The sequence below is a fragment of the Lathyrus oleraceus genome, chromosome 3 (genome assembly GCF_024323335.1).
Source record: "Lathyrus oleraceus cultivar Zhongwan6 chromosome 3, CAAS_Psat_ZW6_1.0, whole genome shotgun sequence".
NCBI classification, from domain to species: domain Eukaryota; kingdom Viridiplantae; phylum Streptophyta; class Magnoliopsida; order Fabales; family Fabaceae; genus Lathyrus; species Lathyrus oleraceus.
The window spans coordinates 375,725,923-375,798,011 of NC_066581.1; the positions used below are offsets into that span (position 1 = coordinate 375,725,923).

The window sequence follows — 72,089 nt, forward strand, 5'->3', positions numbered from 1 at the left end:
AAAGCCATGGCCGAGAGATTGGAAAAGATCGAGAAGTGGCTAATGGTGGAGAAAGTTCTGAGAAAGACTCTGTCATCCGAAGTAACAAATCCCTCTGTCATTATAACAAAGAAACCCCATAGCAGTGGTCAGCTTAAGAAGGAGGTTGAGTCAAATGGTGTGCCAGCAAAGAAAGAACGCGGTAAGGATCGCTATCACCCTTATGCTGTCACTGCAACCATTCCTGTTGGTAGTTCACCTGCACCACAGAGACATCCGTCAACTCAACAGGGAGCACAGAGAGCTGGGAACCAGGTAAGAGGAAAGGGGGTAGATCGTCAATTTGATAGGCCACCCATGCCGTATGCTCTTCTGTTGAAGAAGTTGAAAGATCTCGGAATGGTACAATTGAGGACATTAGCTCCATTGAGACCGGATCAGAGGCCACCTAATTATGATGAGAATGCCAAGTGTGAATTCCATTCTGGTGCGTCTGGGCATAACATTGAGGGTTGTAGAGCTTTTAAGCATACTGTACAAGACCTGGTGGATTCCAAGGCCATTAATTTTGCACAATTTCCAAATGTTAAGGCTAATCACATGCCCGCGTATGGTCAGATGGGGATGAATGCAATTTCTGAGGATAAGAAGACGATTGGGTTGACGAATGGGGATCAGTTAAAAGCTCCAGGGCCTGTGGTCTCAAAACCTCTGAGGAAGGAGGAAGCTTTCTCTAGTGGTGATACTTGTTGTGCGGCCGTTGCCACAGAGGGGTGTGTACTGATGGAGGATATGACCCAGAAGATGAAGGAGGTGGAAATGGATGGTGAACAATTTGAAACACCATGTCAGGCAGTTGAAGCTGTCATGATGGAGAAGGCCATTATTGCTGAGAAAGAGAAAAAACCGTTCATTACTTCTTACAAATAGGCCCTGGAGGTGGTGAGAAATGGAGGAATCCCAGGCTGGGGAAAAATCATAGGCATTATGGTAAAGGCGGACATGTTTGGGATTGGCTATCAGCCAGATCAAAGGTCGTCTAGACAGAATAGAGGACGTCGTCCGTCGGTCACCTTTGTTAGTGCCGGAATGCTAGATTCGGATCACACCTATACAGTGGGTGAAGAGATTGATAGTGACCGCAAACTGGAATCGTGGATAAAATCGTGCGTACCAGGAGACTGGAAGGCCTAAAAAAGATCATCACTGTCGCTCGTCTGGAAGAGTAATATTTCTTGTTTTCAGTTTTATCTGCATGAAAGCCATGCGTGTTGCCCGACACGTAATGGTTCATTGTAAGGGCCACCTCATGTTTCATTTTGCAACATTTCTGCATCATTAATAAATGGATGTTTTTCAATTAAAAGCGGTGTTCCCTGTTTTTCATTTATTTTTGCAGTTTAAAAACAAATAAAAATGGCAATGTTTATTTTCATTTTTCCCCTTTTGATTTGTCTCGTTCCGACTTCGAAAAGTAATTCTCCGGATCTCATTGATAACAATTTGGTTACACCTCTGTATGACTTCGACAATCCGATCTATCATGCCGAAGAAGAAGGCGAAGAAGATTGTGATCTGCTGGAATTAGCCAGGATGTTGAAATAAGAGGAGAAGGCAATTCAGCCGCACGAGGAGCGACTCGAGATTGTTATTCCAAGTACCGCTGAGGTCAGAACGGAAACGAAAATTGGGGCCGCTTCAGGGGCAAGTCGAAAGCAGAATGGTAGCCCTGTTGGAAGAGCATGTGGATACCTTCACCTGGTCGTGTCAGGATATGCCAGGGTCGGATACCAATGTCATTGTGCACAAGCTACCATGGAGAGAAGATCGTCCTCTAGAGAAGAAGAACGCCGGTGCTACTTATCAGAGAGCCATGGTGACTTTGTTTCATGATATGATTCATCATGAAATTGAATGCTATGTTGATGACATGATAGCAAAGTCCCAGACAGAAGAGGGGCATCTGGCAGATCTGGCCAAGCTATTTGACAAGTTGAGATAATTCAGACTAAGGTTGAATTCAGATAAGTGCACTATCAGAGTGCGGTCCGGTAAGATGTTGGGGTTCATTGTAAGAGAGGAATCGAGGTTGGTCCTGTTTTAAAAAAAAAAAAAAAAAAAAAAAGAGAAATGCCTGAACCGAGAACATAAAAGAGAGACTCGTGGTTTCTTAGATAGATTGAACTACATGTCATGGTTCACATCTCATCTAACAGCCACGGGTGAACTCGTATTCAGAGGTTGGAAAAAATCAAACGGTCAGGCGAAATAATGATTGCCAAGGGGCATTGAAAAATAAAAGAATAAGTTGCAGGAGCCTCTGATTCTGATACTTCCTGTGAAAGGAGCAATTGTTAATCTGTACTTGACGGCCTTCGAGGGGTCTACGAGGTGTATTGGGTCAGCATGACGAGTCTTGTCGAAAAGAGCATGCAATTTACCTAAGCAAAAAGTTTATCGACCGTGAAATAATACATTCACGGCTCGAGGAAACTTGTTGTACTTTGGCATGGGCTGCTCGCCGGTTGAGACAGTATATGCTGGTTCATACCACTTTGTGGATTTCCAAGATGGATCTGATCGAGTATGTGTTTGAGAAGCCAGCATTGGCCGGACGGGTTGTGAGAGTGCAAAAGAAGGATGACTGATTTGTGATACTCTCAGGAAGCAATCAAGGGGTGTATTGCCTGATTACATCGCTCCGCAGCCCATTGAGGATTATCAACTGATGGAGTTTGGATTCCCTGATGAGGACATCTCGAGGTGCTATGATCAAGAGATTGAGAGTAACCGATCCCGGAGGAGGGGCTTGACCCTGAATCCGAACGGATTCTGATGTCTGATGGGGTTGATGTGAAGGAGTTAGTACTGCTTTGGTTACGCCAACAGGATCTCGCATTCCTTTTGTTGCCCGGATGATATTTGAATGCACCAACGAGGGTGGCTGAGTACGAAGCTTGTATCCTGGGTGCCGAACTTCGATGCGTACATCTACTGGGGCAACGCCTTTCTCATTGGTGTATGGGATGGAAGCGGTATTACCGGTTGAGGTTCAGATTCCCTCTTTGAGAGTCCTGATGGACGTGAAGTTGCAAGAGGCTGAATGGGTAAGAACCCGGTACGAAGAATTGAGCCTGATTGAAGAGAAGAGGCTGGCAGCCATCTGTCATGGGCAGTTGTACCATCAAAGGATGAAGTGTGCTTTTGACAGAAAGGTGCGACCTCGGGTATATCACGTTGGTGATATGGTGCTGAAAAGGATCCTTCCTCCTCAAAACGATCGTAGGGGCAAATGGACACCGAATTATGAAGGTCCATTCGTGGTCAAGAAGGTCTTCTCTGGCAGAGCCTTGTTGCTGATGACCATGGATGGCGAGGATTTTCCATCCCCTGCAGATGCTGACGCAGTTAAAAAATACTTCGTGTAAAGAGACCCGCTGGACGAAAAAAATAAAACAGTCCAGGAAAAAATGGGCATCCCGGCGAACCAAAAAAACAGAATGAAAAGGTTCGGGCAAAAATTAGGGATAAAATGAAAAAATTGTACACCCGGCAAGTCGAAAACCTGGAAAGGCGACTTAGGCAAAAAAAAAAGGGGTATCCCGGTGGACTGAAAACCCGAAAGGGCGGTCTAGGCAAAAGAGGGATTGAAACGAACAACTGCGTCTAGCATGATCGTTTGTGCTTTGGTTAAGGCATCATGGACAATACCCGGTAGGGATCGATCAGAAACGTCTTGTTCAGAAGGTAGAAAGCACGGAGAGTCTGAGGACATATGGGGTGTAACCGAGTTGGAACTTGATGAGATCATGGGTTACACATTGCCATTAGGATAGATTTTTCCTTTTGTGCGCAATTACCTCTTTTCAGGAATTGCTTCCTTTGTATTGCTCAAATTTGAGCCACACTTTTTCAATCAATAAAATGCATATTCAGTCAAATAATTTTTGTTTTTGTTTTCATTATCGCTTTGATTGCAAAAACATCCGATTATTTTGATAAAGAATTTTGCATTTTTAGACATACAGGTCCCTTCCAATGCATGCTTATAAGATTGAAAGCTTGAAATCTTATTCGGAATGTTGAGTGACCCAAGTGTTGAAATCTTGACACGCCTGGGGCACGGTTTTATCTAACGATCTGTTTTGCAGGTACTGTTGGGTATTTTCACTCACTTGCAGGTCGTGATGTGGAAGCTATTGACAGAACAAATCCCCATGGAGTCCAATCAGGGACGAATGATGGAGAAACGGTGAGAAGACGACGGCGAGGACGTACGACGATCCTTGAAATTAATCAAGAAGACTCTTCAAAGTCTGAAAATTGAAAAGTCTGTATGGTCCCCAGGAGTTCGTTCTCCGTCGAGCGCGGCGCGATTGGGAATGCAAGATGATGGAGCAGAAAAGGTCCAGATGAGTCGAGATGTATATCCCCAAGCAGAGTCGTGAGGACTAATTCCCCAGCAGATCCAAGGTCTGTGGTCTCCCTAGCAGGGTCAAGATGGTTATCCCCAGCAGGTTTCAGATCGATACTTCCCCAGTCGCCAGGCCTAAAGGTTGCAATTTCCCCAGTAGAAGTATCTGTGTGAGGTGGTTTCCCAAGCGGAGTAGGGATTTAGTTCCTCAGCAAGTCAAAGACTGTTGTATCCCCACAGAGTGTTGGTGGTTCTTATCCCCAGCGATATCCCCAAGCGGATCGGGGGGCAAAGGAGGTTCTTCCCCAGCAAGGGTTGCCTGTTCCCAGCAGCAGTGCTATTCCCCATCAGGGTGGAGAGCGGAGTGTTGACGAGTTCCTCGGCAGAGTGTCTCGAGCTCCTCAGAAGAGTCCCTTAAGGGGGATGCTTTTTATGCATTCATCATGTAGAGTAAGCATAGCATGTTGCATAGAAAAATAAATCGCGTAGCATTTCCATAATTATGGAGCATTACGCAGAAAAAGTCATTCATCATTGCAAGCATAAGCTAGTCTCAAGCCGTGGTTATCGTTTGAGAAGTGGTTTTGCCCGAAGGTGAAGATGTTATTCCGAGGAGTTTAGCATCGTGGTTTTAATCAAAGGTATTCCCCAGTAGTGCGATACTGGAAGAATTTGTTTTCTGTCGGCCAGAGATGGAAGCGTTGCGCGATCAGCGCGACTCAAGCCGTGGTTACCGCTTGAGGTTTTGGTTTCGCCGGATGGCGAAGGTGTTACTCCGAGGAGTCTAGCATCATGACTTTGATCAAAGGTGTTCCCCAGTAATGCGATACTGGAAGAAGAGTTTCTGTCGAGCAGAGATGGGAATGTTGACTCGAGAAGTTTCGGGGTCCAAAAAAGAACAAGAAAGAATAATCCCCAGCTAAAATGCAAAGTGTTCATTGGCTAGGGTTGAAGAGAGAATAGCCGGTTTGTGGGTTGTTATTCCCAGCATGAGTCTGTGGCATGTACGCCGACTCACTTATCACTGTTTTGTTATCTTCGCCGATGCTGATAGGCATGAAGTACTTTTTCCGGTGTTCAGACCGAGGCGGTATCCAGACCGATGTGGCGTTCAGGCCGAGTTTCCGATTTTCAGATCGAAGAAGTTTCCGACAATCAGGTTGAAGTACTTTTTCCGGTGTTCAGACCGAGGCGGTATCCAGACCGATGTGGCGTTCAGGCCGAGTTTCCGATTTTCAGATCGAAGAAGTTTCCGACAATCAGGTTGAAGTACTTTTTCGGTGTTCAGACCGAGGCGGTATCCAGACCGATGTGGCGTTCAGGCCGAGTTTCCGATTTTCAGATCGAAGAAGTTTCCGACAATCAGGTTGAAGTACTTTTTCCGGTGTTCAGACCGAGGCGGTATCCAGACCGATGTGGCGTTCAGGCCAAGTTTCCGATTTTCAGATCGAAGAAGTTTCCGACAATCAGGTTGAAGTACTTTTTCCGGTGTTCAGACCGAGGCGGTATCCAGACCGATGTGGCGTTCAGGCCAAGTTTCCGATTTTCAGATCGAAGAAGCTTCCGAAGTTCAGATCGATGCAGCTTATGGTATCCAGACCAATTTTCCGGTGGTCAGACCGAAGTGGTGTTCAGACCAAAGTGGTGTTCAGACCAAAGTGGCGTTCAGGCTAGTCTTCCGCTATTCAGACCGACATCAATGCTCTCATATTCCGAGGTTCAGTATTCAGACTGACGAGTGGTGATCGGGCCGACTTTCTCCGTACCGGACGGACTTTGGTTTCAAGATTGTTTCGTTGCCGATTCTGACAGGCATTGTAAATTATTATCCCATCAGAGTGCAAATTGTTCGTCTGTTCTTGGTATTCAATCACTCTCCATCCTGATCATCTGAAAGCCGAGGCTATTCATATCGACAGGTTCACAGTGGATTGAATAGGGGCAGCTGTAACACCTCAAAATTTGCCCTCCTCTCTTGGGACTAGCATAACATATTTGCATATCATTTTTAGGTCATTAGGCATTGCATATTGCATATCATGTGGTTATATTGTGCAAGTCATCCTCATAAGTCTTGATCAGGAGATGAAGAGGTCATGATGCAAGCTAGGGTTTATGGACTGGATCATTAACTGTCTGAGGGTGGTGGTCCAAATTAGGGTTTCTTGATTCTCAAGGAGATTGGTCTTCATCTTGGTTGAAATGATACATCATCATCATCATGGTCTTGTTATCATCCAGAAGATTCAAGAGATTGATCAGATACCTTGAGATTAGGGTTTTGACCTCTGGTCAATCCTAATCAGTTGCATTGGGCCAATCAGGGCATGGCAAGAAGATGAGGTCTACAATGGATATGGGGATCATCATGTGATTACATTGAGCTTATAAAGGCTAGGGTATCATCATTGAGCCATTTCATCAGAGAATTGGGGCTCAGCTTGATCAGTGCACAGCCAAATTCATCTGTCAGTCAGAAAGGTCAACTGTGCTTGATTTTGTGGATTTGGAGGTGGGAGAGAGTTAGATACACTTCATTCATGTTGAAACAAGCTTCATTTGACATTTCAAAGACCAAGAATGAAGAAAATAAAATCAGATGGAAAATTTCTAAAAATGGAAAGTGACTTGTAATGAAAGTTTCCAAAAATGGAAAGTTTTTCACCACAAAATTACATGTCCAAAAATGCTTCAAATGAAATTTTGTTCAACATGAAAGTTGTAGATCTTTCTCTCACCTTTCCAAAAAGTCCAAGAACTTGAAATTATCATGAATGGTTGGCAAGATATGGTCCAATCATTTTCCAAAAATGCCTAAAATCAAAGTGGCATAACTTTCACATGGAATGGCCAAATTGGATGATTTTTCTTTGAGCAAACCCCATTTCCTATGGTCTTTCATGATGCATGGTCAAAATTCATCAAAAATACTCATGGAAAAAAGTCATTTTTCAAGTGGACTATTTAGCATTTTTGGTGTGAGATAGTGAATTTGAGCATTACATGGAATTTGCACATGGGACTTTTTCCAACACATCACATACCTCATTTTAGACTTGTTCCAACTGTCATGGCACTGTTACATTGGTTAATTCACAAAAGGATATTTTGGACTATGCACTTAAAACTCATTTTGCTAATCACTTTCAATTTTGCTAATTTGGATTAAGAAGTTGATTAAGCATTGGTATAAAGGCTTAACTGTAACAGAAAATGCTAATGACATTTCATTCTCCAAGATTGCAACAACTTTTCCCTCCAAAACCTCTCAAATTCTCCAAGCTTCTACACATTTTTTTCATCATTTCTCCAAGAAATCTTCATCAATCTTGTTCATTCTTCGTGGATCTACACTCCATAAGCCTTGGTGAAGGACTGTTTCATTGAATTCGTGGTTAAACATTGCTGGATTTGGACTGTCATACATATGCTCATCAATGGAGTTTTTGAAGATTCTTGCAACTGGAGCATCGTTGAGCTGAGGAATCTTTTCCAAACATCTTCCATAGCCTTGCACTCCATCTGTTTCGCACAATTGGACCTTGAAAAGCACAAATCACGATCTGCAATCTCCAAGAGGTAGAGTTTCGATTTCCTCCATTGCATGAACTATTATATGGCTTTTGTAGGTCTTTGATTGTAGATCATCATGCTGTTTATAGTTTTTGATTTGGTTAAGTATTGGATGAGAAATCGTGAGTTGAAGTTTGATGTGCATTTCTTTTTTTGATCGATCCGGTTAACATGTTGAGAGTTAGGAGAAACTAGTTACATATCCATGATCTAGGTTGAGAGACGGTTCCAATGATGTATAGTTTGCTCGTTTTGGTGAGAAATTGTTCTTGCCAATTTTCTGGAAATTCTGGAATTGTTCTTGATGAAGAACAAGAGCCAGACGCGTTTGATCCAAAATTTCCATGGCCTGGTTTGAAAACGTGTTTCCCGCTCCCTCCAGCCACTCACAACGCGCCACTGAATTAAATTGAGACGACGTCGTTTTGGTTTAGTTCCTCAATATTACGACTTTGCCATTTTCACATATTAATTCTAATTCATTTCATTTCTTTTTCATTTCTATTTTCATTTTCATCCATGATCTTTAGAAATTCATATCTAATTCATTTTTTGTCCAAAATTAGTGAGACTTTTTGCATTGTTCTCCTTGTGATGTGTAGATTTTAATGATGATTTTTAATATTTTTGTGCACATGTGGAAAATAAAAATGCCTAGGGATTGATTGAATGTATTCATTTTGTACATGTTTTTCCATATCACTCATGAAATGATGATGCTTCCAAAGAAATTGATGAAATTTTTTGTGCTTATTATGGACTCTTTGATGGTGATTTTGGTATGTAGTTTGTAATTTTTGGATACCTGGTTGAGGAGATATGAATTTTTGGTACGTAGGCATAGGATGCGATGTCCTAGCGAGCCCTCTCCTCTTCTTCCACCTGTGTTGTTTTCAGTGTGCGTGTGTGATGTTTGTTTTAGCAACCTTTTCCTATCTTTTGAGCGTGGATCCCGTCGAGTACGACGGACGTGAGGGGTGCTAATACCTTCCCCTTGCGTAACCGACTCCCGTACCCTTTCTCTTTGGTCGCGAGACCATGCTTTTTCCAGGTTTACTCTGAGCGTTTCCTTTCCCTCTTTTGGGATAAATAACGCACGGTGGCGGCTCTGTGTTATTTTGTTTTAGCCCGCCGGTTGTTTTTCGCGGATGCGACACCTGGCTAAAGCCTCGGCCTTATCCACCTTTTCGGCAATCGCTTGCTGCCCCAAGGTGAAACCTTGCATGGCGTTGATCCACTCACTCATATTCTCTTTCAGCTCGAGAATGTCAGCGTTGGATGGATCCATCATTCTGGATTTGTTGCGCCTGGTAGGGTATCTATGCGGACAAGCTATGTGCAGAGGAATGACTCGGCGTGCGCGAGCAGTGATTCCTGAGTCAACCAAACAGGTTATATACTGACACCTACAAAATAGAAAACAGGTTAATATGACTCACGCATGAATGCAATGTCTATCCGTATGAGGAAGATTCAGTCTTTTGATTCTGGCTTCATCGAGATGGATAATAATTTGACAATAACATTCTGACATCAGGATGTCTCTCAACCTGAATCTCAATCGAGAATGTACCCTGAGTATGGATAGACATGAGTTATATGCGGATGAATGCAAGATGGGAATGATGCAGATGCATGAACGCAAGTCACTGTGCATCCTCCAAGTCATCTGAAGATCAACTGTATTGGATTCTGTCTCTGGACTGATCACAACTATCTGGAAGACCAAATCATCATAAATCCAACTCATGAGGAGTTTCGAAATAAACGGAACGGAGGATATGTCACCATCATCACAGGAGATCCACTGAATGGACGACAACAGGATCCTCTGAACAAGTACCCTTGGATTCAACCCGGAGATCCTAAATAAACGGAACCCGCTGATAAATACCATGGACAGCACTCCGGCGTGTCGGACATAAAGATCCATAAGTCCGACTCATAGATAGGACCCTCATCAATAACTGAACCATCAGTCACCATCAGAACGTCACCATCAGAACATGCATCTGTAGGAATCAAACCCTCCCCTCACAGGTGAATTCTAATAAGGTCATCCTAAGGCGGATAATGGTCTCGACAATCGGACAAGATACTCAATGGGTTTGCCCTTTCGGGTGTGCCATTGTAACTCTCATAAGATCATCTAAACCAAAGATCCGGGAAAGAACGGTCACCGAAGTCAACAACTCAAAAGAGATAACCCAACCTGAGTGGAATACTCCAAACGGAAGGATTCTCTCAACTGAACCTCGTCCGGCTGTGGTATGTCACATCTCCGCATCATGTTGTACAACATGTGAAGAGACATGAGACCATGCTAATCCTAGGTGTGTACTCGGGCCTGGGTATTGGGCCTCACTCAAAACACCCACCCCAAATCAAAGGAACCAAACCTGTACAGGATCCAGCACAATGATAATATGATGCATGCAAACATATATGCAAATATATACAATCACAGTATAATAATCATAAATGCAATAAATAAAACAGCAAAAGCAACCAAAACTATCCTAGAGAGCGCTAGGATTGACTCGCTTAGGGAAGATGGACCAGCAAGAGGTCAACTTCTTATTATCCCCAACAGAGTCGCCAGCTATCGCATACGCGAAAAACAACCGACGGGAAAAGACATAGAGCCTCCACCGTGTGTTATTTATCCCAAAGGAGGGAAAGGAAACGCTCGAAGTAAACCTGAAAAAGGGAAAGGAACGGTCTTACGACCAAAGATTGCTAGGTACGGGAGTCGGTTACGCAAGGGGAAGGTATTAGCACCCCTCACGTCCGTCGTACTCGGCGGGATACACGCTCAAAAGGATAGGAAAAGGTTGCTGATAAACTGCTCAAAGAATGCACACACACTGGAATAAGAAACAGGTGAAAGAAGACGGAGAAAACGGACTCGGCAGAATGTCGCATCCTAGGCCTACGTAGTTTGTCAGAAACAAACATCAAAGTCGACGTAGTTCGGGGAAATGGGGAACATGCTCGCTAGGATATCGCATCCTATGCATACGTATCTTCTCTAACCAGAGAAAGAATCAGAGCACTCGTAGCTCGGCTAACACACGCCGAAACAAAACGCTAAAAAAAGACGCTGAGACGTCAAAAGAAACACACAAACGGAAACAGACTGCCAATGGCTGGTCTTACATCTGACTCCGAACAAACAAACACAAATAGGAAACGGAATGCCAATCGCTGGTCTTACATCTAACTCCACAAAAGAAACAGGAAACAGATAGCCAATTAATGGTCTTACATCTGACTCCATAAACAAACGCAAACAGGAAACAGAATGTCAATGGCTGGTCTTACATCCGACTCCACAAAAGAAACAGGAAACAGATACATTATTGCACACAAACTTTCAACTCAGCATAACTCACTCAATATTCATCCATTTTCCACAAAATTTATATCAGAATTCTCAGCATGAAAAGATCTACAATATCATGGTAATGAAATGAAGGATTAAGAGATGTGAATTCTAACCTCTTTGAAGAGCAGTGGATGAAAACAGTGGATTCAAGAGCTTAAATCTTCCAGATCTCCTCTATCAACCTTGTTATGAAGTCTGATGCACGAATCAATGCTTGGAAAGGCTTGGATCTAGCTTAATCTTCAAGTTCCATATTCATCTTCATGAGCTTGATGTGCACGAATCTTAGCCAAAATCTTCAAATCAATGCTTGAATCTTACTGAATGATGATCAATGAACACAAATATACAATAAAATTCATGTGTTGTGTGAAGAGTTTTCAAATTTGGATTGAGAGAAAAATTGGAGGGAAATGAGATTCTAGATCTAGAACTTGTAAAACTGAGCAATTCGGTTATGATTAGCCTTATATATGACAGGTTAATTGTGTTGTAATCATAATTAAACATTGGCTAATGAAAAATTAAGAAGATATGAGGTGTGATGCACAAATGGTAAATGCACCCTTGCATGGTAAAAATGCACGTGAACAGTGCACATGCATGGTTCCAATCCACTTAAAATCAACTTATGAACATGATGGAATGATCAAAAAGCTTGTAGCATCAACCCATTTCAAATTCTTCATTTTCCCTCCAAAAAGCACATGCATGGCCAAATGACCATGTAATATTATTTCATGCAATGCAATGATGGATTTGGAAAATATTGGTCATGACAAGCAATTTGCAAAAAGAGTGGCTCAAATTGGAGTTTTGGATCAAAAGTTATGGCACTTTGAAGTTTCATGTATACTTGGTGATCATTTGCTCATAACTTCTCAACCATTCATCAGATGCTCATGATCTTGGACTTTTTGGAAATGGGAGAGAAAGATCTTCAACTTTCATGTTGACGAAAAATTCATTTGAAGCTTCTTTGATGTTGGAAAGTCAAGTTGAATATGGTCCAAAAACTTGCCATTTTTGGAAACTTGAAATTACAGGTCACTTTCCATTTTTGGAAACTTTTGTCCTGACTTCAAAATCTTCAGGGTAGATGTTTGACATGATGAATAGGCCTCTTTTGGGCATGAATGAAGTGTCTCAAACCATTTCTCCACTTCCTAGCCCTCAGTTGACTTTACAGTTGACTTGTATGGGCCCTAGATGACTTGGCAATGCACTGATGACTTTGGGCCTCTACCACTTGGCAAAATTGCTTCAAAATGAACCTTGGCTCATATAAGCTCTTCAAAATACTCATGTGGCCTTTATCTCCAGGAAAAACCTTGCTCTTTTGTACCGATGAATCTCTTGATGCCAATGCTAAATGCCAAGATGCAATGCAATATGAAATGATTTATGACCTAAAAAATGAAATGAATGCATGAATGGGGGGTGCAAATTTGAGGTGCTACACTTGGCATCCTCCTTACGCCTCATTCATTGGGTTTGCATTGGAGAGATCCCTAAGCACATTTTATTGTATCATACTTTGTTTTTCATTATTTACTAACCAAAATACCAAAAATATGTCTATGTATAGCTTTGTTTCTTTTGTAGGTAGTGTGTGCACCCACCAATGCCTCACCAAGCTCACAACTAAGATTTGAGACCCTCAATACAAGGAGATCAATCAAGATATGATTCACATAGATTCTAGACATCATATATGGATCCCCGTGATCTTGATTTATCATTTTGATCAAGAAATCATCAAGAGTTTGAAGCTAGGTTACTTTGGAAACTCTAATTCATCTGGGTATCTTGTGTGACTTCCTCAGCAAGTTTCTTCAATAATTGGTCAATTATATAAAGGGTGACTTCATTATACATTATCTTATGCATATATGATTCTCCATGAGTCCAAAATATCAAGAGAACTTCAAGTTTGTAAGATGTTTCATGGTGGTTGACCAGAGAAAGTCAACTAGTCAAAACTGGGGTTCCCTAGACCCTATCTCCTACACTTTTAGTCATATGAAAATTATTAAAAGAGAAACGTTATTCCTTATGACACTCCAAACAACTTTCATGTTGAGGTAAAGATCTAGTTTTTCTTAGAAAGTCATTTTTTATGGTGAAAGATTATAGGTCATTTTGTTTGTGCCCTAGGTAGAAGGTTAACTTCCAAGGACCATAACTTGCTCAATTTTTATGAGATAAAGTCCATACAAGTTTCATGATTGAATTCAATATGTCTTATCCAACTTTGATTCTTTGAGAAACTTCAAATTCAACTTTCGAGGGCATGTGCCAAAAGGAAACATTATAGGTCATTTTGGGTCATTACCATTGAACAATCAATTTTCCTCAACTTCTAAAATGCATAACTCCTTCATGCCAAACCCAAATTAGGTCAAATTTGTTATAAAATTGAATTTGTTTGAAATAGATACAACTTTTATGAAGGAAATTTTTCCATTTGAAGCCCATAGCAAAAGTTATTCAAGGTGGAAGAAGTGAACATTTGACTTGGTACTTAGAAAATTTTCAATTATGTTTGATTTTCCAAACTTCCACCTCAAAATTAATCATGATCCAAGATTCAAATAGAAAGATTTTCAACATAAAAGTTGTTCCCCTTGATCTCAACTTTCCAAAAAGTCCAAGATCACCTTATTTGGACCAAGATTGAAGGACTTGCGCATGGTTCCTTTCATAGGTTTGTTTTAGTAAATTTTGAATTCAAATAACCATTTCCTATTGCATGCTTACATGTTATGGTTTCAGTACTCAATGTGCATGAATTGGAGTTGGATTGCATCATTCCTTAGGCCCAAATCATTTCTCATTCATCCATGCACCAAAGTTGCTAAAATTGGCAAATTTTCAAAGTGTGTGAAAAGCAACTTGATACACTATAAATACAAGGCCATTGTGATAAAAAAAAGGGATCCTTGCTTGCCCAAGCTTTGAACCATTGCCTCCCTAACCTCCATTAAAGGATAAACTTGAGAATTTCCCTTGAAATCGAGTTCCAAATCTTCTTCTGTTTTGAGATTGAAACTCCAAGAATCCAAGCCCTTCTTTGATCCAATTCACTTCCTGCAAGCTTCTGGAGTCGAGCCAAGGCTAATTTCAAGCAAGATCGAGCCAGATTCAAGCAACTCGAAAGTGATTTTTAAGAAACTTTCTCTCTTCGATTCTCTCTTAACTTTTCACCATTCTCTTTGATTCTTTGTTGGCTGAAGTCCTACCATTATAGGCAACAAGATTGAGTTGCTTTGAGCTCAAATAGAAGCAACTCATTTCATGAACCTCAAATTTCAAATCCATGTATCTTTCAATATACTTGGAAATGGAAGAAATAGAGGTCAAATTCGTGCTCCTGAGCATTTTTCCTTCAAAAACATGTACTCACTTTTCATTTTCCGTTTGGTTCATGGTGGACCAGTCCGGTGAGGTCCACCGGAGAAGATGATCGGAGCCCTAGCTCCAATGGTATGTTGGCATGTCCATAACTCTTTGATCATCATCCCACATTTTAATCTGATCCTTTGCTTTTAAATACCAAGTTTGCAACGCGTTGACTGTAGTGCATCATGAAACGCACGCGCTTGGCCATCAGATCTGCCACCTCAATTAACGAGGGAGATCTGATGGCCCTTGTTTTTTTTGTATTTTTTGAATTTCCACTTAATCCACTTATTTTATTTTATTCATAGAAATTTCATCTTTAATCCAAAAAATATGGGACTTTCACCAAAAATCTTTAAATATTTTTCTATTCCATATTATGAATTAAAATTATTTTTTGGATTAATTTGATATTTTTCATGAATTAAATGTTTTGTGCATATCTTTAATTGTTTAAAAATACTTCTGACTTTTTAAAAATAGTGAAATTTTTTGTCTAAGGTCATTTGACCTTGTTTGACCTAGGATAAATCCCTTAACCGTTTATTTCGTGTTTTTAAGGGATTTTAGGTTTTGACCAAACAAAAATGTATTTTAATTCATTTTTAATTGATTAAATGCTTACAAATATCGTTGATCCATTTTTATGGTCTTGTGATGATTGACTTTCTGTTTAGGCCTTGGTCAAGGTTGTTTTTAATTTTGTTGGATCAAAACCATTGGTTTTAGGGGATTGATGAAATGTACATTTCACCTCCCAAAATGAATAGATATTTTTTATTTGATGAAATTCCTCCCATGATCAATTTGTGTTTCTATCTTCCCCTCCCTCTTCATCTTCATCCCTATTCTTCCCCATTCCCTCATTTGACCAATGAAATCTCTAATGTCTAAAGGCTAATTGATTCATCAATGACCTTGTGTCAGATGAATCAATACAAGTATGACTGCGATATGTCCCTCCCTTTTGATTTTTCTTTTAGTGTGTAGTATGTTTTAGGAGTTTGGTTCTTTGTACCTAATCTCTAACATGCATTAACACCTATATTTTTATTGCCCGACCTCAGATAGTTGTGACTTCTATATAAGTCCAATTACGATTGCTTAACATAGAGCTAAATTTGACACTCAAGACATAATATTCTAGTAAGTGAGATTGTAAGTCTCCCATTCTTCACGACATTATGTGGAGACTTAACCTTTTTTCATTTCATGAGAGCTAGTGGCATACTTGTTGAATTATCCAAGTTGGAGCCCTTCTCATGGAAGATGTCTTGGTTTAAGGATTCATACTTGTGAATAAATGGTTGAGTGTTCTCCAAAGAATGACTTAATCAATTAAAAATCACCATTAACTTTTGACTAACATTTGACTAACTCTTACTCCTTATGCTTTTACTTTTAAGTCATTTACTTTATGCAATTTAAATTTCAGTCATTTATCATTCATTGTCATTTACATTTCATATAACTTGTTTATGTTTATGTTCTTTTCACTTTGCTCATTTGAGCCATATCTTATGATTGTATATACTTGTTTGTGTGTTCTGATTTTGTTTGTGGTCTTTGAACCCTAAAACACCTAATAACAACAAAAACCCTAAAAAAAAACACTTGGTGGACTGTTGAACTTGATCTGAACTTTTGAACTTATGATTAGGCAACATTCCCTGTGCAAAAAGGACTTGGCCAATGCCAACATTCTGAGACTGAGCTACTATGAACTGAGTCTTCATCTGATGCAAGGCTTGGGAATCTCTTGGGTTCGTTTGCTACTTTGTCTTTGTGCTTAATTGTTATTTTGATCTTGTGTCTAATGCTTTGTTCTGAGTTGATCAAGGAATATTTCATTTGATACATTGGAAGACAAATGAAGATCGCTATCTATTGGAGTTGGCTATCTTTATTTGATTCCTTGATTTTCATGATGTCTGGATAGTGCTCATTGCTTATTGGTTATTGCTTGATTAAAAATCCAAAGGAAAATGGAGTTCTATATGACATTGTTTTCTGTTGGATTGCATCCCATTGGTCAGATCTTTTCAACTCTTAACTTTTAAATTTTTGCTTAGGATAGTCTCTTCATCTCCTCCCACTTCTTAAATTTCAAAATCTCTCCCTCTTTTCAAAAACCTTTCTTTGCTTGTGATTTCAAACTTAGACATTGTTTAATGACTAAAAACTTTGGCCTTATGCCATTGAATTTTCAAACTCTTTCTTAAATCAAATTTATAAATAAACTTAACCATATTGACTTAAAAATTTCAAAAGACAAAAAGAACTAACAACTTCCTTAAAACTTTTGGCCCTTTGTGTATTTTCTTATTAACCTTTTGTTAAAAGCAATTCACCAACTTATTTGAAATTTTTACCACGAACTACGAGGTTTTGATCCCTCATTTTTATGTTGGTACGTAGGCACAAGACAGAAGGTCTTGTCAAACACAAAAATATAATAAATAAATTCTTTTCTCGTCCCCACACTCTATTTTTCTCGAACATCTTTTATACCAAACACATATGCACACATAAAAAAGGGCTCCCTAGGAGTACCTAGGACACTTTGGTTGCTAACACCTTCCCTACGTGTAACCAACCCCCTTACCTGTAATCTTTGGCATTTTATTAGTTTTGATTTGAAAACTTCTTATCTTTGGGTTTTGTTCGTACTTTTCTCATTTCCTTTGGAAACAATAAAAGCGCGGTGGCGACTCTGGTTTTTTTAACGTTAAGCTTATCCATAGCTTGATGGTCATGAGTTTACCGCTACAGCGAGATGGCTTTCTTGAGGCTCGCTTGGCGGGAAGGATGATTTTTTCTTCTATTTCTCCATGCCTGAGCCTCGGTATTGGCTTACTGGGCGAGCTCTCTCCTTGGCCTCACTAGATGCTCGCCTGGCAAACATGCATGATCTTTTCTTTCTTGCTTTATGTTTCAATATTGGTTAATTATGGAAATTCCTACACAATAGCAAAGAAATCAGAAATCATAACACTTATATGTTTCAAACTTAATATTATTCAATATTTTGGGATATCAATGGTGGGAAACCGTAATTCAAGCCAATAATTGCCAAGTTTTTATGTGGTCAGATATCATCTTTTGGGACTTATCAATGAGAGTGGTGCTCTAATGAAATTTTTTAAAGTGGAGGTACACCTACTCATTAGTCATTGGAGTGTTTTATCTAGATTCGGTCGGTCTTGTTGCGCCTTTGGCTAGTCTGCTATTGTTTTCTCTTAGGTTCTTGCTATTAGTATTATAATGAGGAATATTGGTGTTTACAGTTATTATACCGGTTAAAGCATGAGTTATGTTAATGAGATATGCATGTGGAAAGGATGACCCCAAGAATAGATGGAGGCTTTATTGTAATATCCATCGTATCACTAAAACATCGCTTCAGGGAAGGTCACCGCATACCCTTGCGCGACTATGGAACGGGGTGACGCATTTAGAGTACTTGAGTGTCATTGTATAATCAAGGCGTCATCATGAACATTGGTCGTGGATTTTGATTTTCCATTGATTTTCTATCGTTGATCTTAGCGCTCTTTATGCCTATAAATAGGGAAACTACCTTTTGTTTCCTCTTTTTCAACTTCTATTTTTTAGTGTTATCGATTATTTTCCTCTCTTTGTTATTCTAGCGATAATTATTGCAACTTTCTAGGTTTCAAGTTATTTGTTCTTCATCGTTTTGCTCTTCATTCTTTAGAACCTCAAAAAGCACACTATGTACTTACTTCTTACTCTTTGCTTTTTTGTGATTTGCGTTAGCTCTTGAGGGATGGCCAACTTACGAAACCTAAGAACCCCTTTTATCAGAATTTGTAGTTATTTAGAAATTAGGGATGCATCTTCCCGAACTAAGGAAGAGTTGATAAACCCAAAAGTAAGAGAACCAAAGATGGAGAACCCAATAGTGTTTGTCCAAGAAAGTAGGGAGTTTTCTCCTACTAGGCTATATATGAGGAGGGTTGCTTTAGGGTTTACTATTGGTGGGATTTTGATGGATGGTTCAGAGACTATGAGGAATTCCATGGAGGAGTGAAAGGTACAAGCTTATGCTAGAACTTAAATAAGTTCATTCGGTCGTGAGCCTACTAATGGTGAAGTTAGGTGGTGGCTAGAGGAAAAATCAAGGTGTCATACTCATGGTCGCCATTTTTTTTCTTATGACAGTAACACAAAAATGGTGAGGTGAGCGCAGTGGAATTCTTGAGTTCCCTAATTATGTTGCTCAATATTTTTCAGAAGAGACAAAGTATTAGGGACAACGTCTTTGTAGACTAATGAGCGTAGTATGGAGAATACTTACTAGAAGGTAGGTTCATCTCCAAAATGGGGAGTGCTTCCCCAAGGACAGGTTATTGCATCATTGAATGCTTACAAGTCTTATCCTTTACATGGTAAAATATTTTTTTCTTTAGGCCCATCTTTTCAAACAGCTCTGAATACATTATGTCATAGGAGCTTCTGCCATCAATTTGTATCTAGGACACATCGAAGTGGTCGACTGTGATAGTTATGACCGGAAGGAATATATCATTTGAAATCCCTCTTAGTTTATACCTATCCCGAAATTTGAGCATTGGTCTATACAGGGTTTTGGTCGAGGTGTTTTTGTCTTTCTTATGAACGACAATCAATTCCTCTATATTCTTCTTCATCCTCCATTTTTACAGAGCGTTTTCTCGGAGCACACCCTCAATAAAGATTGTAATATGTTGGCGTTTTACCTTATTCACCCCTTTCTCTTCACAACTAGCCTCTTCACCGTTATCCACGACATTAACCGCCTTGGACAGAGACTTGATCTTCGACGACTCTCCTCGATCCCTCTTGTCGCCTTTGGTGTATTCATATAAATGGCCTCTCTTTATCAAACCTCAAATTGCATCAATTAGTTGAATTCAGTCGTTGGTGGTGTGGTTGTGACAATTGTGAAGTAAAATTTCATAGAAATGTCATACACAACCATACATTCACAACTTAATTAAATAAATATTTCAAAAATCTATTACAAACTTAATACAACAAGATCAATGTTCCATACAATATAATTAACCTTCATTTAAGAACAAGTTGAACAAATTAAAGAAATATAATAAAATATGTTAAACCAATTCAAACCAAAATTAAAATAATAGAACATATTATCTAAATTAAAATTCAAATAATTTATAATTCCTAAATTAAATAGGATTGATTTACAAAATATAAACAAAACAATATACTTAACTAAACATCAATAAACAAATGTGAGTTGAACGGCGACAAATAAATCACAATTGAAAAACAACTTGAGTTGAACAACAACCAATATTGAATTGGACACATGACTATATTTGAAAGGGACTATGTGATGGTGATAGATTGTGGTTGAAAGAAGACAAAAAAAACTATAACGAAATGATAGAACTTAAAAATTTGTATGGTCGTAAAAAAATAAAGAATTTATTTTTTTGTGGATGGGGAAATATTTTTGATTTTGACATTGACAATAGACATATTAAACTTTTCAAACAAAAAACAAACAATTTTATGCATTTTATTGAACCTAACAGTTTTACAAAATCAGCTCCAATTCTTTAGTTCAAACGATTTTAGACGGTTCAATCTTGTTTTTTCAATTTACTCCGATTTTGACCTGTAAGACCCCAATTTTGTCCCTAAGATCCCTCATGGCATCATACCATAGCATTGCATAAACCTCAAGGATTATTAGACACCTTGCTTCCTTCCCTGTGGGTGGGATCTTTCTTGAGAGTGGTTCTTGATCACCAAGAATTGCTTGCATTTGTATATCATTTGCTTTTCTTTTAATCACTAACCAAAAATGTACAAAAATATGTCATTAACCTTTGTTACTTGCAGCTTAAGCAGTCAACAGGTCAAGGCAATTCAAGTGAATCCTTTGAGCAAGAGATGAGGTTTCCATTGAGATGTGGATCATGTGATCATTATTTTGAGCTTATATGAGCTATAGGTTCAGTTTGGAGCAAATTCCCCAGGTGGTTGAAGCTCAAGTTCATCAGAACATTTTCAGGTCATCTAAAGGCCTATGCCAGTCAACTGAAAGTCAACTGTGGGTTTTGAATTGAGAAAGTGAGTTTATTCATCCCACTCATGTTCCAACAATGCTTATTCATCATGTCAAACATCAATGTTGAAGAATTTGAGGTCCAGTCAAAAATTTCCAAAAATAGAAAGTGACCTATAATTTCAAGTTTCCAAAAATGGAAGGGTTTTGGACCAACTTCAACTCAATCTTACATCATCAAGGAAGCTTCAAATGAAATTTTATCCAACATGAAAGTTGAATATATCTCTCTCCCATTTCCAAAAAGTCCAAGATCATGAGCATCTGATGAATGGTTGAGGAGATATGGTCAAATCATTGCCAAGTGTGCATGGAATTTCAAATGGCCATAACTTTTGATTCATAACTCCAAATTTGGTGCCTCTTTTTCCAAAATGCTTCTCATGACATGAACTTTTCAAAACATTCATCACATTGCATGCATTTTCATTATTTGATCATTTGCTATTCCATGCCTTTTTTGGAGGGAAACTCAAAAATTCAAAATTGGTGCATTGTATGGATAAAATACCATTGCATTTTGGTTTATGAGATGATCTTGAGTGACTTTTATCATGCATTGGTTACTGTTCACGTGGGATTGCTCCATGCACCACAAATTTTCATATTTTGCCAAAACACCTTATTTTTGCTAATCACCATTAACCATTGCTAATTAACATTTTCAGTAGGATTAGGACAGAGTATATAAACTAAAACCTAACAGAATTTCAGAGGAACTTCATCATTTCACCATTTCTAGATCCAAATTCTTTCTCACTCCAAAATTTTCTCCTAATCAAAAATTCAAAAATCTTCACATAACCTTGCCATATTATTGCATATTCTTGTTCTGTGGTATGGATTTGGCATAGATCGAGCCTTGGATCTTCAAGTTTGGACCAGAATTGTGCATAGCAAGCTCAAGAACATAGCAATGGCAGTTCAGATTTAAGCAAGATTGAAGCAGTTTCAAGTCTCAATTTCTTCATCAAACATCATAGCAAGTGTTCTGGAGTAGATTTGAAGCTTGCCAAGCCTTGGATCGTGCATTTCCAAAAGTTGATCTTCAAGAGGTCACATTTTCGATCCTTTTAATTCGTTGTTTTATGTGTATGTTAGTATAGATCTTTGAGTGCTGATGAATCTGAGCTAAATTTTGTGTGATTTGGTGCAATATTGAGTGAGTTATGTGTGATTGAAGTTTGGTGCATCAAACTTATTTCGTTCGATTCTCTCTGTTGGTGATGAATTGATGTTAAATAATAGTTGATCTGTAATCTCCATTGCAAGAGCATTCTAATGATGTAAGAATTTCAAAAATCTGAAAAAATATTTTGAGCTTCGTACTATTCATCATCGTCTTCGCGAGGAAGACGATGTAGCGTCCGCCTAGCGTCCATTTTGTGTCCGTCTGGTTCAAATCCGGGATGGCGCTAGGGTTCTTGATGAAGAACATGCTACAGGACACGTTTGATCCATATACCTCACTTCGATTCCATGCTGTGACGTTTTTGGATATTATTTTCTTCAGCGCGCTTTATTTGAATTTGTACCAGGTTCGATCCCAGCGTGCATCACATTTTCAAATTAATCCAGCATTTTGCCTTTTCTCTCCAATTTCTATATGCTATGCTTCATTTCATTTCAATTTTTTTTGCCAACTTTGAAAAATCATATAAAATTGAAAAATGTGCCAAATAATTCCTGGTTTTTTGCTACTTGATCCCTGGAATGTCTTCTATTTTTTTATGATAATTTCTGAAGTTGTGCATGGCTGGATTTTGAATTGTGTTAGGATGATTGAACATGTGTGCATATGTGACCTTGCTCCATTCTTTCTATTGTGAAATGCTTGATATTGATCCAAATACCATGAAATTCTGTGTTTTGGTTCTTAACATGTTGATAGACATTTTAGGCTTGGTTTGATATTTTTCCCATTTTCCATCCCTGTTTTATGTACATGTTTTCATGGTGTGACAATATGTGTCACACAATTGGTTGTTCAACTTGTGCCATTTTATTTCCATATCAAATGAGCTTCTCTGTTTATGATTTTTGGTATGATGATTGGTTTGGATGTGTTGAATGCTCATGAAAATTTCCAGAATTGTTTGAATCATTTCTGTTTTGATATAGAATTTTCATTCTCAATGATCATTTGTGAGCTTTGAAATTGTCTTTGACTTCTCTTGCCTATTACATGCCCTTGCTTGATGATTTTGATTTGGTCCTTTTTAGGACATGTTCATGATTGATTAAAGATGATTCATGTTGAGTTTCAGCTTCTGTTTTGAATTTTTTCTCCACCTTTAACCCTAGGCTTTGACCTAGGGGTTTGTACTCACATTTGAGTTTTGAATTTCAGGTTCAAGCATCCAATTTCCATGGTTGATGTTGCTTCATCATTTGAATGTTGATATTTGCTATTGATTGCTAACATTTGGTTGTTTTGTAGGCTTTGATGATAATTCACTTTGAGTGTTTGCCTTATGGCTTACATATTGGATTTGTCTGTTTGTTGTTGATTGTTGTCTGTTTGTCTGAATGTTGTACTGATTTGTTTAGTTATTTACACAGGTACCTAAGTTGCTTTAAGTTCATTTGAACTTTGATTTGCTTGTGGTTGGCATACCACTTAGGTATAATCCCTATTCTTCATGTAGTCTGGAAGACCTGCTGTTATTGGCAGGCACCTGTCTGAAGCCCTCCTTAAGAGGCCATGTATTTGATTGTTTATATTTGTGCCAAGCAGGTTAAGTCCTCTTAAGAGGCATTGGCAGATAAAAGGGATGTGCCATCCATCCTCTGCTATTCAGTTGTGTCTTTCATCTTGCTCACACCATGTGTTGATGCATTTTGAACAAAAACCCAAAATCTTGTACATAGAATCAGTCATTATGGAATAGAGTTCCTCATTCTGGACTCTCACACATTCTTTGATTCAAGCTCACCCCGGCCCGGGTTAAGAGCTATGAGGCATAACCCTCATCTCCATTTCATCTGTTCACCCTAACTCTCAATGTTAGAGGTTAAGAGCCTGACTACCCATTCCATGTATGTGGCTTGTTTGTCAAGGTTGATATGACCCCTTGACTAAAGCCTAACCTTGCTTGAGCCTATTGATTGTGTATAGTGTGTGATAATTGACTGCTTATTTGCTTATTTATCCATCTGTGCATAATTGTTTGTGTGTGCCTTTGTGCATTGTCTTCATTAATTGTATATCATTTCATGATCATTGTTCATACTTTGTGACATTTTGTTTTGTCCATTGAGGAGTCAATTGTAAGTCCAGCTATTGGCATTTGTTTCCTGTGATCTGGTAGGAGTTGGAACTAAGACCATTGATTGGCATTCCATTTCCTTGGAGTCGAGTGTAAGACCATTTATTGGCAACTTGTTTCCTCTTGCTTATTGCATTTGTTTTATTTGCTTTGTGAGACTAGTGTAAGTCCATTGACTGGCATCTGGTATCCATCTTTGTTTTGTGAGACTAGTGTAAGTCCATTGATTGGCATCTGGTATCCATCTTTGTTTTGTGAGTCTGGTATAAGTCCATTGATTGGCATCTGGTTTCCATTTTATTTTGGCTATCTCTGATACACGTTTTACTTGCTTACTGCTTTGTGTTGCCTTATTCCAAAGGAACTTCCTTGGATCATTTCTATGGTCTTGAGAAAGCAACTCCTATTTTTGTGGTTGTGTTCCCTCACCCTTTTGTGATTAACCTTGACCCATATTTTCATCCTTAACCCAAACCAGAAAACTTTTGTGCAAACATTTTCACTTGTTTTCAAAACTAGAAACCTAGGCCTTAAGCCTTTGATTTTCAAACTTCATTTTCATAATACTTCTTCTGAATTGAACTTTAATGTCAACTTTGACTTCTTTTTGTGAATACTTCTAATTGATTAATTCCATTCACTCAATTGTCTTTTGTGATTTCAATGATCACTTCCTAATCAAATTTTCATGCATTAGCCATAGATCTGAGTTATCTTAGTGGTTGATGTGAATCTCACCTTTTGTCCTTAGTGATTGAATTGTAAGACTTCCTTGCTTATTATAGGGTTAACCCCTCACTAGCACGTTGAAGTTGTTCTCACATGGTGGACTTGTTGTTGATTTAGGTTGAGTTTTCTCCCTTTGATAACGAAAGACCTTAAGGCTTTTGTTTAAAATCAATCCACTCACTTTTTGGAAATTTTTTAGCCGAACTACGGCGTTTTGATCCTTATCTTTCATGAAAAGGTACGTAGGCAATGGGTTCATCCATCCAAACACAAAAATAATAAAAATTGTATATTCTTTTCTCATCTCTACAATCAATGTTTGCACAAAAATAATTTCATAAACAAATAATTTTTACAACAAGTTGTGAAAAGAGGTTCCCTAGGAGTACCTAGGATGTTGTGGGTGCCTAACACCTTCCCACAATATAATTACCCCCTTACCCAGATCTCTGACCTTTTATTAGTTTTCTTTGCGTAAAACTTCTTAGGCTTTTGTTCGCTTTCTAGCCATTCCTTTGGATCAATAGAAGTGCGGTGGCGACTCTATCTTTGTATGCTTTGCTTTTGATTTAGTCAATAAATCATAAAGTGACGAATACACCGCTACATGACCTATTAGTGAATTTTTAAAACTGATGGGACCAGATTCAGCTCTGGTTCTCGGTCCAACCGATTGAGCTGACCGATTTAGTTCGATTTTAAAACATTGCTCTCAAACCAACATCAATTTTAAGAAATTACGGTCTTTCCATATTTTATAAATAAATATTTATATAAAATAAAAAAAGTTATATTGAGGTTTTTTATTAATATTTTATCATAGGATTTCCATCACATTATTGAGAAGATTCATAGTAAACTCTATGAAAAACAAAATATCTGAACAATTACACTTGCGAAAGTTGTGTTAGAAGTTACTCCTATCTACACTATGATGAGAAATAGGGTTCCAAAAGGTAATCTCAAAGAGATACAAAAGGTTCAAAGGCAATTTATATGGGGTGACTTGGAACACAAGAAATTGCACACCATAAAGTAGGGAAACATTGTTAAGAATAAGAAAGATGGGGTCTTGGGCTGAGAAAACCTGAGTTGATGAACAATTCATGCATATCATAATTCCCCATATAGATACAAGTATGCTCTACACCTGCCTCAAATGAGGATCTTGTGTATCAGAAAACATCTGACCTATGATCCATATTATGGTCCTCACTATTATGGAATATCAGTTTGAATTGGTAGTCTATGTTAGACCTATGGTTGGCTATTTAATGACGATTCAATTGAGACTGGTTTCATAGTATGTGAGGCTCCCGGCCAGTTTGGTATTAGAGCCTCGTTAAGAAAAATGGGTGCATATGATGTGAATATAGTAAAGAGAGTGAGTAAGGGAGAAAACCACTTAAACATGGAAACACCTGAACCAAACACTCAACCTATTACTACTATTTCTTCTTTATCGCTTCCTAAACTTTGTAAAAAAGACAAATTCTCATAAAATATAAAACCTGATTGAGTACTCTCATGTTCCAGAAGAAGCTCAAATTTTCAAAACAATACCTCCTATATTAAGCCCGTACAACATCTTCAAAAGACAAAGAAGTGTTACCAGATCCATCCGAAATCTTATCTCTACAAACCATCCTCATATGAAAGAATACGTCTAGTCGTCTAGACTAGACCAATGTAGCTTAAGATCTACGAATCAGGAGCAGTACGTATATTTGGAGATTCCCTAGTAACTTATAAGTCACTGGAAGACTGAAGGATATACAACCTTACACTTTGGGGTTGTCAGGCTCATTCTTTCCCTACACGGAAGGAAGAACCAACCTGTCTTTTGCAAAATAGCTCTATTGGACTCAAGCTACCTCCACTATGAAAACGCTGTGATAGGAACTGTTCTCACCACACTTCATGTAGGGAGTGTTGTCCTCACCATTTTTCCAAACTATAACGTGAGTCTCAATGATAATACGTTATCCACGAGACTAAAGGTACAGGTCTAGATCACTGGAACTGACCAAGTACCAGAAGCCATATCAACTACTCTCCATCACCAGATAATATACCGCTTGCAGAATCACTCGATAGATCTCCCTCTCTCTGGTTGCTCTTCTGATTCACTATTGGTTGTCACCAATAGAGAAGAAGACATACCCTCTATAGTCTAAATTTCGAGAAGAATTACAAGGGAAGAGTTAACTCAGCTAATTCCAATTGAATGGATAACCAAGTATGAGAGACTCCATGTTGATAGAAGACCTATCCAATCCTAAAAGGCTACTTTCAGAAGATCAATTGATAATACGGTCAAGACGATTTTCAAAAATCCAGACGAAGGGTCGACCTCAATGTCTCCAATCTTCCATACAATGATGATCCAACCAGTTGTAAAAGAAGTATGGTGTCCTATCTATGCTATTACAATAGAAGGAAAACCCATCTACACTGATAAAATAGATGACCACTTAATTTGGGATGTTGATCCAACAAGATGTGACCCAAATTCTGACTGCTGGATGCACGACGATGATATTGACCGAGATATCATTCTTCCCAAAACAAAGAAAAAAGGGAGGTGTAAACCCTCTCCACCTCCTCGAAGAAGATTTTATCCAGACAATGGTCCATGGGTAGGAATCCATGGGAAAAAGAAACCCCTCTCTATCTATGAGGAAGGACTTAAAATCCTCAAGAAAGAAGGATTGTTACCACCTGATGATCCAACTCTTGTTACATGGTCACCAATAGACCATTGTAAGTCACTACATCCTCCAACTGTTGTCCAACCAATTCCTTGCTTTATGTACTCAACTGCAACTCCAGAGTACGACCGATAATTTTCTTCCCTGGAAAGAAAAATAGATCCGATCACAGGCTGAACATATAAACCCTTCATTCATCCTAGCGAAGTCCATCCCGATGGGAAACTGAAACCTTTAACTCAAGCTGAAGAAGTTCTAAACTGGCAATCTAAAAACATGGTCTCTCAAAATGAGATTCTCCAAAACCTTGACAAAAGGGTGGATAAGATTGCTGAGAAAATAAATGAGACATATGAGAATCTTAAGGTTTTATCCCAAAAAATGCAGAAGCATTACAAGAGCTTAAAAGCCCAAGTATCTCAGTTGGATCGTGATTTGCGGTAGATGTTAGAAGAGAGAATTTTTGGCAAAACTTTTGACCAAAAGGAAAGAGAAATCAGAAATCTACAAGGCCGAGTAAAAGAGATATATGATTTCTTAAGAGCCTCTCATGAAAGAAAGCTCAAGCCTGTTGAAAACTCTTTCTTTAACCCTCCTACTTTTCCTACATATTTCAAACAACCAGAAAGGCATTCTCCTTTCTACCCTGCCTATGTTCCATCACCACTAGATCAGGTTAGATACATACCTACAGCTTATAGGCCAAAATCTACTAGGACTGCAACTCCCTCGACCTCCAAGACAAAAGGCAAAGCTTTCTGCCTAAGCGCTTCATCCTCAGACTCTCAGGATATCCCTGAAACACCTCCTCCAAAAATCCAAAAGGAAGAAGAAACTCCTGATAATGGTTCTCAAGCCATGGTGATCACTAGAAAAATCACCATCTTGCTGAAACATCGGCACAAAAGGAAGATGAGTCTTCGACAGATGGTGACAATAACTTTGATCAAGAAACATCTACTGATGAAACATCAAGATATGTTTAATCAAAATCAGAATTTGAAGACAACTATATCCCAAGACTCTTCATGGCAAATATAAAAGAGGAAGATTCCTTTTTTAAGGAAGAGTCTCGTGAAGAAACTCTGATCCCTGAAAGGATTAAACCAAATGGTGGTCCTTGGTTCACTTTTGATGATATTTCACCCAGCCGCTGGAGAAAAATACTACTTGAATTTGGAGCTTGGCTTGACACCCAGATGATGAAAACAAGTGCATATAGCTATAAGATCATTGAAGAATTTTGCTGCATGATGACATGCACGATGAAAGAATGGTATCACAATCTTAGAACCTTCAAACAAGATGAGTTACACAGTCTAGAAACTACATCTAATATTCTTGGTGTGCTTCACCGTGAATTTATTGGTGATATAGAGATGTTTGATAGAAAAAACAGACAAGAATTCTTTGAGATGAAGTGTTGTTCCCTCAAAACAAAGGACCTCGACAGACACTATCACAAAATGGCACAAAGATATTATGTCCTTAATGGATACAATGACCATAGTCTCAAGAATACCTATGTCTCCTTTCTACCACAAGAACTCCAGCCAGAGATTCATAGGATGTTAGCCACAACTCAAAGGGATATCAAAACCATGAGTCTTGGAAAAATTCACCAGGTGACGATAGAAGCACTTGAAAAGCTTTGCAGTTTTCATCACCAATTTTTAGAAGTTATAGAACAAAAGTCAAAATTCAGCCACGCCTGTAAAAATCCCTACCTAGAGATTAAGTGTAAAGACAAAAGGACGAAAAAGAAATACCATCAACAAAAATACACCAAATCTTATAGGACCTTCAAGGGAAAGAAAAAGAAGACTATGAAGTTCTTCAGAAGAAAACCTTTCAGAGGAAAAGGGAAAAATCAGAGATGCTTTATTTGTGTGAAGAAGGGACATTTCTCTAAAGAATGTCATAATAATACCCATAAAGCCGCAAAATTGATCAACTCTCTTCATCCTCTAGAAGGAGACTTAGAATCTTTGTATTCTGAGCAAAGCTCTTCCGACGAAGAAACAATTTTTGCCCTTCAAGACTCTTCGCCTGATGAAGCATCATCTTCGAGGTCGGAAGATGGCATATATCTCTTTGTTTACTCCTTCAAAGAGATTGGAAGTTCTCTCCCTACTCCGCCTCTCCCTTGTGTTGAAGTTCATTTCCTCACAACAAAGTTTTCACGTCCAAAGAAAGTTATAGCTTATATGGACACAGGGGCCCAAATTACAATGATGAACCCTAGCATTCTCCCAGCAGAATCGTGGGTAACACATGTTGCATACTTTGTAGCAGCGGATGGGAAGGTTTTTAAAACAGATTTAATGACCAAGGAGAAAATAGGAATTAAATTCTTCCCAGACTGCATCGTCTGGACCAGGGTCATTGGAAATAATCTTCCAAACAAAGATATTATGGTAGGAATGGATGTCTATTCAGCAGCAAGCAGACTTCAAATTCTCCCACGAGAATCAAATTCAAAAGAGAATTCAAGCCTTATTTCGGAATATTGAAACTATATTCCTTGTCTAAGATCCTTGTTGGTTATGAAGAAATCAAGTCCAACCTACTCAAACTCTACGCAGACAGCCATGAAGAATTTCGCCATCCGAAACCCCTATGGAAAAATAAGGACTTTTTTGTCCAACTTCCTTTTAAGCTAAATGAAGATGTTAATCCAACCAAGGCCACTCATCCAGGAATGAGTCCATCAGATTATACATTGGCTAGGGAAGAATGTAACCAGTTACTCAAGCAAGGTCTGATAGAGCCCACCAAATCAGAATGAGCTTGTCAAGCATTTTATGTGGAAAAGAGATCTGAAAAGTTGAGAGGAAAAAATAGGCTAGTAATTGATTATAAACCTCTGAATCCTTTTCTCAAAGATGATAAATTTCCCATTCCAAAGGCCTTGTCCTTAAATGTTTTCATCAAAGATGCCCAGATCTATTCTAAGTTTGATCTTAAGTCAGGATTTTGGCAATTGGGTATCAACCCCGAGGATCGTTACAAAACAGCATTCTGCTTTCCTAACGCCCAGTACCAATGGACTGTGTTACCATTTGGGCTTAAAGTGGCTCCGTCACTCTTTCAAAAAGCCATGACAAGAATTTTCGAACCCATTTTCAATAGTATCATCATCTATATTGATGATGTGTTATTGTTCTCAAAAGATGAAAAGACCCATAAACAATTATTAGGTTGATTCCTTCAAATAGCCCAACAGCATGGAATGATGCTCTCTGAAAAGAAAAGTCAACTGGGCCAAACAGAGATTGATATTTTAGGGATGCATTTCTCCCAAGTGAAATATCAACCCCAACCTCATATTTCCCAAGAACTATTAAACTTTCCTAATGAAAATCTCACTGTTAAACAAATCCAACAATTTCTTGGTATAATTAATTATATCAGAGATTTCCTTCCAAGACTGGCGAAATACACAAGCCCTCTATCACAAATGCTAAAGAAAAAAACCCCACCATGGGGAACAATGCAAACTCCTGCCTTAAAAATCCTTGGAAATGGGAAAAGAATTCTGCAGACCGATGCTAGTAATCACTATTGGGGAGCAGTTTTGATAGAGGAACTTGAGGGGAAAAGATACTATTGTGGTCATGTCAGCGGCCAATTTAAAGAAGCTGAAAAACACTATCACACCACTTACAAAGAAGCTCTCGCCGTAAAAATGGGAAATCAAAAGTTTGACTTCCACCTAAGAGGTTACCAGTTTGAAGTCCAGATGGATAATTCATCTTTTCCCAAGATCCTTGAATTCAAAAATAAGATGTCACCCGATCCTCAAACCCTTCGCCTCAAAGATTGGTTTTCTAGATATGATTTCTCCGTAAAACATATCAAAGGAATCCAAAATGTGATTCCGGATCTACTATCCCGACCTATGAAACCTGTCCAGATCATCACAACCAAACACACTTTCCCTTTGATTCTTATGTTCAGACCACTACCAGCTCATGCATCCACAACCAGAAATCTTCCTCCAAGAATAACAGTCTCCTCTTCACCATCTCAGCTTAAACAGTATGCCGGGAACAATCTCTTTTATTACATGACAAAAATCATAAGGAATAAACTCCTGGATCATACTCCTTATTTCCCTGACACACCTTTCCTCCTACCAACTTTAATAAACCCAAATATCAAATTCACAAAAAACCATTTATGATATATCTGGTGTGCCACAGTAGTGTATTTTATGCATGTTCTTATTCCCACTGAAGCCATGTATCAACACATAATGAATCCCGAGAACCACAAGTCCTTGATTTGGACTACTCTTGAATGGTATTCTCCATTACAATGGTGGAGAAATCAATTAAAATCAGTCATAGACGAGGTCAAAGAGAGAAGATTAGCCTTAGAAGCTATTAGCAAGCTCAAGTCTGTTTTCTTTCTACACAAGCCTTATCAGACAGATCCCGAAACAAAGTTACTTGATTGTAAGAGTTATGTTCACTTATGGGGAAACAATTGATGATTATCCTCCCAATTTAAAAATCACAAGGGAATTAATGGAATATGTCAATTGCATCAATCTTTATGACCCAAAGAATCTTGATGATAGTACAACTTGTATAAGTCGTGGAAAATTCAGAAGACCAGAAGTTGGAGAAAGCTCAACTCAAGTCACACAACAAAATCCAAATTCTTCAATGGAAGCTGAATTCTCATAAGGACAAGTGGAAGAAGCTAATAGAAATTGATGGATCACACTTACATGATGGACGACATCCGGCAACATGAGTCATCACGTTATGGAGATTGCTTTTCTGATGAGAACTTATCCGTTCAGAACATGTCCCCATCTCATGAATCCATTTTCAAAAACTAGGTGACAAGTATCCCTTATAGATCATAAACATGTTTATGAATAGTATTTTCTCGTCCTTTTGTGTAAAAGTAATTCCATTATGTATGCATTAGAGATAAGGGTGTCAGACTTTTAAAAAAGACATTTCTATAATGACATGCTTGTAAATAGTGTTGCTTTTGTCCTTTATGCTCCTCCTTACCTATAAAAGGATATCTCTTGTAACATATTTGGATCAAGCAATCACAAATAAACTTTTTTGTGTGTTCAAGAACAACTATGTTCTAAATATCTTTTCTTTCTCTCTGAAAACTTTAGTGAAGTGAAGTCCCTTGATTCTAACATATAGAATAACATTGTTAAATGCTGGAAGGATATGGAAAGCAACCTAGTTTGGAACATTGTTTCGTGTCCAAATTAATACATTTCTTATTTTATACTCCCTCCGTTTCTTTTTAAGTGTCGTTTTAGCATAAAGCTCTCCAACCAAGATAAATGAATTGTTATAATTTTTTTCCCATTGTACCCTCATTTTAATCCACCATATACTTTCTCTTTCTAAATAAAATTCATTAATATAAGTACTCATTAAATTATTTACTTCAAATAACTAATTCCATAATTTTCTCCACATAACTCTCTCTCTCTTCCGTTGCATTTTTCAACTACTCCTAAATTTTTGGAATTAATATTGCTTGCTATAGGAATACGTACTGCTTGCATTTTCATTAATGGCTAAAGGAAAACTTATTGCTTATTGTTTCAATGAATGGCTAAAGGAAAAAATATTCCCTCCAATTATTTTAATAAAAACTTAAGTTTCCCACCGAAAAATTAAAACCAGTAGTACATATAGTATGGTTTCATATTATAAGTTCAAAATATTTACAACTCATAAAATATGGATTTAGATAGTGATACAGAAACATCATTAACAAACCAACATATATTTGAGTTATATGAGTTTGATGAAGATAACTTAGAAGAGGAGTTTGAAGCAACCAATAATATTGATGAGTCCTGTGAAGATAACTTACAAGAGGAGGTTGAAACAAACAATGACACAGGTATATTTTTTAATTTCATGTGTGTTTGGTTACTTTTAATTCCTATAATTTATCTCATGTTTTTATCTCATGTTTTTATGTAAAATAATGGTGGAATCATATTGTGGCGTAATTCAAATCTAAGTTTTGCTTGTTTCTAGTAATCGTTTTGTTTTTTAAAAAATTTACAGTGTATATTGCAGAAAATGTTGAAGCAGAACCTAGAGAAAAAAAGAGATTAAGAATCTTAAGCAATGAAGAACGCATGTATATTTATCATGAGCTACTACAAAAAAGCGTTGATGGAAAATTACGTAAAGGAGCTACAAATGAGGTGGCTTCATCAAATTCGGTTCCTCTAAGAACTGTTCAACGTATTTGGAAAAGAGCAAAAGAAAGTGAAACACGTGATGTCTCTCATAGGAAGACAAAAAATTGTGGACGTAAGAGAATTTCAATTGATGAGAATCAAATTCATGAACTTCCTTTCAGTCAAAGAACAAACATTCGATCTTTAGCTTTTGCGTTGAAAACCAATCCAACATCGGTGTTCAGGCTTATAAAATCAGGGGCTATACGGCGTAATTCAAATGCCATAAAACCACTGTTGAAAGAAGAAAACAAAATATCTAGGCTGGAATTTTGTTTATCAATGCTTGAAGGTACACCACATGATCCAATGTTTAAGAGCATGCACAATATTATTCATATTGATGAAAAATGGTTTTATATGACTAAAAAATCCGAGAAGTATTATTTGCTCCCAGATGAAGATGAGCCATATCGGACATGTAAGAGCAAAAATTTCATTGCCAAAGTTATGTTCTTAGTTGCTCAAACTCGACCACGATTTGACTCAGAAGAAAATGAAACTTTTTCGGGTAAAATTGGTGTTTTTCCGTTTGTTACCCATGAACCGGCTATAAGGTCAAGTATTAACAGAGTTGCGGGAACAATGGTAACAAAAGCAATAACTACGGTAAATAGAGATGTGGTAAGATCATTCCTTATTGACAAAGTTCTACCCGCTATAAGAGAAAAATGGCCAAGAGATGAATTTGAGTCAACAATATTTATCCAGCAGGATAACGCAAGGACGCATATAAACCATGATGATCCTTTATTCCGTGAAGCTGCCACCAAGGATGGGTTTGATATTCGTTTAATGTGTCAGCCTGCAAACTCTCCAGATTTGAATATCTTAGACCTTGGTTTTTTCTCGGCTATACAATCATTGCAATACAAGGAAGCACCGAAAACTATTGATGAACTTATCAGTGCAGTGGTGAAGTCATTTGAAAATTTTCCTTCAATTAAGTCCAATCGTATATTTGTATCATTGCAACTATGCATGATAGAGATCATGAAAGAGAAAGGTTCCAATAAATATAAAATTCCTCATGTAAATAAGGAAAGGCTTGAAAGAGTAGGACAACTACCAATTCAAATTAAGTGTGATCCAATATTAGTACAAGAAGTCAAAAATTACTTAAACATGGAGTAATACTTATTGTAATTGGGATGTAGTCACATTTGAAAATTTCAAATAGAGTTTTTTTTTTTTTTAAATTCCTAAACTTTAGCCATAAAAAAATAATGTTCCTGCACGTAACAAGTTAAGTTCCAAAACTTTAGCAAATATAGGAATTCAATAAAAAAAATACAATAAGAATGAACGTAAGAAATGCAGTTCCTAAATTGTATCAATAAAAAAAGCAATAACAAGGAATTCTTCTCCATACTTATTAAGCAATAACAAGGAGTAAATAAAAAAAACAATAACAATGACTTCTTAAATAACAACTCTTATACCTTATGCACTTAAGCCAAATCTAAAATAGATACTCCATACTTAGTTCACAAATATTTTTCAATAAAATTTTGGAAGAAGTTTTTTTATCATCTTTTTTATCACAGGTCGAAACTCAACATGGTGGGAAGATTCTTTTCTGTTTTCTTCTTCTTCTTCTTCAGGAAATTTGTTCAAATCAAATTCATAATCTGCCTCTTCATTTAAATCAAAATCCAATACAACTCTTGATAATACTTCATCTTCGTTGTCATCTTGTTCTTGTATCTTGTCAAAAGAGTCTTCCACTATTTCTCCTTCTTCTTGCTCCAATGAGTCTTCCACTCTTTCTTTTTTTTGAACATCCATGGAGTCTTTTGTTGTTTCCACCAGAGCTCTTTTGTTTTGCACTTGATAATTTAAACAATGCTACTGATCCTTTTTATAGAATTTTAAGTCTACAATTGGTAAATTTGTTCCTTTGACAAAATTTAATGCTAATACATTTTTCTATGTAACATTGGAAGCTATCATTTGAATTTAATTTTTATTGACCAGCCAATACTTTGAATAGGAATGGGAGTTATGTATGGGAATGAGAGTACGTATTAAGAAAGAGAATTTTATGGAAAATGTGGAGTGAGTTATTACATATATTAAGAAAGAAAAATTTATGGAAAATATAAAGTTGAGTTATTTAAATAGTAAGGGTATAATTGACAAATTGTAACATTAAAACATCAAAACGACACTTAAATAGGAACAAAAAAAATCTTCTAAAACGACACTTAAAAAGAAACGGAGGGAGTATTAATTACAAATGACAAATTAAAATTTATTTATTAAAATATTCTTATTAATTATAATTCTATAGAATTGTTATTTAAGTGAAAATACAATTAATATGATTTCAAAATGATGGCTACCATTGCTATGCAAGTACTCAAAATCATTCATCAATGTAAGTTCCTCCTTTGCAGGTTCAATGTTACTATTAGGAAGAACCGGCATTGATGAAATGAAAGCAACATATCGAACTACAATCAAAGTATACATTTTCTATCATAGAAATGTCAACTAATGAATAATTAAAACTATGACAATGAATAGAATTACATTTCATGATTTAACTCATCCTTCAAAGAGTCACACTTGGAAACTTGCAAGATCCATAACCTACAAAAATTAACAAATACCAAGATAAAAAAATATAAGCACAAAATAATGGCAAAGTATAATTAAAAAAATTAAGTGGCTTAACTATTTTGCTTAATAAAAAAGCACTTACTTGGATCCTTCGCAGTTTGAGTAGCAAGCCCATTAAAATAACAAGTTCCTCCAATTTTCTTAAACTGCGCCCAATAAGAACTAAAAGCATAGCTAGCATGCCAAAAAACCGATTCGGGTTTAAAACACTCTCTGCCCGGTCGAACCAGGTCACAAGTCCGGTTTCCTTGTGAGCAAGCATACGACAAAGCCTCCCCCAAAGCCGTTGTATTACTCCCACGCGCCGCCACACACCAAATCTTCCCCTTATACGCCTCATTATTCTCCGGCGGAGGAAGCACTGGAAACTCCGACTCTGGTGTCTCCCCGGAGAGATCAATCTCATAAACCTTAGACCCGTTTGGATACAACAACCCAAAGTGCCGCTCCGTGCCTGGACCCGGTTTTTGATTCTCATTAAACAAAGCAAATAAAAAACTCGGAAGAATTGAACCCGGTCGAGCCGGAGTCCCAACTACCGGTTTTCTCATAACTTTTTTAACAAAATTTCGATTATAAGTCGCAGCATTAAAAACATTAGCACCAATCTGATCAATGTCACCTCCATTGGGCCAACCCGTTTCCGCTATAAATATCCTAATATCCGGAAACCCGAGTTTCTCCATTGCAAAATAAACCGAATCAACCATCTGATCAAATAAATTCGTATAAACCAAACCCGAACCCGGATCCGTAACAGTAAAATTAACATTATCACCTCTAAATAAAGCGTAATCCAAGTTAATATTAACCGGGTCGGAGCTCCATGGAAAAAACGGGTAAACATCTAAAAAGAAAAAAGACTTGGTCCGGTTCAAAAAACGGAGCATGGGTTTAATAACCCGAACCGCTATATCTTTCCGAAACGCAGCGTTTGAAGGTGGAAAAGAAGTTTCTAGAACATCCATAGCGGAAGAAGTACCGACTTTGATTTTTTTGATTCTGAGTTTCTTCAACGAGTGTTTGATTCGTCGCATCGCAGGTACGAGGTGAGGCCATGTTGTGTTTGGTGTTGAGGAAATGATTTCGTTACCTACGAGAAGGTAACGGATTAGGGTTTGTGGGTAGAAAGGTACGACGTTGGATTTGATCCATTGGTCGGAGAGCGTCTGGTTTGCGGAGATGTTGGTGATGAGTTCGTTAGGGAGCATGATTGAGACTTGGAGGTTGGTGTTTTTTAAGGAGGTTAGGATTTGTGGGTTTGTGTCGTAGAGTTTGATGCGTTTTGTGTTTAGGGATTTGATTAGTGGAATTGACTTTGAGGGTGTTGGTAGGTTGTTTCCGAGTTGTCCGTAGCAGATTCCGGGTTGAGATGAGAAGCCGGAGATATCTGTTAAGGAAACATAAATAAAATAGACTAGTTAGTAGTTAGTCAATAAATATATAAGAGAGTAGAAAGAATAAACTAAGTGGTATTTGTTGGTTCTTACCTGATATGTTGTTGAATAGAAGGGAGAACAGAAGGATGAGAAGCAGAGCCATTTAAATGTTTCTGGTATGTTTTTATTTTGCCTGGTTTAGAAGGTGTGAAATGTGACTATATTTGTGTTTGTTTGTTTGTTATGCTGTTTTTCTACTCTGTAGTTTCAATGTTGTTGATAAGAGTAGAGAAAAAAGAAAATCACAAAGTTGAAGGATAAAAGATGAAGAAATGGATGGAACCTGGAAACGGGTGCTGTGTTGTTTGTGTGTATGGGAAGATGAAATGAGTTTAGGGTTGTTTAATAAAGTGGAAAAAATGTCATTAATGAGTTGAACAAAGCAACGACTACTTTTTGAGAGAATATTTTACTTTTTTTTTTCACTTGTCTCAACTTTCATCGTTGAAAGAAATTGTAAAGGGAAAACGACAGAGAAAAGAAATAAAGATAATGTTTTTTTTCTATCATAAAATACATAAGAGATTATTTTATATAAGAGATTAAAATAATAGTTTTAAAAATTAATAATATAAAACTGTTGGTGTATTTTTTTTATCTTTCTATATAAACTCTCTAGATATATATATATACTGTGCATATTTTATTTTCTCTTATTTATTTTCCAAATATATTTCTAGTAATTCTGTTTAAATATATACTTTATACTCATTAATAATCAATGCTGAATTTTCAAATTAATTATCGATGTTGCGTAATCAATCCAACAGTAGACATATGAGCATTGGGTGAGTTTCGAAGAAGGAGAGGAAAAGTTGGTGGTGGTGAATTAGTGAGTCTGAAAAGGTAACATATTGTACGAATTAGCAGAAACAGGGAGAAAAAAACTAGCCGTTTGTGTAAAAAGAAAATATCTAGATTGGTGCATAGATTCCAAGGTACTCAGTACTTTTGTTAGAAAATAAAAATAGACAAAGTAGAAAGTTACTTATTGATGCGTAACAGAGAAAAAGAATGCTTGGTATAATTTCTCACACCGACACGACTGTCTAGCAACTGAGAGAGATCGTCCGGAAGATATATATGTCAAGACATAAAAATAAATTTCAAGATTTACTTCAAACTAATAAAATTGATTTGATTTCTTTTGTAATATTTATTTTTTTTAAAATAATTTTTTTAATTAAGGAGAATTTAAATTCTTCCGTTGAAGTATCTGTTATGTATTTTTTATCTTGTTTTTTTTTAGTCCTTTACCCTTTTAGTTAGGTCTCAGCCTCCTTCTTTTTTCACTAAGTTTTTATTCTTCATATTATATGTCCAAAAGTATGTCGTCCTATAATTGATATATAACGTTCGATCTATTCAATAATTATAATTTCTCTATTTTAATGTATCATTTTGTAATTGTTTTATATGAAACCCTCGAATGTCATTATAACATTGTCATCATATCCAATTAGTACAACAAGATCATTTCCGGTTTACATAAGATCGGCTTCGTCTTGCTTATTTTGATATTCTAACCGGATTTTGATTAGTAGATTACAACACGGTTATCTGACTTGTTAGCCTCATCATATCCGGCTCTCACCAACTCGACTTCAAAAAACTCGTGTACACAAATAGGCTTTCGTGGATCTTATACCTCGGTTGGTCAAACTAATTTTTTGGGATGTACATAAATCCCTCGAGCATGAGATCTGAAAGGTTGAAATGTTCGGACAAAGAAAGCGGATTTTGACTGAATTATTAGAGAAGTTTATGACGAAATCCCCTCACATACTAGTAATGTTGATTGAAGTCTTCCTCCTCAGGTTTTTTGGATATTCAGATGAAAGAAACGGGATCTTTGATAGACAAAGAGTTTTTGAGTTGCGACCACAGTATTGTCGATGAAAGCTACATCTCGAAGCTTCGCTCCACTACTTCAATCTCTTCTACTGGAAATGAAGAGGATGTTATATTGGAACCCTGAGTAGTTGGTGAAATGGTGTACAACATTCATCCCAATGAAGTGTTGGATGACTATTTTTAATTTTACTCAGGAGTCATTGAAAACTTTAAAGTCCGTTTTTCATTTACCAACTTCGAATATGATCTTCTCAAAACCCTAAACATTTCCCCCTCACAATTACGCCATAATGGATGGGGCTTTATTGTGGCTTTTGAGATTGTTTATGACACAATGGACATAACACCGATATTAGGTTTTTTATTCTCGTTCTTCGAGTTAAAGGGTGCATAAAAAGGAGGTTGAGTTTCCTTTAGTGGAATTCCGGGAAAGAGCTTCCTTCAAGCTTACACCACTAATTATAAGGGTTTTAAAGACAAATTCGTCTGAGTTAAAAGTGGGAGAAGATGTCCCCTGGTTATGTATGATTTAGATGGGAACCATCGTTTCTCGATTTATTGGTCGGACAACCCTTTGCTTGTCTATGGTTTTGACTATGACAAACCAAATGATTTGGAAATTCGATCTTTGGCCGTTTTAGATGTTTTCCGGGTAGTGAAAGTTAAAGATCTTTTACAGATGATTGACGACTCCGAACAAATTTCTATTTTTTGGGTGACGTACACATGTTTACTTATCACTCTAGTATGATGTCATTAGTCATCCCTTTTACTGACCCTGACTCTTTTATTTCAGCTAACAGGACAAATCTCAAACTCTCTGAACATAAGAAGTTAATGGCTGAGGTTAGGGCGAGGCGTGGATATCAATCAATTTCCAAGAGTGACCTTACGGGCATCTAGACCCGAGCCCATAAACGAAAGAAGTTGGATGTTTCTAAAGTGGCTCCTGTCATATCGGAGCCTCAATCGACCTTTGTCCTTACTTCCGAGGATCCAAAACCCAATTCTCCAAAAAAAATGAACACTCTTATGAGTGATAACGTCAGTCGGGCTGACTTGATAATTACCACTTTTATGCAAGATTTAGGTAGTAGACATCAATTTAAACCTTCCTCAGAGTTTAAGTTTTGGTCCAATAACTTTGACGGGTTAAGGTTCCTCTACGATCATTTGAATGCCACTGAGGATGTCGAAAAGGTAAAGTCTATTGGTGCTCAACAATTGACCCAAAATCTTGGGGAATACTTGATGAGATGTGCCATTATGACTAGGGTTTATTTGAAGTGGGCAACGCGCATGAACAAAATGAGATTCGTATTAACAAAGAGATGAACCAGTCAAAGGATGACTTGAAAGCCCAAACTACTCGTGTAGAGGAATTGACCAAACAACTCTCAGAGATGAAGAAGCAAAAGAAAATGCTAAAATCTCAATTATTAGAAATAACTAAGTAGAAGGAAATTGTGGCAATCAGGTGCTCGGAACTGGAGGCAGCTAATGTCGACTTAACTCAAGAGATATAGTAATCTCATACTCTTAACGAGACTTTGAAGAAATTGCTACAAGATGCCCAGGTGGATTTGTTTTCCGCCAGTGATAAAGCCTTTGAGAGGGACAATGCCCAAGCTCTCTACATTGCACCAGAACTGGATGTGTCAAGGATGGATCTCTTCAAAACTGTGGTGGACGGGCAGCTAGTCGACATGGAAGAAGCTTCTTTTGAAGCATAAGGCTTGAAGGACATGACAAGTTATAATCCAATATCAGAAGCTCGGGCGAACGAGAATGAAATTTGAATTTACTTATGTTTTTTTTTTGTTAGCCATCAATGGTGATGTGTAGTTTGTACCTTTTGAACAATATTTTGTTTTCCTACCAAACAATTTATGGCTGACCTCGTGGGTAGGCACAATTATATTGTCTTGATCACAGAGTCCGAGAGATTCTAGACCAAGATATGTCGGATATTCTGCCAATGACAAATTATTCATACCGTTTAAATTCATAGGTGTGTTAATTTTACACGATCGACGTTCAGAGCCCCATGGGGTTGATGTTTAAATGAAAATCAGAGGCTCTTATTAAGCGTTGCCCGACCGCAACCGATTATGCCAGAGGCTTCAAGTTGTTTGGACTTCAGTTAGGTCAGAGGTTTTATTAAATGTTACCCGACCGCAGCCGATTATGCTAGAAGCTTCAAGTTGCTTGGACATCAATTAGGCCATATGTTTTATTAAACGTTACTCAGTGGCAGCCGATTATGCCAGAGGCTTCATGTTGTTTGGACTTCAGTTAGGCTTGAGATTTTATTAAACGTTACCCGGACACAGTCGATTATGCCAGAGGCTTCAAGTTGCTTGGGCTTCAGTTAGGCCAGAGGTTTTATTAAACATTATCCGGCCATAGCCGATTATGTCATAGGCTTCAAGTTACTTGGACTTTAGTTAGGCCATAGGTTTTATTAAACGTTACCCAGAAGCAACCGATTATGCTAGAGGCTTCAAGTTGCTTAGACTTGAATTAGACCAGAGGTTTTATTAAACGTTACCCGACTGCAACCGATTATGCCAGAGGCATGAGTTGCTTGGACTTTTTCCTGGATCATGTCCTAGGATTTTCTTTTATAAAGACATTTATTTTAACTATAGGTGCCTCATTAAAAATATTTTTCCCTTGCAAGGTAAAAGAGTGCATCCCCATAACTCTTATTCAATACCTTTATTACATAGTCTAACTGAGATAAAATTTAAGACTAGTTACATTCCAAGTCATGTGTATTTCAACACCCTATAAGCTTTCTAACTTATAAGCCCCATTAATTAACCTCTGACGAACACGGTAGGGTCATTTCCAATTCGGAGCTAACTTGAGTTTCTTCGTGGGATCAATCACTCTTTTTACCACCAAGTCTCCCTCATGAAATCCCATTTGCCTTACTTTGACACTGAACCTCCGAGCAATTCTATGTTTGGCTACGAATTCTCTGGTGTGGGTATTTCCCTGATTTCGTCCATTAAGTCCACTGAATTGACCAAATGTTATGAGTTGATGCTTTCATCAAAAGTTAGAAGTCTCCATGTCAGCATATTGATCTCAACTGGTATCATTGTATCAGCGTCGTAAACCATCCTAAAAGGAGTCTCCTGAGTAGTTGAATGCAACCCAAAACGACATATTATGTTCCTTCAGTAGAACTGACATACCTTTTCTGTTGTGATTCGTGCCACGACTTCTGCCTCCACCCATTTAGTGAGGTAATCGACAACCACTATTAAGAATTTTAGTTGTCCGACTGCCATAGGAAATGGACCTAGGAAATATGCCCCACATTGATAAAACAGCCATGATGAAAACTCTGAATGCAACACTTCTGTAGGAGAATGAATAAAATGAGCAAACACCTGACGTTTTTCACACCAGCTTACAAATTATGCACAATCCTGCAACATGCTTGGCCAGTAATATCTTGCTCTAAGTATTTTTCCTGATAGTGCCCTTCCTCCGAAGTGACTGACATAAATTCCTTCATTTACCTCTTTCATGACAAAAACCGGGTCTCCTTCCGAGATGCACCTCAACATAGAAGTCGGTCTACCTATCTTGTACAAGTGGTAAGCCACAATGAGGTACCTTACAGATATCCTTTTATAATGCTTGGCTTTTATTTCTTCTTTAGGTAGTTCATTCTGAGTTAAGTACCGAATGATAGGTGATATCCATCCCCTAACCTCATTTAGTGTCATTACCTCTTCCACTTTTGTACTTGGCGTTTCCAAGGTTTCTTAAATTACTGTTTTGTTTAACCTAGTGTCGTTGGTACTTGCTAATCGTGCCAAGAGATTGAATATGGTGTTCTATCCCATGGGATCTGATTTATCACAAACTCTTCGAATGTTTGGGACATCTTAAGAGCTTTTTGCAAATATTTGACCAACGACAGATCCTTTGTCTGAAATTCTCCCTTGACTTGGTTGGTGATCAACTGAGAGTTAGTTTAGACCAGTAAATGCATTGCTCCGACCTCTCTTGCTAACTTTATTCCTGCAATTAAAGCTTTGTATTCTACCTGGTTATTACTAGCTTGAAAAATAAAACATAAAGAGTATTCAAACATTAGGTCACTCGGTCCTTCTAGCATTATCCTGACTCCTCATCCTTTGGGATTATAGGATCCATCAACAAATAAAGTCCATTTGCACGATGATTCTTCTGAAACCGAAGCACTCAACTCGTTCCAGAAATTGCGAGGATTTGAGACTTAATGCTACCTCGAGGTGCAAATTTTATATCATATTCCAACAACTCTATCACCCAGGTGACCATTCTTCCCACTAAATCTAAATTTTTCAAGACTTGTTTAATATGATATTTAGTTTTGACGATAATGGAGTATCCTTGAAAATAGTATCTCAACTTTCGGGTTGTGATCACTACTTCCAACGCAAGACGTTGAATCTTCTGGTAACATAAGTCTGCTCCTTTCAGCACCTTACTAACAAAATATACCATTTTTTCTCCTTCCTTGGTCTCCTGAACTAATATCGAAGTCATAGCTTTATCCAATACTGCTAAGTATAGGATAAATGTTTGACTCTCCCAAGGTCGTACCAAAATGGGGGGTGCGGATAAGAAACACTTTACCTCTTTAAAATCCTTTTCACATTCCTCCGTCCACTAGAATTTCATTGATTTTCTTACCGCAATGAAGAAATGGACCGACTTATCCCTTGAGCAAGATAAAAAAAAATGAGATAATGCGGCTAAACACCCTTTTAACTATTGTACCTCTTTTACTGTCGACTAACTCCATATGTTAATGATTTACTGACATTTATCCAGGTTCGCTTCTATTCCTTAGTCGGTTAACATAAATCCAACGAATTTTCCCACTTGTACTCCAAACGTACATTTGTCCGGGTTTAGCCTCATGTTGTAGCCTCGAATTGATGCAAATGCTTCTTCTAAGTCCTCAACATGCTTCCTATCTTCCAGGATTTTTACCACCATATCATCCATGTACACCTCCAAATTTCGTCCTATATGTGAAGCGAACACCATATCCATCAGTCTCTAGTAGGTAGTCCCTGTGTTTTTTATCCTAAAGGGCATCACCTCATAATAGTAATTATTCTTATTAGTCATAAATGTTGTTTTAGGGGCATCTAGTGGATTCATCCGAATCTTGTTGTATCCTGAGTAGACATCCAAAAAGCTAAGAAGACGAAAACCAGAAGCCCCGTTAATGAGTCGATCAATGTGAGGAGGTGGGTAGGGATCTTTTGGACACTCTTTATTTAAGTCGGTGAAGTCTGTACACATTCTCCATTTTCCTGACTTCTTCTTCACCATAACTAGGTTAACTAACCATGTCAGGTACCTGATCTCCTTAACAAAGTTGACTTTCATGAGCTTTCTGATTTCATCTTCTACAACCCTTCTCTTTTCTTTGCTCTTATTCCACTTTCTATGTGTTATTGGTTCGATGGCCAAATCTAGTTCTAGATGGTGACAAACTACGCTGGGGTCAATACCAGGCATATTTGTCGGTTTCCACGTGAACAGGTGTACGTTCTCCCTTAATAATATGATGATCTCAGATTCTTTATTAGGGGATAAACTAGAGCCAATTTGAGTTGTTTACGATGATTGAATACCAATATGTACTATCTTTACATCCTTAATAGGTGTAAGACTACCCTCTACTGGATCTTACCTTGGGTTGATGTTAACTAAGTTCACTTTTACCTGATCGTCTTTGACTGGCTCGTCGGTGTGACTTCTCTTCTTAAGCTTCAGACTATCTTCATAAGATTTCCTTGCTATCCCTCAATAACCCTTTATTATTCATGTCCGACCATCTTTTAGAGGGTATTTTAACGTGAGGCACATAGTGGACAACACTACCTCCAAAGCATTGAATGAGGGTTTGCCCACAATAACATTGTAGGGAGATACAACATCGATAATTAAATACCTCACCAGAACATTTTTCGCGTTTTCTCCATTATTAGAAGTAGTTATCGCAGGAAAATGTCCCATCACCTTCATCAGTTCTCTTAAGAATCAGACTAACAAACCTTTAAAGGGCAACAACTCGATGATATCAATGTGCATTCCCTTAAATGCTTCCAAGTACAAAACATCTGCCGAACTTCCCAGGTCAATTAGAACACGTTTCACGTTCCAGTTCTGGATTTGCACTTTGATCACCATCGGGTCACCTTCGTGGGGTAACACTCCTTTAACATCTCTTTTAGAGAATGTGATTATGGTCTGGTTGTCTCTCTCTTTTAAAGGTGACTTCTACCTGATGTGCATCACTGTCCAAGCATATCTATTTCAAGCCAAAATGATTTATCCTTCTTCTGCAAATCCTCCAACAATGGTGGTTAATGTATGATGAGTCATGTGTACTTCATATATGATATTCCCTTTCTTTTATATAGGGTTATCTGAGATGATATCTTCTCGGGGAGGACTCATTTTTTCCGACTATCCCCCGCCTTCTTTAAAATAGGATAGCAACTGACCCCTATGAATTAAGGCCTCAATATGTTTTAGTTGATGACAATTCTGTGTACAGTATCCTTGGATTATGTGGTATGCGCACCATACGTTGCCATTTTTTCCCATCACATCATATATCCTTTTTGGTCATCCGGGTATAGGGAGTAACTTGATATGGTAAACTTCTTTTAGGGCATCTGCTTGTCTGGCCTTTAACAACGTGTACTCAGCTTCTTTGTTAGTTGGACATCAGGAAGACCTCACAATTGACCGATCTCAGATTCTAGAAATATGATAATTATTCATATGCCTGAATTCGTCTTCCTTAGCTCGCACCTTTTCTTTGGCTTCTCGGGATCTTTTCTCCATGTTACTTTCCTCCCCCTTTTTGTAGCATTCTGCTATGGTAATAACTTCATGCATGTTGGATGTCGGCTTTTGAGCTAGGGATTCATTGAATTGCCCTGCTTTAAGACCGTGTTGAAATGATCTCACGGACATTTATTGATTTGGATGTGGAACTTTGATAGTTTCTTCATTGAACATTTCTAGATACTCTCTGAGGGATTCCGAGTACCCCTGTTGGATATTGAACAAATTGGTAGTTGACACTTTCCTAAGTTTACTTGCTGAAAAATGTTGTACCATTTTCTTAGTTAAATCTCGATAGCTGATGATTGAGCATCTGGGTAAACTCATGAACCATCGTAGAGCACCCTCTTTAAAGGTCCTGACCATGAGCTTACATTGAGTGAGTCAGAAGCCCCTACTATTGCAATTTGGTTACTGATGGCAATAATATGCTCTTGTGGATCAGTTTTACCATTGAAAGATACTAGTGACGGTGGCTTGAAGTTCTCTAGGACTTGATTATCCAAGATAGCTTCGGATAAAGGCTGAGAATCGAGAGGCCCCTCCTCTACATTCCCTTCTTGTAGGCTTTGTGTTTTCAAAACTTGGACATTGTATTGTAAGGCTTGATTTTGCTGACGAAGTACTTCCACCACAATGAGCAACTAAGCTATATCTGGTGGCAGAGGTGGATCGCTTTGGCTGGGAGATGATCCTGACATTGTCCAACTGAAGTTTTAATGCTTTTGATGGTGATTTTGTATGGCCTGGGCAAGTTTTACCGAGGCCCCACTATGGGTTGACTTCCTTGTTTGGAGATGATCCCGACATTGTCCAACTGAAGTTTTACCGAGGCTAAAAACGTTAAAAGGTTGACTTCCTTGTTTTCAGTCAAGGAGAGCCTAAAATGATTGGTTGGAGTGTCTGTTATGTATTTCTTATCTCGCTTTTGCCTATCCTATACCTTCTAATCTTTCTCCTATTTATAGATCCCAACTTCTTCTTTCTTCCCACGTTTTTACCCTTCATATTCCTCATAAATATATTTATCCAAAACGTTTTTGCCCGTATGATTTCTATATAATGTTTGCCTCTTCAAAAATTATAACTCCCTTATTTTAATGTATCATTTCGTAACTGTTTCATACGATCCCTCAAATGTCATTATAACATTGTCATCGAATACGATTAGTACGAACTAGATCATTCTGATTTACATGAGGTCGGCTCTATCTTGCTTATTTTGATACCCTAACCGGATTCCGATTAGTAGATGACAACACGGCTATCCGAATTATTATCCTCATCATACTTCACTGTCACCAACTCGACTTCAAAGAACTCATGTACATAAATAGGCTTCGTCGATCTTATAGCTTGGTTGGTCAAACTAAATTTTTGGGATGTACACATAACTCGAATTGGTGCTAGTTAGATATCGAAGGATGAAGATGGAAGGGTCGAAGTCAATTTAAATATAGGTCATCACCCTCTCATACATGACCAGTTAAGCACACCATGGAGGTTTTGTAAGCAAGTATTGGATATTTTAAGCTCACTGATCGTGGAAGTCGGACAAACAAAGTTTTTAATAAAGGTTATCTATCACTTCACTAAAGGGGAAGCACCAAAGACAACAAACAAAGTCATGTTGTCCATTGAATTATTAGAGAAGTCTATGGAAAAATCCTTTCACCTACTAATAACGTTGATTTGGAGTCTTCCTCCTTGGGTTTTTTGGATATTCAGATGAAAGCAACATAATCTTTGATAGAAGGTTTTGAGTTACGACCACAATATTGTCGATGAAAGCTACATCTTGAAGCTTTGTTCCACTACTTCAATATCTTCTACTGGAAATGAAGAGAATGTTATATTGGAACCCTACGTAGTTGGTGAAAGGGTGTGCACCATTCGTCCCAAATAAGTGTTAGATGCATATTGTTATTTTTATTCAAGATTTATTGAAGACTTAAAAGTGCATTTTCTATTTACCGACTTCGAATCTGATCTTCTCAAAACCCTAAACATAGCCCCCTCACAATTACACCCTAATGGGCGGGGCTTTATTAAGGCTTTTGAGATTGTTTGATACACAATGGACATAACACCGACATTAGGTTTATTCTCAACGTTCTTCGAGTTAAAGAGTGAAGAAAAAAAAGGTTGGGTTTCCCTTAGTGGAATTTCGGGAAAGAGCTTCCCTCAAGTTTATACCACTAACTATAAGAGTTTTAAAGAAAAATTTGTCTGAGTTAAAAGTGGGACAATATGTCCCTGGTTATGTATGATTTAGATGGGAACCATCATTTCCCGATTTATTGGTCGGACAACCCTTTGCATGTCTATGGTTTTGACTATGACAAATAGAATGATTTAGAAATTCAATCTTTGGCCATTTTGGATGCTTTTCGGGTAGTGAAAGTCAAAGATCTTTTATAGATGGTTGATGACCCTTACAAAATTTTAATTTTTTGGGTAACGTCCACATGTTTACTTATCACTCTAGTATGATGTCATTATTCATCCTTTTTACTAACCCTAACTCTTTTATTTCAGCTAACATGGCAAATATCAAACTCTCAGAATAGAAGAAGTTAATGGTCGAGGCTAGGGCAAGGCATGGAGATCAATCAGTTTCCAAGAGTGACCTTACGGGCATCCAGACCCGAGCCAATAAATTAAAGAAGTTGGATGTTGCTAAAGTGGCTCCTATCATATCGAAGCCCCAACCGAACTTTGTCCTTACTTTCGAGGATCCAAAACCCAATTCTCCAAAGAAAATGAACATCCTGGTGAGTGATAATGCCAGTCAGGCTGACTTGATAATTACCATTCTTATGCAAGATTCATGTAGTAGTCATCAATCTAAATCTTCCTCCGAGTTTAAGTTTTGGTCCAATAATTTTGACGGGTTAAGGATCCTCTATGATCATTTGAATGCCACTAAGGATGTCGAAAAGGTAATGTCTATTAGTGCTCAACAATTGACCCAAAATCTTGTGGAATACTTGATGAGATGTGCCAGTATGACTATGGGTTTATTCGAAGTGGGTGACGTGCATGAACAAAATGAGATTCGTCTTAACAAAGAGATAAACTAGTCAAAGGATGACTTGAAAGCCCAAACTACTCGTGTAGAAGAATGAACCAAACAACTATTGGATATGATGAAGCAAAATGAAATGTATTAATCTCAATTATTGGAAATAACTAAGCATAAGGAAATCGTGGCAACCAGGTGCTCAGAACTGGAGGCAACTAATGTTGGCTTAACTCAAGAGATATAGCAATCTAGGACTCATAACGAGACTTTGAAGAAGTCACTACAAGATGTCCATGTGGATTTTCTTTCCGCTGGTGACGAATCCTTTGAGAGGGCCAAAGCCCAACCTTTATGCATTGCATCATACATGGATGTGTCAAAGATGGATTTCTTCAAAATTGTGGTGGACCGGAAGCTAGTCGACATGGAAGAAGCTTCTCCTGAAGTAGAAGGCTTGAAGGACATGATGGATTATAATCCAATATCGGAAGCTCAGGCGAACAAGCATCAAATTTGAATTTACTTAAGTTTTTTCTATTGGTCATCAATGGTGATGTGCACTTTGTACCTTTTGAACAATATTTTGTTTTCCAAATAATTAAGTGTTTTTAAAAGGCTCTTGTGGATGAAGTTATTTATTTTCCATTTTGTGTGCTCCTTTGACTTCACCTATCTTGTTTGTCTTATTATTTGAGTCACAGTTTTATGGCCGACCTCGTGGGTTGGCACAATTATATTGTCTTGATCACAGAGTCTGGGAGATTCTAGACTAAGATAGGTTGAATATTATGCGGGTGACAAATTGTCCATACCATTTAAATTCATATGTGTGTTAATTTTAAATGATCGAAGTTTAGAGCCCCAAGGTATTGCTGTTTAAATATATATCAAAGGATATTATTAAGCGTTGCTAGCCCGTAACCGATTATGCCAGAGGCTTCAAGTTGCTTAGACTTCAGTTAGGCCAGAGGTTTTATTAAAATTTACCCGGTCATAGTCAATTATTCTAGAGGCTTCAAGTTGCTTGAACTTTAGTTAGGCCAGAGGTTTTATTAAAAGTTACCCGATCACAGCCGATTATGCCAGAGGCTTCAAGTTGCCTGGACTTCAGTTAGACCAGAGGTTTTACTCACCTTTAAACATAACCTAATAGATTAAAATCAGTTTCTATAAATTCATATATTGATTTTACCATAATATTTTATTACGGTTTCTTTATGTTTTATAGCACCCATGAGGCTTAAAGATGTGGGAACTTAATTACGATGCATGGCAATATTTGATGAATGGTAGGTAAAATCTTTTTCTCTCTCGAGGTTGAATCTATTTCGTAAGTGTTATTCCGACAATTGAGAATGATTTGACGCCTAACCATATTACACACTGTTTGGTTGCTAAACAATTATCTTATTTATAGAAGAGTGTTCCATTCTTCGGGGATTCAATTTTTTTTCCCATTTAAACTTTACTTTTCACTTTTTTACTGGCTTGAGCATTGGAATGAGTCCACTCTTCATTCGAAGGAACTTATACTTGAACCCCTTATAATTGATAGTATAAGCTTGAAAGAAGCTTTTATCTGGAATCTCGTTGAGGGAAACCCAACCTCCTTTTCCCACTCCCTTCAACTTAAAGAATGAGAAAAATAATCCAATGGTAGGTGTTATATCTACCGCATCACAAACTAGTTCAAAGGCCTTGATAAAAGCCCAACCATTTGGGTGTAACTGAAAAGGGGTTATATTTAGGGTTTCGAGGAGATTAGATTCAAAATCAGTAAAAGGGATACGAACCTTGAAGTCCTCGATCACCCCTGAGTAGAAATATAAATACTCATCAGACACTTCTTTTGGCCGAGTAATACAGACTCTCTCACTAACCACACAAGGTTCTAAGACAACATTTTCCTTGTTCCCGATGGAAGAGACTATATTATTAGAATAAAGCTTGTTGTTATCAATGACGTTGTGGTCATAGCTTACAACCTCTTTGTCAATCAAGGATCCTGCTGTCTTCATTAGAGTATCTAGAAAACCTGATGACGACGACTCTAAGTCAGTATTACTACTAGACAAAAGAGTCTCACTATAAACTTCTCTAATAATTTGGTCAAATTCCACTCGACTCAAATGACCCTCATACTCTTTCACACACTCATTCCAAATCCTATTTATCTCATTAGCAGTAAGGAAAATCGAGGACTCACCCGAATGATCGTAATCTCGTATTAAAGCCATAACAAAGAGTAAAAAAAAGAGTGTGAAAGTAGGGGTGACAAATGGGCATGCCCGCCCAATTTAAGCCCGCCCCGCAAAAGCCCGCAAGAAAATGGGGCGGAGAGGGGTAGGCATAATTGAGGATGCTGGTCTGAAACCTATGCCCACCATGCAAAAAAGTGAGGGTGGGGCAAGGAAAGCCCGTGGGCACTTCATCTTTTAAGTTTAAAAACACAAAAATTTATGTAAATGGTTGTGTCTGCAAAAGCCCGCGAAGAAAACGGGGCGGGGAGGGGCAGAAAAATTAGAGGGTGAAGGCATAAACCCTTGGCTCGCCCCGCACTAAAGTGCGGATAAAACATGTATATCCAACGGGCCGGACCCGTTTTGCCACCCCTACGTGAAAGGAAATAAAATATTACCTCGGACTCGAGTTTACGGAAAGAGCGAACATTTGATGAAGTAAATAAATTCATCAGCAACACTTGGAGGAAGTATCACTAACTTTGGTGAAAAGACAAAGGAGGAGAAGAACCCTTTTATTTGAAATAAGTTTGCATTAATCAAGAATGTGTATCGAACAAGTGTAATGATGACAAGTTAGAGTTCCCATAAAAACCATCATGACGAGGAAAGAGAAAAAGTTTGTCATCATTAAGTTACTGACACGCAGTAGTTCTCCAATAAGGAGATCGACTTAAGGAAGAAGGAATTCCAATATTTTCTGGACCGAATACTTCAATTCGATTGGATCTCGTAATTGGAGGGCTTATGTACATCATAGAATTCTTGAAGACCGAGCTTTTGCAAATCGAGTACAGGGAAACGAGTAAGTCAGATAAGCATTAACATTTCACAGGTCAAAACCCAATTAGGGTTCATATAATCGCAAATCAAGCACATCAGAATTATGTTCAAAATCATGTTCATATATATTCATACATCGTCATTTAGCATTTAGTTTATTTATCAGATTATTCTTTATGTTTTTAGAAAATATTGTTTTTATTTACCCTTTAGTGGTGTTTTCTATTTGATAAGTGTAAGGATTTATTATTGCTCTATTGTTGCGAAACAGGAAGCAAACAAGCTTTGATATCATTGTCAGACAAAAAGAAACTTGCATTGGTTGGAAATGGACTCCAGGAATTAGGGTAGTTATTAAAAATAATGAATTTTTTGTTTATTTTTTAAATTTTAGAATATTATTATTTTAACATGTTCGTGTTTTTTCAGTACAATGATTATCTTGTATATGAATATTAGGTTCACTATTGTTTCAACTGGAGGACAACTCCTGCATTGGAGGCTGGAGTAGTTGTTACTAAAGTTCAACAACTTACTCATTTCCCTAAAATGGTGAGTGTACTTTAACTTGATTACTTTTTGAATTTCTGGTATCATATATGAGATGTCGAAGGTAATGTCACGACACTAATATCTGAACAATACAAACAAGATAAAAGATAAAGAATAGTAATGCAAGAGACACAAGCAATTGTTAAACCAGTTCGGTGCAAACTCACCTACGTCTGGGGGCTACCAAGCCAGGAAGGAAATCCACTAAATAGAATCAGTTCAAAGACTCTCAGTAAACAACCTCAAGTTACAGTCTTTTCACCTAATCTCTACCCATGTGACTTCTACCTAAGAACTCTTAGATATGAGATCCTACTCACTCCCCCTCAATCATAACAATGATATAAAACAAGAATTACAATGAAAAGAAGACACTCTTCAAAGACACACACTTGATCTTACTTAAAAGCTTCAATCAAGTAGGCACACACTCATGCTTAAAAGCTTAGAGTGACAAATTACAACTCAAAAACCAGACCAATTCAATCATCTATGGATGAATTGAATGGCTTACAATTCACACGACCACACAAGACTCAAACAGCAAACATCAAAGCATCCAAGCATCCAAAATAGACATCATTATAATAGGGGGACCATCATCACCACAACTCAGTCTGAGGAGCTAGCATCTTCTTCACCTTCAGATCCAGAACTGCCACTAGATTTGTCTTGAGAATCAGACCTCTCACTTGAGGTGTGGCATCTGTTTCCTTGGCTTCACCAACATTATCCATATCTCCTTGCTCCAAGCTATTAATTAGAACCTCTAAAGCCTCTTTCCTAGCCTTATCCACCCTTATCCCAGTCTCCAATTCCTTACAAATCTCTTTCAGTTCAGCAATCAGGCCACCTTGAGAGGCTGGCTTCTTCATCGCAGATGTCATGACAATGTCATTGACATGACTGCCTTCAAATAACTTGTAATAAACTGACAATGGAGGTTTTCTTCTACTAGGGATATCACTTGTGCTCAAAATACCAGGTTGCTGGCTTAGAATTATCCCACAAATTATTGAGGGAAAGACAATTGGCAGCTTCACTGCATTTGTGGAAGCATGTCTAACAATTTGTTCAAACATGAACCTTCCATAATCAAAATTAAGCTTGGTTCCAATAGCATATATTATCCTTCCAAGAGAATTAGAGATTTTTGAGATGTGGTTTGTTGGTACCCAGTTGGCTGACCCTATCTTATGCAATATAGCATATTTCACAGTTAATTTGCCATCAAAGAGATGCTTTTTACTTGGCCACTCCTTGACCTGTCCAGCAGTGATTTTTCTACAGACTTCATTGTCTGTGGCCTCTAATTCAACAGCACCTTCTGTTCCTCTTCCTAGGAACTTATTGATCACAGTCGGGGAGAACCTTACACACCTTCCTCTAACAAACACTTTGCAAAACTCTTTGTTGTTCTTGCAGCAATATCCTCCAGGATGTTCACCACAAACTCCTTAACAAGACCTTCAAAACATTTGGGTAATGCACTAACTGTTTTCATTTAAACCAACAAACTTAATCAAATCCATAACCTCCTTCACTTCCACAACATCCTTTCCTAGTTCCCTTTCCACAGCTACTCTCCTCTGTATTACAAACTTCCACTTGGCTGCACCATCTTCCAGATGGAAGGAAATGTTATTCAAATGTACAACAGCAACCTTGGCAGGGGATTTTCTAACAGTTTGCTTTTTGACAGGAGAGATGTCTGGGACATCGTCTTCAACATCATCCTCTGAATCAAAACTTTCTCTGACCTTTCTCTTCTTGACCTCTACTTTACTCCATGACTTTGAAAGACCTATAGCAGTAGCCTTCTTACTAGTTTTGGTTGTCATCATCTCAGCCACAGACCTGCCTTTCCTGGTCTTCATTCTCTTTGCAACCCTTGGCTTCAAGTGATGAAGCAAGGTGTCATCTTCATCATCTTAGCTTTCTTCTTCCAAGTCAACCACTTTCGTACCAGAGTCATGCTTCTGAGAAGCATCTACAGGTTTCTTACTTTGCCCAGTTTTCCCTAAAGAACACAGTCCCTCAGCAGTAATATCTTTCTCTGACCTAGATGAATCATCATCTTTCTCATTTTGAGGTTCCACCTCAGGTGATGGGTCCCTTCTAGACAGAGGAGTCGAAACTCCCTTGACTGAGTTTCCTTCATTTAGGATCCTCGTGACCAAGTTTCTAATGACACGATCAGTATGATGCATGTCATCTTTAGAGGTAGGGTTATCAGAGTTGTTACCTTGAGTATGCCCTGAAGTGGAGGATGGACCAGGAGCGTCGCCTGGGATTACTGATAGGGCAATGACTTCCAAAATGTCCTCATGAAGAAAATCCATGGATAGTGTTCTTGCTTTATGCGCAGGTTTTGAACCAGAAGATGAAGGATGTTGTGACATTTTGTTGAGCTTGTGAAAGTATTTTTGTTGCCCTAGCAGAGATGGTCGATACATTTTGATGAAGATGGAAGTGGTTGTGCTGAGGTTGCGTGTGAAAATGGTATAAATGGTAGTTCCAATACTAGGTAATGATTTACCATAAATGGGGCACTTTATTTAAAGTGGGCAGACAATATTTTTATTACCTTTTCCACTCCAAATTAATTGCTATAAATTCTCATGGATACAAATCCCTAATTTCCCTCTTAAACATTCAAACTGATTAGCATCTGTAATACCCCAAAATTTACCCTTCACTTTTTCATGGAAAGCATGGGATTATGTTTCACACTGCATTAGCATCATACTAGGTCATACTCATTGCATACTCCATCAGTGACTTGGGAAATCAGGGTTTGATTGATCACTCCTTAGTAGAAGGAGCCCATATAAGGCAAGACTGAGAATTGAACTTCATTCTCCAAATATACAAGTCTCAAGGGTCTTAAGGTGGTCTAGGTATCTTATGGTGGTCTACAGTTCATCAGTGGAAGATTCAGAGCTCTCACAGTGCACATCTGCATTTAATCAGAAATCAGGGTTTCATGGCTATCTGCAACAGGCAATGTTTGGTTGGAAGTGAAGGGGCTCATTCATGTCATGATTAGAGAGGCATCTTGGCCTAGGAAGATTCACATTTATCTCAGAAAGATCCATTGGCAATCAGTGCAATCAGTTCCTAGTCATTTTGGCCTAAAACTAGGGTTTGGTATAAAATCAGTTTATTTCTGATCCCTTGGGTGAAACTCTTTTCCATGGCCCTCCATATGTCCACAAGGGTCTACATACAAAAAAAACCATCTCTTTATTTGAGCCAGAGGTGCTTCAATTGATCAATGAAATTGAGAATCAGACAGTTTGGGAAAAGTCAACTGTGGGGCCAGAAAAGTCAACTCCTGACATTTTGAAAGTGGAATCTCAAAATTCATGCCTAAGGGAGCCTATATATGAAATTTTATCAAGGTTGGATCATGGATTCATCATTTAATCAGGAGTTTGAAAAGTTACTAAATTTGGAAATAGTTGACTTTCCATTTAGGGCAAGTTTTTATGGTTTTTGCACCCACTTTAAGCCCATTTTCCACCAAGATGCAAGCTCCATTTGAAACTTTCTCCAACATGAAAGTTGCTCCTCTTGTTCGAAGCTTTCTATAGATATAAAGTTTGTTTCATTTGGATTAAAATTGAGAAAGTTATGCTTGGTCAAAGTGAGATATTATTTTAGGACACTTAGAAAAATTTCTAAGTCCAAAATCTTCAAGATTTGTCAAGACTTATGGGCCAGATTTCTTGCACTTCAAGGCATCTTTTGAAAATAATTTCTTCATGACAGTTGTACCTTGATATGTCCTCTTTCACATCCTTTTGGAATCATCCCATTTGGATCATTGGTTTGAAAGATACACTCATCTAAAGTTGGCATCATGGACTGAATTTTTTGACAGCATTTAGGCCAAACTGGCCCAACCATTTTGCAGCTATGGAACCTGCACTTTATGGCCATTTTTCACCTCTTTCCACTCATCATTTAAATTTGTGTTCAACATGAAAAATGTTAAGTTCCATGCCCTCTTTCTACTGTTTGCATTGTCTTGCCATTTGGTTACATACTCATCAAGATACAAGGTCTTAAAGTCACTCTGTTGGACTATTTTTGTGCTGCATAAGCCAAACCAAATCAGACCACAAAACCAACCAACACACTTTTTACCTCATTTGGCCATTTTCTTTATGTTCACTCACTTAAGTTTTGCCACATTTAGCCATTTCTTTTCACACCTCATTTTCGCACATGTTGTTCATGAATCCAAACAAATATTTCAAGCCCATTAAACATTTCAAACCCTACATACTTAAACATCATAAACCCTAATCTGAAAAAGAGGCTGCCACTATTTTCAAGCAAGCAAAACAAGAGGAAAATACCAAGTTTCATTCCATTGCATTTCCACAAATTCTTGAAGCACCAAGAGCATCTTCCTTTGCTATCTTCTCCACTACCAAGAAGCAGTGGACTGTTCTCCACTAGGTAATCCCTCTATTCCATCTTCCATGACCATATTCCATGCTTGTTCATTTCTTCTTTCATGCTTACCATCCATACTTCATGTTATTGTTCATTTATGCCATGCTTATTCCATGCTTATTTTCCATATTAATACTATGTTATGCATGCTTATGAACCCTTCAACATGAGACATTGCTTTTAACTTTGAGTTTGTGACATTATTTTCAGTTGAATCCGTGTGCATGAATCCCCCTTGTTGTTCACTTTTCACCATGTTTAGGCCATTATTTTCATCGAAACAAAGCACCATTGTGTTCTACTCGTTCCATGCTAGAATTTTGCTTTTTATACCATGTCGTTTGGAGCACTATAGCATGAGATATGTTGGTTGAAAGATGGAAGAGAATTGTTGCATGATTGTCGCGTTCTAGCTGCATGAGCTTGTTTTTTTTACGTTGCATGAGAAACAAGACGTGTCTCTCTCTATGACCGTCAGATCGCGTGCGTTTGGAACCATCCTGACCGTTCGCTGATATTTTGTCCTCTTGTGACTTATAATGAAGTTGACCGATCGATGGCAATGTCCACATATTTATTTTAAATGTACATTATTTTTTTTGTCACACTGAATAACCATCCTGGACCGGGCCTAGCGCGCACCACTGCTACTAACACCTCACGCCAGGCCCACTCACATTCTCTCTTCATTTTCATTTTTATTTTTTTAATTCACATTTTTATTTTCTGTTTTGTTTTGTAATTAATAAAATATTTTACTTATTCATAAAAATACCAAAAAATATTTTTTACTTTCCTTAATGTTTTATTTAATTTATTTAATTTTTATTTTTATATTTTATTTAATGTTAATATTTTATTTTAATTATTTATTTCAAATGGTTCATTTTAACACACATTTTTCATTTATTTTATTTTCATGACTTAGATTTATTTTTAACTTCTGATTTTTGGGATGAGGGTTGACCAATGTCTCATGGTCAACCTGACCTTTTATTGGAATTTTATTTCCCATTTTCAATTTATTTTGGATTTATTTTTGACCTAGTTTGCTTGGTTAACTTTTCATTTGACTTCTGTTTTATTTCAATTAATTTATACACTAATTCTCATTATTTTTAAAATCTTTTTGGGGGATGATGATGTCCTGACCCCACCTCATTTAATTTAATTTTTCATAATTTTCTTGATTAATTTACTATTTATTTGATAATCTTTAAGTTGACTTGACTTTACAGTTGACTTTTCTATGATTGATGTTTGACTTAAGGGATTGCTTAGGGAAATTGAAGAGATCTTTTGATCCTCCCTTGTTCATCTCATATGCCATGTAATTTTATTTGATCCTTGCATAATTTCCCGATTAAATTATTCAGTGATCCTTTGTGTGTATAGTTTCACCTGTCTAATTCATCTAATATTTTTTATACTTGTTTCTTTCATCCATGCTTCTATTGTTTGATTGCCTAACATGTCTATACTTCTCATACATTGTCTAATGCTTCATTATTTCATTATTTGATTACCTGATTTGATCATATACTTGATTGCTTATCTGATTGTTTGATAACTGTGGCCTACTTGTATGTTGTATGAGGCACATAATATTATTGTTTGATTTCCATGAACAACCCCCATTCATAACAAATGTACCCCTCTCCCATGAAGTGTATAATGTTTATTCTTTCATTCTTTATTCATCTGTTAATACAAGAAACAAAATGAACATCCGATAACCATTTCAAAACAAGATCAAAACCTCGATCCAACGTCGAGTAATCATTTTCAAAACTTAACAGAACCAGCACGTATTCATTCATCCTTTTGTAAGTCGATTGCTTCATGCATCGCCATTTCTCTCGTAAGTCAATTGCTTTAGGCATCGCCATCTACCTGTAAGTCAATTGCTTCATGCATCGCCATCTACCCTTTACCCCACTCCTCCTCTTGCTCCATTCGTCGATTCTTGTTTCGTTTAGGTAGCACCCATTAGGTAGAACCCTTTGTATGATAACATATGTAGTATTCCCTCATTCTTTTGTATGATAACATAGGTAGAATTCTCATATTCTTTTGTATGATAACATAGGTAGAATTCCCCTTTTCTTTGCATGCTAACATTAGGTAGATGTTCCCATTTGTAAATCCTAACACTTAGGTCCACATTGCATGACAACTCTAGGGCAGAGCTTCCCCACTTTTAGACCTTCCGTGCGTCTCCGATCCTGTGGCATGTAGTCCGTTCTATTGCAAAGAGGTAACTACCTAAGACTCGATTCAGCGAGCTGCGACACCTGCTGCTAGGACGTGAACAAATTGCCCACTCTCCTTTGACACAACTGGTGTCCTCCTTTGTAAGTCCTTTGTAAGTCTCATGTTCAGATGAGATACGTAGGCACAAGATCCGATGTCTTGCCGAATTTGACTAACAACTAACAACTAACCCTTGTTTGCTTTCGCCCTCGTTGCGATTCTTTTCTCTCGCCCTCGTTGCGATCGAGACCTTTCCCTTTTTCTTGCCCGAGTTGCAATCGAGACCTTTTGTTCATGTAGTTAGTTGAACTACGTTTTGCTCTGATTCTCATTCCAGATGAGATACGTAGGCATAAGACACGATGTCTTAGTGAGCACACATCTCTTTCACCCATAGGTAGCCGAGCTACGAAGACTCTGATTCTCATATTCATATGAGATACGTATGCAGTGGACGCGACATCCGTGCGAGTCATTTTCTTTTGACCTTTCTTTTAGTAAATAGTACATTAGATATAAACACACACCCTTTAGACAAGAACAACAAGAGTGGATCCCGTAGAGTACTACGGATGCGTAGGGGTGCTAATACCTTCCCTTCGAATAATCGACTCCCGAACTCAAGATTTGGTTGCGAGACCTTGTCTTTTCCTTTCCTTTCTCCAGGTTTACTTCGAGCGTTTCCTTTCCCTCCTTTGGGATAAATAACGCACGGTGGCGACTCTTCTGTCATTTCTTTTTCGCCGGTTGTTTTTTCGCATCTCTATTTTTTTAGGCTGCGACAGCTGGCGACTCTGCTAGGGACCCGGTTTCCCTAAGCGAGTCCCTCCTAGCTTTTGTAGTTTCTTGTTTGTTGGGTGTTTATTCTTTTGTACAGTTATTTACTTTCAGCATTTACCTGCTTTATCCTATTGCATTGTACATATCATTGTTGTATCTGTGGGCTCTTTTGGGTTGATTGTTTGTTGGGGTGGGTTGTTCTATGAGAGATAAGCCCACTACCCAGGCTTGAGCGTACACACAGGTTTTAGAGTGGATAGTCATGAGGCTTGCGTAGTATGTTGCTACGTTAAGTCGTTCATGAGACCCACATCCAGACGAGGTTTCTTTTGGATATATTCTGTCCTATGGGTGTTCCATAACGACAGATATTCCTCTAGAAATCGTCGACTCTGGTGACCATTTCCCGAGAACTCGGTCGAGGCCTCTCCTCCGAGACGCGATTATGTTAGCTCTGGTGGGCGCATTCTCGCTGCTCAATCCGAGGACCCCGAGACTGGGAACTTGCTTTAGGATGTCCTGTTGAGGGGAGTCAGTGGAGGTCTTTTATCCCATAATAATGCCAAACCTTCAGTGGTAAACGTATTATTCTCGACTAAAGGGCTGAAGCTGACAAACTTCTGGTCTTAGAACCTACCAGTGAGGGGCGGGCTAAATTCAGGAAACCTTGACCTTCAACCAACCCGGTTTTCTGGAGCAGAGCTTTGATCTTGTATTATATTCCTCAATGGGTTTCTCTTCAGACAATGCAACCAGACAGTTTTCCAAGCAGATACAGCAGTCCTGATTTCCATGTTACTGCATTGCATCACATCATTTTGCATTCATATCATTTAACACATGTTTATCCATTTCTAGGGGTTTACATCTTCTCCTTGATCCCGGTTGGGGTTTTCTGGTTCTCCTGAGATGGATATTGGCAGAAAGAGACATGTCGCCTACAAGTTTCCTGTGGTTTGTTTGGGGCCTATTCAACAGCTGATGAAGTTAATGGATCATGATTCTCTAGAAGGATTCCGGAAGGATTACGGGCTGATTCTAAGTTTCGTCACGGCTCTCTCCAAAGATCAACATGATGCTCTCTTTACACTGCTGCAGTCATATGACCCTCCATTGAGGTGTTTCACATTCCCATATTATATTTTGGTCCCTACTTTGGAGGAGGTTGCTAGTTTTCTCAAAGTTCCTATCAAGTCGCAGTTGCTATTCTACAGTTTCGAGTTTCTGCCCGATCTCAGCATGGTCGCTTCAGCCACATATTTGGGGAAATCAGTCTTGAAGTCTAATATGTGTCAGAAGGGAGGAGTCAGTGGTTTTCATTTGAGTTTCTTAGTGGAAGAAGCCAAGAAGAAGCTTGAGGATGGTGATCAGAGAGGTTTCAATGCTATATTGGCTTTTTGCATATACGGGATTATCCTGTTCCCTAATGTTGCGAAATTTGTGGACGTAGACGCTATACGCCTCTTCGTGTTGGGAAATCCAGTACCGACCTTGTTGGGATATTTCTTTCATTCAGTGCATCACAAGAACGAGAATAGAAAAGGAGGATTGGTGAATTGTTGTGCACCATCGTTTCATAAGTGGTTCAGTTCTCACCTACCCAAGTCAGGAACGTTCGTTGATCTCAAGGACTCGTTGAGTTGGTCGAAGAGACTGATGGGGATAAGAGCTAAAGATATTTCTTGGTGGTCAGACCAGAACTTGCTCCAGGCGGATATTATTCACAGTTGTGGGAACTTCCCGAATGTACCGTTGGTAGGAAGAAGAGGAGGAATCAACTATAATCCTTCTCTAGCAGTCAGACAGTTTGGATATGCTTAAAGAATTCCGCCATTGGAAAAGGATGTGGAAGAGTCTCTATTTTTCCATTTGTCATCTGATTTGACTGTATCCCGCAAGGCAGTTGAGGCATGGCTCAAGTTGATCAAAAGAGGAAGGACTGTGCTTGGAAAAGGAGATTGCAGGGTTTATCCTCAGTATGAAGAGTGGCTTCAGGGAAGAGTCGAAGAGTTTGGCCTGCCGTTTCCTATTGAAGAACCTTTGTATTCACCTATTCCTGAGCAGTCAACAATGGTGAGCCGAGGAGAGTATGACAAATTGAAGAATGCCATGGAGGGACTTCAAACTGAAAACTCGGAGTTGAGTGTGAAATTGCAGGACTGTATGCATCTATATCATGAGGCGGAATATCAAAAGGGGGAAGCCGTCAATTTGCAAGAGGAAGCAGAGAAGAAATTGGTTATGGAAGTGGACTTCTTCAGGAAGACTGACAAAGCTTTGGGGTCATCCAGTTCTGAGTTGAGGCGAGTCAAGCAGTAGTTAGCAGATGCCCATGGTAAGTTAGCTGGGTGGCAAGAGCAATGGAATGCGTTTTCAACTTCTAGGAAGGCGAAAGAGGAGAAGATGGTGGCCGAATTGACTGGTCAGATGGAGAAATTGAAGACTTTGCTGAAGGAGAAGAACAATGAGCTTCTGTGCGCCCGTTCAACCAATGGTTACATCACATATCAACTCGACAAGGCTCAAGAACAGATTGAAGAACTTAAGGTGCTGCCAGGTTTGAAGAAATCCAGACTTGAAGAAGCATTCGGAGAGGATGATGGGAATTACTACATGGAGCACATCAACGAACTGGATGGGATTATTCACAAGAGGAATCTGCTTATCCGACGTTTGACAGAATCTCCAGGTCATCCCGACACGGTGGCATTGCTAGCTGAAGTGAGGAGCAGTCCTTATGGGTTATATATAGGAGGTTGAGTCCTGATTGTTGTTCCCCTGCCCACTTGTTGTGGTTCCTTGTTGTTTTGTAGTGATGATCCACATGCTTGTTGTGGGAATCCTCTTTTGATATACTATTGGCTAAGGCCTTTCTCTTTGAACTTATCTGTATGATGGTTTTCCCTATTGCATCTTGATCTCAGAAGCTTATCCATGACTCGGTTTTCTTGCACTTTCCTCTGATGTGAGATTGGAATCAAGGGGGTAGAATACCCTTTGGAATTAATAAACATGTCATTGCATCTACATATTCATTTGCATGTCTTGCATAACAGGTACCGCCGCGGTGTTCTCATTTGTTTGGTGTTCCACTAGCAGGATAGCTGATTCAGGAATTCACCGGTACGGTACCCGCAGAAACCAGCAAAGAGCTATGGAAGGCCTTCAAGCAGAACTCGCTGAGATGAGAATTCGCATGAACCAATTCATGGATGTGGTTCAGGGAGTGGCTCAAGGGCAGCAAGAGCTCAGACAGATGATGCAGAGGAATTCCGCCACTAGTCAACCAGAGACGGTAATTGATCCTCCAGTTGGAGAAGTTAACGGACCCAGCAGACCGGGGCCTATCCCGATCCTACGTGCTAACCCTGATCAACAACCCATTCATGATGATCAGGAGGATCAGTTCACTTTGATGCAGAAGGACCTTGGCATGGGCCATGTCATAGACCCCATGTTCAGGAGATTGGAGGAGAGACTGAAGGCTGTAGAGGGGCAGAATACCCTGGGGGTAGACGTTGCTGATTTGGGGCTGGTCCCAGGTGTGAGAGTGCCACCAAAATTCAAGGTTCCGATATTCGATAAATACAATGGCAACTCTTGCCCAAAGACCCATGTGCAAGCCTACTTCCCCAAGATGGTTGCGTACTCCGATAATGAGAAGCTACTCATGTACTTTTTCCAGGATAGCCTGGCCGGGGTGTAACACCCCGAATAAAATAAGAGAATTATTTAAATTAAGTTAATAATATAATTATTAATTTAATTAAATAAATTGAATTATTGGATTATTATTATTACTATTATTTGGAATAATAATTATTGGAAAATATATAAGTTGGAATAAGGAAAAAAGGGTTTCATTGTTGGTAAAGAGTTTTCACGTGAAACAGAGAAGCGGCTGAAAAGTGGAAAGTGGAGAAAGGGCAAAGAGGAAGAGCTAGAGAGCAAAGGTTGAAGAACGGAAAAACTTGAAGCTTAGAGATTTGCCGGATTATCTCAGGTAAGGGGGGTTTATCGTCGTTTAATGGGTATTATAGATTAACATGTCATGGGTAGTGATAAACCGTTGAAGTGACCCTAATTGGGATGTTGAATGCTGAAATATTGTGATGAATAAGTTGTATTAAAGTTGTAATTGAGTCCGTAATTGTGTGAGTCGTGTTCCCCCGATCGTATAGCTTTTTACGGAAGTTGAATCGGAGGTCCGGAAGTCCTCCAACGGCGGAAAATGCGGAGAACTCTGCATTCTGCCTTGTGTTAGCGCAGGAACTGCTGTTTTGTCTGCGTTAACCGGTTAACCCAGGGCGTTAACCGGTTAACACTGTTATATTTTGTGAAAATGTGCTGTTTTGCCTGCGTTAACCGGTTAACCCAGGGCGTTAACCGGTTAACACTGTTGCGTTTTGCCAGAAAATGTGTTTTGTCCTGCGTTAACCGGTTAACCCAGGGCGTTAACCGGTTAACACTGTTGGAAAAGTGAAAAATTGATATTTTAATGTTGTGAACATAATTGGTGATTTGCCTAGGTTGGTATGTGACATAGTAGGGATTGAGTTATGTTATGAAGTAATATTGTAGTCAATTTTGATGAGTAAAATTTGTTGGGTTTGTGTTATAAAGTGTCGATGCAAGTATGACTGAGTTGTTAAGTTGTTCCGTGTACGGAAAGTTGTTAAAAATACTGAGTTGTAGGCTTGATGAGCCAAAGTTGATTATAAGTTGATTATGTTGAAAACCTTGTTGTGTTGCTATTATTATTATGTTGTCGGAATTGTAAAGTCGTGTATGCCATGTACATTCATATGCATTAAGTCGGAGCTTTGCTCACACCACGTTGGCCTGGATTGGCAAATTTTAAGTTGAAAGTTGAAGGCTTACGCCTTGATGGAGCTTTGCTCACACCACGTTGGCCTGGATTGGCAAATTTTAAGTTGAAAGTTGAAGGCTTATGCCTTGATGCCCAATAAAATGGCAATGATTTTAAGTTGGGAGTTTTACTCCGATTGGTACCACATGCATGACGAGTCGAGTCTCATTTGAGTTGCATTTTATGTTGTTATTGAGTTGCATTTTACGTTGTTATTGAGTATGATATTTGAGTTGATGTGCCGTTACTGAATGCATGATATGATTAGGGTGATTAACGTGTAAATTTACTTAGCATTACATGATGATTTATAATGCTTATTATATCGATTGAGGAACTCACCCTTACAACTATTTTTCAGGTAACGAGCAGTGAGTGAGTAGAAGCTAGTGCTTGGAGTCTAGTGTGGTCTCCTTAGTGGGTCATGCTCTGATAGATGTAACATCGGGACGGGATGTTTTAACTTGTTGAATAATTTTATGTGTAATGTATTACATATGTTGAATGATCTCTATCCGCTGCGTATTTTGCAAGAAGTGTTTATGTTGAATTAAATAATGAGCATGACTGATTTTTATGGTGAAATGTGTGAAGTGTTGTGTGACACCCTTAACTGCAATAATTACTCTGATTTATATATTTGTTGTTGTAAATTAAATATTTGGGGTATTTTAGAAGGGTGTTACATTAGTGGTATCAGAGCAGGTCGGTCTGTCCGGCCAGTTGTCGTGTCGTTACTGTGTAACAATTGTGTATTGTTACTAATCTAACTTTTAAGTTGTGTTGTATTGATAAGTTGAAATGGCAGGAAGGAATGACGCTGCAATGGCTGCCGCAATGCAAGCAATGGCACAAGCTGTGCAGAACTTGCCAAATGCTGGTGGAGATGCTGGATCACGTAGCTTGGCGACTTTTCAAAGAGAGAATCCGCCGGTGTTTAAAGGGAAGCATGATCCAGATGCAGCCTTGGGATGGTTGAAAGAGATTGAGAGAATCTTCCGTGTTATGGATTGCACTCCAGCTCAGAAGGTTCGGTATGGTACTCACATGCTAGCAGTCGAAGCTGATGACTGGTGGCTAGAGACTCACGAGAGGTTGACCGTGGCAGGTGAAGTCATTACTTGGGATGTATTCCGCAGGGAATTCATGCAAAAGTATTATCCGGAAGATGTCCGTGGTAAGAAGGAAATTGAGTTCCTTGAGCTGAAGCAAGGAAACATGTCTGTCACTGATTATGCTGCGAAATTTGTGGAGCTGTCCAAATTTTATCCTCATTACACTGGTGCTGGTGCTGAATTTTCAAAGTGCATCAAGTTTAAAAATGGACTGCGCTCTGAAATTAAGAAGGCTGTTGGGTATCAGAAGATACGCATTTTTACTGAATTGGTTGATAACTGCAGGATATTTGAAGAAGACAATAATGCTCATTACAAGATTGTCAGTGACCGCAGGGGCAAGCAATATCAAAATCGTGGCAAGCCGTATGATGCCCCAGTGGGAAAAGGGAAACAAGGAGCTGCTCCGGCTCAGAGGACTAGTAGGGGAGGTGCTCCTGCTGGTATAGTTTGCTTCAAATGTGGTCAGGCTGGTCATAAGAGTAATGTATGCACTGCTGAAGTAAAGAGATGTTTTCGTTGTGGTAAGACTGGTCATGCAATAGCTGATTGCAAGCACAAGGAAGTGATTTGTTTTAATTGTGGCGAAGAAGGGCATATTGGAAGTCAGTGTCAGAAGCCAAAGAAATCTCAAACTGGGAAGGTGTTCGCATTGACCGGAACTCAAACCTCCAGTGAGGACAGACTTATCCGAGGTACGTGTTATATTAATGGCTTTCCTCTTGTAGCTATTATTGACACAGGTGCGACTCATTCCTTTATATCTTTGGATTGTGCTGTGAAACTTAAGTTAGAGATATCTGAGATGTTTGGTAGTATGGTAATTGATACTCCTGCGAAGGGTTCAGTGACTACTACTTCGGTTTGTTTAAATTGTCCTTTGAGTATTTTTGGTAGAGACTTTGGGATGGACCTAGTGTGTCTTCCACTAGTGCAGATTGATGTTATTCTTGGTATGAACTGGTTGGTGTTTAACCGAGTTTCTATCAATTGTTTTGATAAGACGGTGGTCTTTCCTGAGATTGAGGAGGGAAAGAGTTTGTTTCTATCAGCAAGGCAAGTGCATGAGGAAGTAGCTGATGGGGCAGAGTTGTTTATGCTGTTAGCGACTTTGGAGGCTAAAGATAAACTGGTGATTGGCGATCTAGCCGTGGTGTGTGATTTTCCTGATGTGTTTCCGGAAGAGGTGAATGAATTACCGCCAGAGCGCGAAGTGGAGTTCTCGATTGATTTGGTACCTGGTACTAGGCCGATATCGATGGCTCCGTACCGTATGTCTGCTGTTGAGTTAACTGAATTGAAGAGTCAGTTGGAAGATCTGTTGGATAAGAAATTTATTCGTCCGAGTGTGTCACCGTGGGGTGCACCAGTGCTATTGGTTAAGAAGAAAGAAGGTACTATGAGGTTGTGTGTGGACTACAGGCAACTGAATAAAGTGACGATCAAGAATCGGTATCCTTTGCCGAGGATTGATGATTTGATGGATCAGTTGGTTGGTGTAAGTGTGTTCAGCAAAATAGATTTGAGATCTGGGTATCATCAGATCCGTGTGAAAACCGAGGATATTCAGAAGACTGCTTTCAGAACAAGGTATGGACATTATGAGTATTCTATAATGCCTTTTGGTGTGACTAATGCGCCTGGAGTATTTATGGAGTACATGAATAGGATTTTCCATCCGTACCTAGACATGTTTGTTGTGGTGTTTATTGATGATATTTTGGTGTATTCGAAATTTGAAGAAGAGCATGCTGAACATTTGAGAGTGGTTTTGGGAGTTCTACGAGAAAAGAAGTTATTTGCTAAATTGTCCAAGTGTGAATTTTGGTTAGGAGAGGTGAGTTTTCTTGGTCATGTGATTTCAAGAGGTGGCGTTGCTGTTGATCCTTCTAAGATAGAAGCGGTATCTAAGTGGGAAGCTCCGAAGTCTGTTGCTGAGATTCAAAGTTTCCTTGGTTTGGCTGGTTATTATAGGAAGTTCATTGAGGGATTTTCTAAGTTGGCGTTACCATTGACGATGTTGACTAGGAAGGGACAAGCGTTTGTTTGGGACTCAAAATGTGAAGAAGGTTTCCAAGAGTTAAAGAGAAGGTTAACTACTGCTCCTATTCTGATATTACCGAGTTCGTCGGAATCATTTGAAGTTTACTGTGATGCTTCATTGTTGGGTTTGGGTGGCGTGTTGATGCAGAATAAGCAGGTTATAGCTTATGCTTCAAGACAGCTGAGGGGTCATGAGAGGAACTACCCGACGCACGATTTAGAGTTGGCGGCTGTGGTGTTTGTTCTGAAGTTATGGAGGCATTACTTGTACGGGTCAAGATTTGAGGTTTTCAGTGACCATAAAAGTTTAAAGTATTTGTTTGATCAGAAAGAGCTGAATATGAGACAGAGAAGATGGTTAGAGTTTCTGAAGGATTATGACTTTGGTTTGAATTACCATCCGGGTAAAGCAAACGTAGTGGCTGATGCATTGAGTCGGAAATCATTACATATGTCTATGCTAATGGTTAAGGAATTGGATTTAATTGAGCAGTTTAGAGACTTGAGTTTGGTGTGTGAGAGTACTCACAATAGTGTTAAATTGGGAATGTTGAAGTTAACAAGTGGTATTCTGGATGAGATCAGAGAGGGTCAGAAATCCGATGTGCTTTTGGTTGATAAGTTGACTCTAGTGAATCAAGGTCAAGGTGGCGAATTCAGAATTGATGAGAATGATGTTTTGAAATTTGGTAATCGGGTGTGTATTCCGGATGTTATCGAACTTAAGAAGAGTATTCTTGAAGAAGGACATCGTAGTGGCCTGAGTATTCATCCTGGAGCTACGAAGATGTATCATGATTTGAAAAAGTTATTTTGGTGGCCGGGAATGAAAAGAGAAATTGCGAGTTTTGTTTATTCCTGTTTGACTTGTCAGAAGTCAAAGATTGAGCATCAGAAGCCGTCTGGGCTAATGCAACCGTTGGCTATTCCAGAGTGGAAGTGGGATAGTATCAGTATGGATTTTGTTTCTGGTTTACCGAGGACCATTAAGAATTTTGAAGCTATTTGGGTGATTGTTGACAGATTGACAAAGTCGGCTCATTTCATTCCGATCAGAATGGATTATCCGTTAGAGAGATTAGCCGAGTTGTATATTGAGAAGATTGTAAGTTTGCATGGTATTCCGTCGAGTATTGTTTCGGACAGAGATCCTAGATTTACATCGAAGTTCTGGGAAGGTTTGCAGAGGGCTTTGGGAACTAAGCTGAGATTGAGCTCTGCATATCACCCGCAGACTGATGGTCAGACTGAGAGGACGATTCAGTCATTGGAGGATCTTTTGAGAGCTTGCGTTTTGGAAAAGGGAGGTGCTTGGGATTGTTATTTACCTTTGATTGAGTTTACCTACAACAATAGTTTTCATTCGAGTATTGGTATGGCACCGTTTGAAGCTTTGTATGGTAGGAGATGTCGGACACCTTTATGTTGGTATGAGTCCGGTGAGAGTGCTGTGGTTGGACCGGAAATTGTTCAACAAACTACGGAAAAGATTAAGATGATTCAGGAGAAGATGAGAATTGCTCAGAGTCGTCAGAAGAGTTATCATGATAAGAGGAGGAAATCACTTGAGTTCCGAGAGGGAGATCACGTGTTTCTTCGTGTTACTCCGATAACTGGGGTTGGTCGAGCTTTGAAGTCAAAGAAGTTGACACCTCGATTTATTGGTCCTTATCAGATTTTGGAGAGGATAGGAGAGGTAGCCTATCGTATCGCTTTACCGCCGTCACTTGCGAATTTGCACGAGGTTTTTCATGTGTCTCAGTTGAGGAGGTACATTCATGATCCGTCGCATGTGATCCAAGTAGATGATGTACAGGTGAGAGATAACCTGACTGTTGAAATATCGCCTATGAGGATTGAGGATCGAGAGTTGAAGCAGTTGCGGGGTAAAGAGATTGCCTTAGTGAAAGTAGCTTGGGGAGGACCAGCAGGTGGCAATGTGACTTGGGAACTGGAGAGTCAGATGAAAGAGTCTTATCCAGAGTTATTTGCTTGAGGTATGTTTTCGAGGACGAAAACTCTTTTAGTGGGGGAGAGTTGTAACACCCCGAATAAAATAAGAGAATTATTTAAATTAAGTTAATAATATAATTATTAATTTAATTAAATAAATTGAATTATTGGATTATTATTATTACTATTATTTGGAATAATAATTATTGGAAAATATATAAGTTGGAATAAGGAAAAAAGGGTTTCATTGTTGGTAAAGAGTTTTCACGTGAAACAGAGAAGCGGCTGAAAAGTGGAAAGTGGAGAAAGGGCAAAGAGGAAGAGCTAGAGAGCAAAGGTTGAAGAACGGAAAAACTTGAAGCTTAGAGATTTGCCGGATTATCTCAGGTAAGGGGGGTTTATCGTCGTTTAATGGGTATTATAGATTAACATGTCATGGGTAGTGATAAACCGTTGAAGTGACCCTAATTGGGATGTTGAATGCTGAAATATTGTGATGAATAAGTTGTATTAAAGCTGTAATTGAGTCCGTAATTGTGTGAGTCGTGTTCCCCCGATCGTATAGCTTTTTACGGAAGTTGAATCGGAGGTCCGGAAGTCCTCCAACGGCGGAAAATGCGGAGAACTCTGCATTCTGCCTTGTGTTAGCGCAGGAACTGCTGTTTTGTCTGCGTTAACCGGTTAACCCAGGGCGTTAACCGGTTAACACTGTTATATTTTGTGAAAATGTGCTGTTTTGCCTGCGTTAACCGGTTAACCCAGGGCGTTAACCAGTTAACACTGTTGCGTTTTGCCAGAAAATGTGTTTTGTCCTGCGTTAACCGGTTAACCCAGGGCGTTAACCGGTTAACACTGTTGGAAAAGTGAAAAATTGATATTTTAATGTTGTGAACATAATTGGTGATTTGCCTAGGTTGGTATGTGACATAGTAGGGATTGAGTTATGTTATGAAGTAATATTGTAGTCAATTTTGATGAGTAAAATTTGTTGGGTTTGTGTTATAAAGTGTCGATGCAAGTATGACTGAGTTGTTAAGTTGTTCCGTGTACGGAAAGTTGTTAAAAATACTGAGTTGTAGGCTTGATGAGCCAAAGTTGATTATAAGTTGATTATGTTGAAAACCTTGTTGTGTTGCTATTATTATTATGTTGTCGGAATTGTAAAGTCGTGTATGCCATGTACATTCATATGCATTAAGTCGGAGCTTTGCTCACACCACGTTGGCCTGGATTGGCAAATTTTAAGTTGAAAGTTGAAGGCTTACGCCTTGATGGAGCTTTGCTCACACCACGTTGGCCTGGATTGGCAAATTTTAAGTTGAAAGTTGAAGGCTTATGCCTTGATGCCCAATAAAATGGCAATGATTTTAAGTTGGGAGTTTTACTCCGA

The 72,089-nt window shown here is 38.4% G+C and overlaps 2 protein-coding genes across 2 annotated transcripts; one reads left to right on the forward strand and one right to left on the reverse strand.

Moving 5' to 3' along the window:
- The first annotated feature begins 32,861 nt into the window (after nt 1–32,861).
- LOC127131343 (uncharacterized) lies at nt 32,862–34,952 on the forward strand. The gene is made up of 2 exons (XM_051060267.1): nt 32,862–33,469; nt 33,640–34,952. Exons 1-2 carry the CDS (start codon nt 33,304–33,306, stop codon nt 34,950–34,952), a joined length of 1,479 nt encoding a protein of 492 aa, XP_050916224.1. The 5' UTR covers nt 32,862–33,303.
- A 1,190-nt stretch (nt 34,953–36,142) lies between these two features.
- Nucleotides 36,143–38,274, reverse strand: LOC127127803 (probable glucan endo-1,3-beta-glucosidase A6). The gene is made up of 3 exons (XM_051057087.1): nt 37,934–38,274; nt 36,526–37,833; nt 36,143–36,413 (listed from the first exon to the last, which is right to left on the reverse strand). The coding sequence occupies exons 1-3, from the start codon at nt 37,983–37,985 to the stop codon at nt 36,376–36,378; spliced, it is 1,398 nt and encodes a 465-aa protein (XP_050913044.1). The 5' UTR covers nt 37,986–38,274; the 3' UTR covers nt 36,143–36,375.
- Between the last annotated feature and the right edge of the window lie 33,815 nt (nt 38,275–72,089).

Coding starts and splice junctions, on each gene's coding strand:
- LOC127131343 (XM_051060267.1), top strand. CDS start 33,304: ATGGATTTAGATAGTGATACAGAAACATCATTAACAAACCAACATATA. Junction 33,470..33,639: donor TGAAACAAACAATGACACAG/GTATATTTTTTA, acceptor AAAAATTTACAG/TGTATATTGCAGAAAATGTT.
- LOC127127803 (XM_051057087.1), bottom strand. CDS start 37,985: ATGGCTCTGCTTCTCATCCTTCTGTTCTCCCTTCTATTCAACAACATA. Junction 37,834..37,933: donor TCTATTCAACAACATATCAG/GTAAGAACCAAC, acceptor TTTCCTTAACAG/ATATCTCCGGCTTCTCATCT. Junction 36,414..36,525: donor TCAAACTGCGAAGGATCCAA/GTAAGTGCTTTT, acceptor TAATTTTTGTAG/GTTATGGATCTTGCAAGTTT.